This window comes from Tetrao urogallus, assembly GCF_951394365.1.
Source record: "Tetrao urogallus genome assembly, chromosome: 13".
Classification (NCBI taxonomy): domain Eukaryota; kingdom Metazoa; phylum Chordata; class Aves; order Galliformes; family Phasianidae; genus Tetrao; species Tetrao urogallus.
In genome coordinates, this window is record NC_136826.1 from 675556 (window position 1) to 747644 (window position 72089).

Sequence of the window (72089 nt, forward strand, 5' to 3'; positions counted from 1 at the left end):
TGATCACCTCTAAGATTCCTGGACAATTGAGGCTCCCCATCCGAGCTCGCTGCGTAATCAACGCAATCAACTTACTCCAAGTGGCATCAGTAGCATGATGGATGGAGGGAATCTTTCTCTTGAACATTCAGTTCAGCAGTGGCAGTCGAGGTGCTAGAAGGAGCTACGTTTCAGTACAGATTACTTTGGAAGCAGCCCAAACCCCCTCAAATATAACTAAGATCTCCTTTTCAGTTGGAGTGTAGCACTCTTCATACCCTTTGTACACCCAACTCCAGAATCACAGGGCTTGGCCTTGGGTCTCTCCCAAGGCTCTTTGCCACAAACTCCAAGTGGGACCTTTCTCTCCAGCAGCAGTGTGTAGAGGGTGTTCTTTACATCCTGATCTGTCCATACTGGCCCCAGGGCCACAGCACGGGCTATCTCCTGCTTAATCTGCTCAAATGCCTGCTGCTGCTCAGGACTCCACACAAAATTATTCTTCTTCCGTGTCACCTGATAGAACTGGCTTACAATGAGGCTGTAGTGTGGAACATGCATTCTCCAAAAGCCCATTATGTCCAGAAAATATTTTGTCTCTTTCTTATTAGTGGGTGGAGACATGGCAGTGATTTTGTTGACCACATTTGGTGGGATCTGACGACATCCATCTTGCCACTTTATCCCTAGGAACTGAATTTCTTCTGCAGGTCCTTTCACTTTGCTTCACTTAATAGTGAAACCAGCATGCAGAAGGATCTGGATTATTTGCTCTCCTTTCTTAAAAACTTCCCCTGCTGTGTTGTCCCACGCAATAGTGTCATCAGTGTACTGTAAGTGCTCTGGAGCACCACCCTGTTCCAGTGCACCTTGGATCAACCCATGGCAAATGGTTGGGCTATGTTTCCACCCCTGGGGCAAAAGATTCCAGGTATACTGAATGCCCCTCCAGGTGAAAGCAAACTGTGGCCTACATTCTGTGGCCGACGGAATGGAGAAAAAGGCATTAGCAATGTCAGTGGTGGCATACCATTTGGCTGCTTTTGACTCCAGTTCAAACTGGAGATCTAACATGTCTGGCATAGCAGCGCTCAGTGACTTACGTCAGGCCATGGGAGTCTACTGTCAGCCTCCATTCTCCACTGGCTTTACACACTGGCCATATGGGCCTGTTAAAAGGTCAGTGAGTTGCTGATCACTCCCTGACTCTCTAGTTGATGAATCTACTTATGAATGGGGAGCAAGGCATCCCTGTTGCTGCGGTACTGCCATCTGTGCCGTCTATTATATCTTCTTGATTGCTCTCCATTCTGTCCAGTTTTTCAGATACTTTTGTGATGGCCGAAACATAAGCTCGTAGAGGAGTTAAATGCAACTCAAAGTCTTGAAGTTTATTAATCAGTTCATTTGTAAGGGGTCTTCTTTCCCCTCTGCCATACATTGCTGCAAATGTGCTGGTATACCTTTCTGGTGCAGTCTTTGTGAGTATATGCCACATATTTGGTGTACACCTGACTCTCTCAGGATCGTGCTCTTGGTCTGGCTTGTCAGCAATGAAAATGGGGCTATGTAACATTTCCACCACAGCATATTCTCTCAAATAACAGATGCCTTTTCCCATATTAGTCCATTTCTTTTTCTCAAGCATCAGATCATCTTTGAAGGGGCATTTTTCTTTCACGGCTAGCAGCATCCGCTTCCAAAGGGTGAAGGACCCACTCTGTCAGTGGCTGAGTCCCTAGCAATGCCACTCAGTTGGTAAGCTTCTTTACTATCTGTTGGCCCCATTGTCCCACCATTGAAGTAACTAAGCGAGAACAGGTTCATTTGGGTGGCATGAAAAGTCTTTTCTCGGATCTCAAATTTCATTCATTTTCAGAGATCAATCAGTAATGGTAACAATGTCTTGCTCACCTCCTGCTCTTTCAGGACTTCTTGTCACCCTCCTGGGCATTGGTGACCCCGGTCTTATTGAGGGCCCCTCCCCTGGACTCAGGGGCACTTCCCCTAAATCTCAGAGCCACTCCTGTGGACCTCTTTCCTCCTCTTCTTCTGCAGTGTCTGCTTCCTCTAGTTTCCCTTCCTCCTCTTTCTTCTGTTCGAAGTGAGTCGAGATTCGTTTCATTTTCTGTCCTCTTGCAGGAGCAACTGACATTGATTTTGGTGCCTCCTGTAGTCAATTAGGTTGGTCAGTTTTGATGCTCTCACTCTCCAGCTCAGCTCAGAGTCTGTCTCGTTCAATTATTACGGTAGTTAGTTCGGATTCAAGAATGACTTGATGAGACTGAATTCTGCTTAGTTCAATTTGGAGACTGAATTTTGCATGCTGGAAAGCATCTCACTCAGTTCGGAGTACATCCCGTTTGGACTTGAGGATGTCCCTCGTGGACCAGGGGGCGTCTCGCTTGGACTGGAGGGTGTCTTGTTGAAACTGAAAGTTGTTGAGTTTGGATTGAAGGGAGTCTCTCTCAGTTCAGAGGGTATCTCTCTCAGATTTGAAGGTGTCCCACTTGGACTGGAAGGCGTCTTGCTCACCCCAGGGTGTGTCTCGTTCGGACTGGAGGCCTTTTCTCTCAGATTGGAGATTCTCTTTCTCAGATTGGAGACTCTCTCGCTCAGCCAGGAGATTCTGTTTCTCAAGAAGAAGAATCCTTTTCTGAACATGGAGATTCTCCCTATCAGCTCTGAGACATTCTCTTTCAGCACAGAGACTCTCTCAATTTCAGAAACTCTCTCCCTCTCTGGGATAGTATTTAATAAGGCTTATTAAATACTTATTTACTACTTACAGTATTAAAAAAAAGTATTTAATAAGCAGTAGCCAGGCCTCAAATCATTTGTGCATCCTCAGATCTGCCTGAGCCACAACGTTCCTGTCTCAAATATCTGTTTCGACTCTCAGGGTTTTTCAGGTGCTCAGGAGTAAAGTTCCATGACAAAGAAGATGTCCATATCTTCTGAAGTCCCTCTCGAACATCTCCACACTCCTTGCCACTCAGGATTCTCTGGTTTTGGGGAATACTTCTTCAAAATATGATGAAAACAAACACTGAGTGAAATGATGAGTATTATATTCAGGGAGATTAACATGATCAGATGAGCATCCAAAAAATGCATGAAGGATTCAAGGATGAGACTGGGAGCCTGTTTAAAAACCACATGTTCTGTAGAATTAGCAGCTTCCTCTGGAGTTGTATGCCACATTGTATGCAGATACCAGATAGTTATTTCCATCAGTGTTTTCAATCAATTATGTATACCTATTACTCCATAGAGCAAAGTGGCAAACTTAATTAAGACCCAGCATGTTTTGAGCATTAAATAAGAAAAAACGATGGCATGCAGTCCCTTGAAAAGCAGTTTCTCAAGAGAAAGCACTTTTTTTTTTCTCTTTACAGAAGCAAGATAGCAGTGTTCAAAGTTTACAAATATCCCAAAATACTGGCAGTCCTCCTGGACTTCCAAGGTCAAGTTTTTCAGCACAGAAACCTGAAGTGCTGATAAAGTTCCCTAACGAAGGTCTCCAGGAGCAGAGAGAGATTAGTTCTAAAAGCTAAAAAGCAGCTCTTGCCAGCATTCTCGACCAAGAATGTCAATGGCTTACGGGCTGGTTTGGCCAGTTCCATGACTAGCATGGTGGAGGGATCCGAAGATCCGAGCCTCCGGAAAAGGGAAACGGGATCCCAAATAATTAAAAACAGCGGCAATGATTTGAGGAGAAACAAACTAATTTTCTAAATATGGTATCAGAATGCAAGATAACACACTATAATGTAATATAATTAGAATTGAAGCTAATAAATCAAATATAATGAGAGAAAGAGCGCCTGAGAACTGAAGGTCTCACCATATGCTGAGGTGAGATGTGCAGTTGGATGAGCAGCAGTGAGGAGAGCCAAAGGAAAAAGGGCATCAGCTGGCCTTGCCAGGGGTTGTATCTCCTGCCTGAACGCAAAGCCCCCTGGGGTATGTAGTTCTTCTCTTCCAGACAGGTGCCCAGAACTGGAGCATTAACTCTCTAACTCCCAGTGCACTACATGATGTTATGATGTGGAATAACGATAACCAAAAATCATAAAACCATGACACTTCTAAGCCTGGTAGTCACAGTGTAGATATCTTGCTTCTGAAGCCTTATTTGCATTTTTCATGTCTAGGTAGAGACTGGGGGAGTAAATCCCTCCCCCCCACACACACACTGTAAGGGCAGAGCAGGTCTGAGACTGCCTCGTGAGTCTGAATGCATACATGACATGCATCCCAGGGTTCTGAAGGAGCTGACTGAGGTGGTTGCTGAGCTGCTCTCCACGATATCCGATCGATAACCGATCGATAACCGATCCACGATATTTGAAAAGTTGAGGCTGTCAGGAGAGGTCCCAGGTTACTGGAAAAAGGGCCATGTCATTCCTGTTTTTAAAAAAGGCAGCAAGGAGGACCCAAGGAACTACAGGCTGGTGAGTCTCACCTCTGTGCCTGGGAAGATCATGGAACAGATCCTCCTGAACGACATGATTGTTCACATGGGGAGTGAGTGTGAGATCTGAGACAGCCAGCACAGCTTCACCAAGGGAGGGTCATGACTAACTAATCTGGTGGTCTTCTATGATGGAGTGATGGTGGACAAAGTGAAGGCGACCAATGTCATTTATCTGGTGTTGAGCAAGGCCTTTGACACAGTCCCCCAGTACATCCTTATCTCCAAATTGGAGGGATGTGGATTTGATGGGTGGGCCACCCGATGGATAAGGAATTGGTGGAAAGGCCGCAGAGGGTGGTGATCAATGGCTCTGTGTCCTGGTGGAGGCCGGTAATGAGCAGCACCCCCCAGGGGTCTGCCTTGGGATCAGTGCTCTGTAACATCTTTATCAGTGACATCAATGATACTGTGGGAGACTGTCAAATACATAACGAGTGCACCACACACTCAGAGAAATCACAGCTATGGTCATATATCGCAACTGTGATTTTTGAAGGTAACAACAGAATCATTTTGTCTTGTCTTATTCCCTGCAGTTAGTGGAAAAGCACACTGGAAGATCCTGCTGGTGCTTGTGCAGCTCTGATGACAGGCTGTACAGGCAGTGTTTGTTCCACTGCACACCTACCTGCAAAAGCTTTGCCACAGCCACATTTCTTCACAGAGACCATCACCAAGCTGTAGTGAACTGCATGCAGGCTGCTCCAATTTCTTGCCAGAACCCTTACAAGGGTTGGAATTCACACAGTAAGTGACCACGCACACTAAGTTCTCAAGTACAGTTATAATAACAGACAAACTATTTTTTTCCATACACAGAGCTGGTTGAAGGATGCCCCACTCTCACGTGAAGGCACCAGCACACCGGCTCTCCAGATCTGCAGTTGCTGGTGTCCCATTATGCTTCTCATGCGCTGTTTAGGCCACAGCCGTCAGAGCATCAGTCAGAGCAAAGCTCATTAAGAACCACCACAGCGAGGACATCGCTCTGCCCTCTTGGCCGTAATCACCGCCGCGGCACGCGGACTGCCGGCACTGCCTACACACCGCCCCGCCGCCCACCCCGCCCCGCGCCCCCGCGCCCCCTCGGCCTCTGAGCCCCGCCCCCGCTCGCGGGGCAGCTTCGAAGAAACGCCCACCCCGCTCTGCCCTCCTCTGATTGGTCAAAACGCCAGGGACAGACTGCAACGCGATTGGCCAGCGGCGCCGTCACTCAGCGGCACGACGGCAGGCTCGCGTCGGCTCGGCTCGGTAGCGGTTTGACGCCGCCGTTGCGGATGTATACGAGTGCGCGCGGGTACGCGCTCGCGGGAGGGGGGCGGGGCGGCGCGCGGCCAGGCCGTTAGGCGGTCGGCGAGCGGCGCATGCCGGCTGGGGCCGGCTCCCCGCCCCGCCGCGGCCCGTCACGTGACGGCATTCAGTGGTTACGGCCGAAGCGGGCGCCTTCTCGCCGCCGCCGCACCTCGCGCGCCGCCCGGCGGCGGCCGTTTCGCTTTCATTTCCCGGAGGCCGAGGCCGAGCGGCTGCGGCGGCGGCGCGGAGCGAAGCGGCCTGCAGTGCCGCCCCCATCCCCCCGCCCCGCCCCGCGCGGCCCCACCCCCGCGGGCTCGCGGTGAACTGAGATTCCCCTTCCCCTCCCCCGCCCGGCACACGCACACCGCACACACACACACCTTGGCCTCCTCTTCCTCCGGCTCCGGGAGAGAGAGAGAAAGAGAAAAGCAGAGGGCGAGGCGCTGGGCCTGGGCCTCCCGCACCGCGCCGCCGCGCACAACATGGAGGAGCTGGTGGTGGAGGTGCGCGGCTCCAACGGGGCCTTTTACAAGGTACCGCGCGCTCGGGCCGGGCCTCGGGGGAGGGAGCGGGGCCCGGGACGGGAGGAGGAGGAGGAGGCGACGGCGGCGGCGGCGGCTCCTCCCCGCGTAGAGGGAGAGCGGGGCCCCGGGGCGGGAGGGAGGAGTGGAGGCCGCGGCCGGGCCGTCGCCGTGCCCGGGAGATGCGGGCCCGGAGCCGGGAGCTGTGCGGGCGGCGGAGGGAGGGAAGGCCCCGCCGAGGAGGAGGCCTCGGGCCTTCGCCCATTGTGGGAAGGGGAGGCCCCGGGGCTGCTGGGGCGGGAGAGGAGGGCCGGGGCCTCAGTCTGACGGCGCCGGAGCGAGGATCGGGGCCGGGGATGGGGCGTTAATTGTTAAATCCTTGGCTTTTGTCGCTGCTTAAGGAAAGTCTTTCTCGCTGTCCAGGTTCCCGGCGGAGCTGCACGGCGTTTAAGGCGGGGGAGGAGAGGGGTGTTTGTTCCATGCACGTTCACGATGAGAGCTGTTGTCAATTATTTTTCTTAATGCCGCGGCTGGGGACGTTGCATATTAACATTAAAGAGAGCGTTGCTTGACCAAAACTGTTTGCTGAGCTGCTAAGTGCATCTTATCATCAATTGTACCCTTTCCTGAAACTACTGAACAGCGTTCCGTGTTCGTTTCCAAGTCTGTGTGCTGAATAAAGCCATCACTGATTCTTCAATGCACGTATTGAGTTCTTAATATTTCTGTTAATACCGTGTAGTATTGGCATGGCTTTGCTTGTGTTGGGATGCATTAATCAGTGCATTATTAGGGTGCAAGGCATGGTTCTGCCCTGTTCCCTGAAAACCCAAGTTTGAGCACGGTGAATTTGGGCCTACTGTCATTGTCACGTACACCTGTTACAAACATACCAGGAGCACTCCTCAGTCGTTTTCTGCAAGTTTACCGTTATTTAAATGTTGTAGTATTTTAAAATTTGGACGTTGTTATTGTGCAACATCAAATATTTATGTTAGTAAGGAAAGAAGAGGTAGAATTTCACGCTCTGATGTTAATGTGGTAGGGCAGGCTGGTGTCCGAATGATGCAGGTCCAACACCCTTGACTTGAGGTTTTTCCATGGAGACAATTTGAAAACTTATTTCTAAAATGCATCTTCATTCTGGAGAAGTTTAAAATAAAGAAAAAAGGAAAGTATGGAAGAAGTCTGAAAGCTTGGTGCACGTATGTATGGTGTGGGTTTGTGATGTTGAAGTCGAAGTCCTGGATGTGCATATCACTTCCTGTAATTAAGTTATTTAGTGCTTTGAAAAATCAGCTTTAAGGTTTTTAAAGGTACAGTATTTGCATAGGAAAAAACACGGGCATAAATGTATTACTTAAGAGAGAAGTTCTGATGGGGCTTTCATCAAATTATATAACAATATTTACAAAATAAATGATACTGAAAATGATATTGTACATTCTTTAGTAACCAATGTTGTTAAACCAGGGAGAATATAAAAGTTCTGTCAGTTTTTTTTTTTTTTTAAGTCACATGTAGTTCTAATGTCATTATGTTCTTTTTCCCTTTCCTCCAAAATGTATGCACACTTCTGATTGTAGTTAAGGTAATAATTACAGATAGACATATACTCACAGCAATTTATTCTTTACTGTAGTTCAGTGTATCTAAGTTCTGACATGGGCGTTGCCTCCAAATTGGGTATTATGTTTGCCTTTTAACTTTTAGAAATTCAAAAAGAGGAATTGTATTTTCCCTACCCTCCTTAGTCTCTAAGGATTGGTTGGGAGGGATTGGTTGAATTATCTAAGGGAACTTAAATAGGACATATAGGTTTATTACACTTCACATGTATTGACTGTCTAGGTGGAGCATTACACTTAAGATAAATGGTGCAACAGATTAATTTTTTTTTTATTTTTTTTTAAAAGCAATCTCACACAGTTATAATCAGTGTAGATCAGCAATTTTCCTCCAGCCTAAATTGCTGGAGTTTTAGTTACAGATCTTTCATGTATCGTAATGACAAGTGTCACGCTTCTATTAAGTAATTTATCTGAATGTTCTCTTTCTTTTGAGTTTTATGCTTGTCTTGCAGATCTGGGATTTGATTATAAAATGGATTGATTAATCCAAGATAACAAGAAGTGTGGTGATGTTAAATGTGGACGTAATTGCAAGACTCGTTTTTTTGTTTTGTTTAAAAAGTTTCCTTAGAAATGTTTTACAGCAATAACACAAAACATATCTAAAGCAAAATTTCTTAATTCCATTTCATGGTTTACTGATGCTTAGTGGTAGTTTCTTCGGCTTCAAATCATTTTTGTGGTCTTCATTATTACATGCAAATGTTTTGGCAAACAAAACCTGCTGCTATGAGGATGTAGAGGGGAAGCACATGAGGCTGCTAGAGTCGTGAACGTGTGGAGTGGTACAAGTGAGTACCTCATTTCCCCTTGAGGCTTTCATAGAGTCTCTAAAGACCATATGAATTCAAGTCCATAAGCATGTTCTGATTTTGAGCGTTCCCAGGAACATCTTGATCTTGAAAGTAGGAAACATGCCTAATTGTCACCTTGAAACTACTGAGAGTCATTAATTAGGCTTTTTTCTACTTATGTTGCCTGTGGGACTTGATCCAGAATGCGTGCTGAGGTGCATCTAGAGGGATGGCGTTCCACGCGTAACACAGGAGATGATTTTGGTACTTCAGTAGGTGGAGTATGCATTCAGAGCATGGAAAATTTTAACTCGGCTTTCGTACTAGTCAGGTACATTGTTCCACAAGAGTTCTTGAATGCATCATTTTGATAGCTGGATATTCATTTTTTCATGGAGTAATGATTTAATTATGTTAAGAATGCTTCACAATTCCATGAACTTTTTCTCCTTTCCCATACAAATTGTTCCATGGGAAGTACAGTACAGTGCAGTGAATAAGCATGATTTAGGAATAATCACTAATTTAGTGCCTAAAAATGCTTTGTCATGACCATATTGCTTGGCCCACAATCTCTGTAAAAGATTAAATACCTTTTTTTTTTTTTTTTTTTTTTTTTTTTTTTTTTTTTTTTTTTTACTTTGAAGGCTATTCCAGCAGCCAGGGCTGTGTATCTTAAGGGGAGGGAACTGCCCTTCAGCAGCTCTCAGCTAAGTAGCTAGATTGTGGAGCTGCGTGCTGTTAGGTGCATCTCTTAACATCTGTTGGTTCACGTAGGTACAGTAATCGAAGTTTCCATGTTCTTATTCTCAGACAGTCTGTTGTCCGATCTTTCCAGCCTTAGCTCTAGATATCATTTCCTTCGAAAAGGAAATGTGGTGGATATCTTTCCAGCATGGGATTTATGTTTTTTGTTTGTTTTTTTTTTTCCTTTCCCCAGTTTGGGAATAATTACTGCTTGTAATCTCTGCTGGAGATAGGAAGCATCCTGTTGAAGGCAGTATACGCTTAGGAAGCATCATCATTCTCTTTCTTCATTCACAGTCCTTCTGAGGATGATAGCCTGTGCTATTTTTTCTGATTCAGTTTTTGTTTCTGTTACTTTTCTTCTTTTCCTGGCCTTCTTTTTTGTATGGTGTGCCTTTTCTCAGATTTGGTTTGCTGTTCCTTACGACTCTTTCCTTGCAGCAGGAATAAAATGTTACAGAACTGTTGGGCAGATGTAGATACTGGTTTGTATAAATGTAACAGCCTTATTATTTTTGCCTGTTCTCTCTTCTTAAATTTAGTAGAACCATTTTAATAATGGAGGATATCTGATGTAAGGGTTAGGGAGGACAACAACTGCAAAAACACTTAATGGCAGCTGGAGCCTGTGTTGTTCCTTTGACGTGTCCGTTATGCCGTTTAGCACATAAATAAGTATATAGGTGTCTCCAGTAAGTCTTTCTTTCTGTTTAGTCATTCATAAAACTTAGACCATATCTTTATCATTCGGCTCTTCCTAGAATGTCAGTGTTCATATGTGACAAAGACACTGTCGCTGTTTGATTGTAATCTTTTTTGTTTATGTCTGAAGCATGGAGAAAAATGCTAATCGTTAATGTGACTAAAAGTCAAATCCAGTGTAGGAAACGTGCCACAGTTTGATTCTTCATCTCAGGGAAGAACAAGCAGTCCTAGCCTCTGTAATACTCCTATTTACAGAATTAAAAGCACAACTTCCAGTGATTTGAATTTCTTCTTATGTACTCTAATTTGATGTCACTGCAGTTGTGATATCATAGCATGCTGTAGTCAAATGAGACAGCGTCTCATTTCCTTATTTTAGTTCCATCTAGTTTCGCTGTTTTTAGTGCTTCTTGCATGTGTTCATATTTCTCGTAGCCAGTGTTCTGTCCCTTTTTGAGTGTGCGTTTCAAATCCACACATATGAACCTTTAGGTTTGAATTTCCATGCCCAATTTGAACTTGTTATTTCCAGAAGGACTGAGGATTGCTTACTGTGCTTTTGGTAGCAATTTGTGTGAAATCAGTGCCTATCCTCTGCCTTCAGTGACATCTGGGACTGCCCTGTCCTGTTATTGTGAATTTGACTTGTGATGCTAATGATCTGTTTCTTCTTTTCAGCATTATGTGTAGTTTTCTGTGGTATGTGTAATAAAAAACACAGTTGTGTTGAACGTTGCTTTCAGCTTTCCAAGTGCTTTAATGATTAAGTTGAATTTTTTTATAGCTACTTACGAAACTTGATGTTTCAGAACATTATGGTTTGTACTTAGAAATGCACAGATGCTTAGGTGTACAAACTTAGTGTTTAATTTTTCCTTAATACAGGTCTGTTTAACTTCTTATACTTGTGGAGAATAGATATAATGCTGTAATATAGGCTATAAAAACTGATCTGATCAAGGCATTGGATTTTTTTGTCACAAGATTGGAACAAGGGAAGCCAGCTTTCTCTGATTAGGTAGAATTAGGGGACTGTATGTTTAGGCTATTAATATATTTTGCCTGATTGTTTTCTAAGCATAAAGCTTATTACAGAAGTAGACTGAGGTGTTGTATATGCTGTATTTTTGAATTGGGGTATTTTGCTAGGAATTTTATGTTTGCAAGATCAGCAAGGCTAGAAATTAAAGGGCAAATAAGTAACATCAGTGTTTTTGGCCCAGCTGGTGGAAAAAGCAGATATTCTGTCTGTTCCTGTGGCTGATTCTTCTGGAGTCAGTGAAACATCTGTACCAATGCTACTTATTGACAGTCAAAGATATTTGATTCAGGCATGTTCAGATTTCTGGGTTGAGGCCAAGGCAATGTTGAAGATCTCCTTAAGAGGAGCCTGCATAGTAGCTGGAAAGTGAGAGAACACTATTATAACTAACTTATAACTCTTTGCACATTATTGAGATCATCTTCAGCCTAATGAAGCACACCTTTTATTGTGGGACAGACAGTAACTGACAAAATCTCTACAACTGCTGTACTAGCTCTTGAGTCTTTAAACGAGGATGTGATGTTAAATTGAAAACAATTATTACCCTTAGTTAAAAATTCTTTTAATTAACTATTTGCTTTACATTTTTTTAGATTTTATAAGTGCTAGATCAGTCTTCGGCTTGATAACTTGCATTTGTGTCACTATCTAGTTTGTTTATTGATGGCAGATTGCAGAATGAGTACCACTAGTTGCTTATGTTGCTGTGGTGAGGAGCTTCTACTCAGCATGGCTTGGATGTTAGGAGCTGTCAGGCCTGAATGAGAATGTTTTTTAACTACAGCACTCATGTATTTCTGTCATAACCCATACTCTTCAACAGAATGGTAATTGGAGCATCTTCTGGTGTTTCATTGACTAGAGAGGGGATGACTTCTCCAAAAGGATTATTAGTTTTCTTTAGCAGAAACAATTTTTGCTGTTTTGTGAATGTGATAATCAAGTATTAAGAAGTTACTTCTCAGAATGCTGTATTATGTTACTCTTAACTGTTTTTTTCAAGGCTATTCTTGTTCTTGGTAGCATTTCTGTTAGATTTCCTTTATAAAATAGCTTGTACTTTTTGTGTACTCGAATGTTACTAATAATAAGTCCCATCTTTTCCATTCTGTGGTGTGAAGGAGTCGTAGCAAACGCTCGCTGGTGATTGCAGGGTTATTTCAAGTATTAAAGGCATCAATTTCTGTTCCATCTGTAAGAATAGGTGATTCAGAGCTGCGCATGGCAAACGTTTCGGACAAAATATGGAAAGAATCTTTGATATGTATAGTGTTGCAAATCAAATCAGGTCTAGCATAGTACCTGTGAAATACATGTTTTTCTGGAGTTCTCTTGCAGAAGAGACAGCAATATGAAACAGTACATAAGTGTTCAACTGGGAATTCTTTTGCCTTTTTATGTAAATAGTTTCTTGTTCTACTGTCAACTTGATGCAGAGATACGGTTCTAGATCTACTCTGTTTTATATTATTAAAACATAAACTATGTTTGCCACTCCCTTGGAAAGAATATCTTGGAATTTCAAAATAAGTATCTAAATACTATTAGAGCCTGAGAGCATCCTTTGGGTGCTAGCCATAATAAACTTCTCAGAAACTTTATTCTTATGGTATTGTGAGAGATGAGCAAGATGTAAATAGTCTTTTGCTCTTGTTGTAGCTTTGCTTTGACTTCTGTTAGAGATGGCATTGATTTCAGATTATTAACTAGCATTCTACTTTATTGTGGAGAATGTCTCTACTGAGAGTTGTGAATACGTACTACTTACTTTAATCATAATCAGTTATTGGAGCTCCATATTGGTCATCAGGTACTGCTTTTGTTTGGGTCTGAGATGTCCCTGCAATTTAGCATGTGCTTGAGAATACTTAATGAAAGAAGTGGTGGTGGAGTTCTTTTAAAACTCTTAAGTGCTATACCTAACAGAGTCTTAACACTCTTAAGATGTGCTATTCTTTTCTTGGAAACTTGAAAAGCGGAGAGAAAGATATGTGCTACAGTTCATTAATTACAATTTACAAGAAAGCTGCTGCTAAGTTACTTTCAGTTTACTGAGAATTTGTTCAACTACTGCAATGCACTGCCTTTGACAGAATTAACTTCTGTAATTTCTCTTGTTCTTGGACTTTCATCCACCCCTACCTTGCAAGTGCGTGAAAAGCATGGACAAGTGCTAGTGTAATACTCAGCACATTGCTAATGCCTATTTCAGTAATTTTAAAGGTATTTTTGAAAGGAAAGAAACGACGCAATATTTGCAATTCTCATTGCTATGCACCCTCTGTTTGAGGCTATGAAAAATATCTTCCCTAGTGAATCCCAAAGCTTTTTAAGTAGAATATCATCTTGGAATTCGGTGGATGGGGAAGCTTGAGCATAAAGCTGAGAAATATCAAGGATCATTGACTTCAGTAGCATAAATGGAAAAAAGCACCCTCTAGGCTTAGATTTAACTCTGTACTCTGCTTCGTGGTTGTGTGGAGACTCAGCACAACTGCTATTCATTGCCCAGAAGAAAACAAGGAAGGCTGCAGGGCATTTTGCTTAAGTTTGTGTGCTAGGGCTGCTGACTGTGTGAATGAGAATTGTATCAGAATGGAAATGTGTGATTTCTGGTGGATCAGTATTCAGGCTTACCTTGTGGTGAAAAAGGTGGGATTTTTTTAAAGAGTAGTCGTGTTTAATTTCTAAACTATAGTTTTCTTGTCAGAAAGTACAAAGTGATAGCTATAACTCAAGTTTAATATATTGGATTTCACATCTCATAATTCAGAATGATTTTGTCATTTGTTAGTGACCTCTTCCATTATTTCTGAAAAGCAGAAAGGCTGTGTGTGTTGCTCGGGCATTCTGTCTATCTGCATGTTGACAGTCATGAATTCTGGGTTATCAGCTTTCAGTATGTGTCTTATATTTGTCTACTGCAAATTGCAGGAGGTTGACTCAAGAACATATTTACATGCTGAATAATACTAATTTCTGTGGAAGGAAAGCATTGTTTGAGGCTTGTTCTTTAAAAGCATCTGTAGGCATACTGTAATTGTACCTTTATTTTCACAGGCATTTGTAAAGGATGTACATGAAGATTCGATAACAGTTGCATTTGAAAACAAGTAAGTATATTCCTGCTATATCTACAAATATGGAGTTAAGAGTTTCTATCTTGAATCTGATGAAGCTAAATAGAACTTATGATGGTGGAGAGTGGCATCCTTAAGATAGTGTATGCTTCTGCTGGCATGTTAAGAATTAAGAGATTAACTACTATCAACGTTTTGTCTGTGCTTTCAATTGTTTAAATATTTTAAGGAATGAAACTAGGAAAAGGTGAATGTTCTAGAAAATATTTTACTGGACTTCGATAATAGCAACCATGTTTAAGTAAGCGGTGATACTATGACAGCTTCTATCTGATGAGAATATTTTAATATACATTTTCCTGATTGCATTATTACAGAACTTGTTTTATAGATGGTGATGAATGCCAGTTTCCCAAGCTTAAATTTTTTACCATCACTTGGTGGCACAGCAAGTTAGCCTTCTGTTACATTGCTTAGCTCAGGTTTTGTTTCCTGCAGGAATTAAAAACCAAGATGGTGTGTGTATGTGTGTGTGTATATGTGTATGTGTGTATACATATATAATTTTATCTGGTGTGTCTTTGTTATGCAGTCGTGTATTTTTAGGAATTGTTTTGCGGTTACTGTTGAAAAAAATCTTGTCACGTTAATTATATTGAATCTTAAAGAATCTTAAAATTCAAACTGAATTCAGACATAATCTGGATTACTTGTAAGGTATAGACGAAAGGAAAAGACTGATTTTTTTGAAGTAAAAGTTCAAAAGTGTTAAGAAATTTTTTAACCTGCATTTTGATGTTGGGGGTAAAACCTGTAGCTATGAATTGTAAAAACAACTGGAAGGTTTCAAAACAGTACAGATAAGAGCAAGATTTTGATGTATGTGCACAAAAGCTCTGCAAAACTGTGAAAATGTGAAGTGAATGAATTTTCAACGCAGTTCTGACTTCTGTATTTCTTAAAAAGAAAGTGAAAGTGTTTAGGTCATTCCCTGCATTTTTGTTTGCAGCTGGCAACCAGAGAGACAAATACCATTCCACGATGTGAGGTTTCCACCACCTGCAGGCTACAATAAAGACATAAATGAAAGTGATGAAGTCGAGGTATGTATACACCGTTAGCCAAGTTTGTTCTTGAGAAGTGAGAGAATTTGGGGTGAAAATGTCAGCCGAGCCAGGGAAGGCTTGTCTCTATTGTATGTTGTAACTCTTTTGATTCCAAATACTGAATAGAAAATGATGTCAAACATGCCATCAAAAGGTATTTTGACAGTATGACAATATCATTATGTGCATGCTGATTTACGGATGAGATCAGATTTTCTTTGATTATGGGTTCTTTCTTTGTCAGAACTCAGTGATTTGGAAATATGTGCTATGTTAGTTTGGACAATAGTTCTTTAACTACATTTAGACTTTATAATAACTTTTATCTACATAGGCAAATAATAATGTCATTTGTTACCAAAGCTTAAAACTGAATGAAAAAATGAAAATTCTGTATGTGTATATAGTTGCTCCAAAGGTAATGCCTTCTGTTTACTTCCGTGGAAGCTACAGCAGTTATAAAGAGCACAATGTCAGAATCACAGAATAGTAGGGGGTGGAAGGGACCTCTAGAGATCATAAAGTCCAACCCCCCCTGCCAGAGCAGGCTCCCAGACCGGGTTTCACAGGTGGGCATCCAGGGGGGTCTTGAAATTCTTGAATGTCCCCAGAGGAGGAGGCTCCACAACCTCTTTGTTCCAGAGCTCCATCACCCTTACTGTGAAGAAGTTCTGCATGTTTGTGCAGAACTTCATGTACTTCAGACTGTGGCCATTTCCCTTTGTCCATGCACCACTTAGAAGAGTCTGGCCTCATCCCTTTGCCTCCTGCACCTTAGATATTTATTTATTGATCAGATCCTCTCTGAGTATTCTTTTCTGAAGGCTGGACAGACCCAAGTTGCTCAGCCTTACCTCATAAGAGAGATTCTCCAGGCCCTTTATCATCTTTTTGGCCCTCTGCTGGACACTATTTGACAGAGCAAATTCACAGCTGTGAAACACAGTTTTTCAACATAGCCACCATTAGCATTTTTGCCAGCAATGAGCAAAGGCTGAGCTCATAAAAATCTGCACGAGCAGATGTCACCTGATAAACATCAATGGGTGGTGTTTTTTCTGCGTGGAGGAGTTCATTTCCATACCTTTGCTTCATACGCACTTCTCTGTCGGGCACCATTCTGTCAGACTGCCTCTCAGCTGTGGTCTGTCACACGATAACAATCTGTAACAGAATATGGACAGGAAGGCTCACCCTCTGCTGTCATACCACCAGCTTGCACCTCTGATGTCAAAGTAGCAGGCATTACTTTTGGAGCAGTCTTTATATGTGTTCCTGCAAAATACAAGTCAATATAAAGATATATCCGTAAATACCTCTGTAAAGCTAGCAGCAGCCTGCATTTTAGTATTACATGTTCCTGAAACTTCAACTTTCTATAAAGCAATAATATTTAATTTTTTAATTCTTATAAAAAATAAGAGAGCTTTGAGTACTTAATAGCATGCAAGCAAAACTTCTGATTTGAAAAATAAGAAAATGTCAAAAAATTAATGTAGTTACAGCCAATATCATATATGTACTGAAGTAGTAAAGATGTGTCCTCCTGTCATCCCCCCACTACTTAGATCTGCATACAGGTAAGAAGCGTTGTATAACATACAAAAGGCTGAATTTTCTCTTTTTTGACTGCACGCAAGACTGAAGCAACAATTGCTGGTAGATCTCTATGATCTTTTATAAGTAGTCTTATATTCTACTTATATTTGCAATAGCTATTTCAGCTGTCTGTGTGCATGCTATTTAGTTCTTAGATTGGAGACTGTAAATACTGATATGTTGTGCTGGTCTTCACGTCTTTTGCAGAGCTGATGCTAATACTAATCTGTATCAGCTTTTGGGCTACAGCTGTATAACGTGTGTATTTTGTTCAGGTTTATTCCAGGGCAAATGAAAAAGAACCCTGCTGCTGGTGGTTGGCTAAAGTGAGAATGATAAAGGGTGAGGTAGGAATATGCATATAAATATATACTTATTTTTTCTTGTGTTGCTTTCGTTTATTTTGATGCAAAGTGACTTTAGTATTTCTCTCTTTGATTTCAAAAAACTACTTGGCTAGGACAGTTGCAATTACCATTAACTTTGATCTAGAAAAGTTCAGATTTCATTTCTGAGTTAGCAAAAGTGCCTCTAACTTGGTAGTGTAGTTCTTACTCTTGTAATGAAACGTGTCTTGGATGATTTTATTATTTTTATATCAGTTTTATGTAATAGAATATGCAGCCTGTGATGCTACGTACAATGAAATTGTCACAATCGAGCGTTTGAGATCTGTGAACCCTAACAAACCTGCAACGAAAGATACTTTCCATAAAATCAAACTGGAAGTACCAGAGGATTTAAGGCAAATGTAAGTGCAAGTATTTCTTTACAAATTGTTTCAGAACACAGGTAACTTCTTGAGCTTGAGGAAAGAAGGAATAAAAATGCTTCTTATTGCTCTAAAGTAATTTTTAAAATATTCATTTAAAAATATAGCAGGTACAAATGTGAACATGATCATAGCTCAAAAATATAAAAGATTATCTTTAAAATGTAATTTAGTTCTGCTGGATTTAAGGGTTGTGTGCAGAACAGATGTAAGATTTTTATTTATTGCCATTTGCTTTCTTACAGCTGTTCTGTTATGTTTAAATTACTGTAAATCCATTCCCTGTCATCTTCATTGATAATCTGTAAATGTTCGGTACTTCGTTGATGGAGTATTTGACAATGTCAAAGCTGGTATTTAATGGCAATAAAAAACATACTGTAGGGCGTAAGATTTTCTGCTGATGGCTCTGCAAGTAATTGTGCAATGATTAAAACTTCCCATAGTGCAGTACATAAACAACCAGTTTTCTCCCAGAACACTGACATTATTTTTTTCTGAATGTAATTCTAAAATGCAGAATAATAGTGATTCCCCTCTTTTAGCTTCAGAATGAATTATTTTTAGAGACCTGTGTTATTGCCCCAATATGAAAGAAGTTAAACATTCAGATTAGACTTGGAACTGTGAAAGCTTGCGTTACAGCAAACAAATTCACTAAGTAATGAGTAGATAGTAGAAGTCTGGAGAAGCCAAGTATTGTGTGAGATGAGCAGGAAGTTGTTACAGTTGCTGCAGTAGTTACAGTGAAATCACTTGTCATACTGGTGCATAGTGCGTTTGAAATTTTAGACTTGCTGCGTGTAATGATTTTAGCTTTTTTGTTAACGTGAAGCTTAAAAACTGCGTTCTACTCATGAAGAGAAACAAAAGTAAGCAAGTAAAGTAGATTATGTCCAAATGAAATGATACCTTCATTGCAAGGGGAAACTGGATATAGGTAGATAAATGAGTTTAAGATTCTTTGTATTAGGAAAGGAATCTTTTAAGCTGTAAATGCAGCAGTTTATTATTTTAACTTCTTAGCATTTTATTTTTAGGTGTGCCAAAGAGTCTGCACATAAGGACTTCAAAAAGGCAGTTGGAGCTTTTTCTGTAATATATGATTCCGAAAACCATCAGCTTATTATTTTAGTAAGTAAGAACATCTAACCATGCCAAATGCAATAGTTTCTTTGAAAATTTCATATATAAAACATTCTTTTATTTATTAATAATTTAGTCAATCAACGATGTAACAACGAAGCGGGCAAATATGCTGATTGATATGCACTTTCGAAGTCTTCGCACTAAGTTATCCCTGATTTTGAGAAATGAAGAAGCTAGCAAACAACTGGAGGTATGGATTTTTATTCTCTGAAGTAATTTTGGATTTAAAAATAATTCTCAAACAGTTGATAGCTGATAGGACTTGAATGGGAGATGAAAATAATTATTTACTGATACAGTAGGTAATAAGTTTATAGTTAGGAGGCTTGTTCTTACAAATACTCATTTTTATACAATCTCTACAATCTCACACCCAGTCCTTCCCATCACAGAGGATTTTGTGTTACTAAATAAGAATCAATACATGTATATGTGTATATGCACGCACTTCATAGTATGAACCATAAAATAATCAGTCATTATTGCACAGATAGTGCCACATTTGATAGGTCTGGTTTAATGTTTTTGAAAATCGATGGAGTGTGGCTTGATACTAAGATAGACTAGAGCAGGATCTTGCAAAAGAAATGTAGTGGCAGTGGAATCGGGACAGATAACATGGAAGGAGTATAGGGATGCTGCTGTGCGGTGTAGGAGTGGGGTCAGGGAGGCCAACTGGGACTGGGCTTGGCAAGGGGTGCAAAGAAGAATAAGAAAGGCTTCTATGGGTACTTTGGCTGGAAAAAGAAAGCCCGGAAGGGCGTACTCTTCCTAGTGAGCAGCTCAGACAGGCTAGTAACAACAAACGGGGAGTGCTGAGGTATTGAACTTCTTTGCCTCAATTTTCAGTAGTGACTGCTCTAGCACAGCCCTTGAGTGGATAGCCCAAAGGGTGTAAACAAAGCCAAGTGCAAGGTCTCGCACATGTCATGGCAGCCCCACTGCTAGCACAAGCTGGGGGATATAAGGATAAAGCACAGTCTCACCGAAAAGGACCTGGAGTGCTGGGGGATGGCAGCTGGACGTGGACCAGCACTGTGCCCTCACAGTGCAGAAAACCAATAGGATCCTGGGTGCATCCAAAGCAGCACAGCCAGCAGGGCGAGGGAGGGGATTTGCACCTATGCTCTGTGCTCTGAGACCTCACCCATCCTGATGGGGCATGCTCAGTACACCAGAGATGCGGACTGTTGGAGCATGTCCAGAGTGAATCCACAAAAACGACCCGAGGGATGGAATACCTCTCTGCCATGACATTCTAAAGGATCTGGGGCTGTTCAGCCTGGAGAAGAGAAGGCTCCAGGGAAACCTGAGAGCAGCCTGTCAGTATCTAAAGAGAAGCAATAAGAAGGGAGGGGCAGACTCTTGAGCAGGGTCTTATGTGATAGAACAAGAGGAAATTGTTTCGAACTGAAAGAGGGAAGATTTAGATTGACTATAAGGAAGAAATTTTTTAAAATAAGAGTGGTGGGGCACTGGAAGAGGTTACCCAGAGAGGTGATGGAAGCCCCATCAGGCTCTGAGCACCTGATGTATCTATCTGAGTCTTTTTTAAAAGCAGGGGAGTTGGACTAGATAGCCTTTAAAGGTCTCTTCCAACTCAAAAGATTCTCTGATTCTATGAAAATGAGAGGTGAATCTATAGGAGGGGGTGAGACTGTTGTCAGTATGTACAAAGGGATTGGTTTGTCTCTAGATAAAATTATCTTAGAGCAGATAAAACTTCTGATATTTCTGTAACTGGAGAGTGGGTGTTGACTGGCAAGAAGTTTGACTCATACTTGTCCATGGGGGGGGGGGGGGGGGGGGTAAAGGAAGGAGTAGACTAGAAAATTAGAGAATCTTCAGAATTTACCTATCTTTGTATTTTTTTTCTCATGTCTACAAATCAGAAAAACATAGCAGCATTTTCAAAAACTTCTTGTTGATTAATGTAAAAAGAAGGGTGATAAAACTTTGAACGATAGGTTTTACATGGATGTATACCAACTCTGTCATTTTTGAGCCAGATTTCATTATTCCCCACCCTGTTCCCCAGAAAGGATTAGATCTACTGGGGTTTTAGCTTTAAGTGGGAAGTAGTGTGGTAGTTGGAACTTCTTATATCCAGTAGGTGTGCTCACCACTGCTTACAGGAAGTGTTCCTGTTACTCTTGGTAGTCTCTTGATTTCTGTATCTGAGAGCTGTAATCCAAGATAGTTTGGGTCTGAATATTCTCAAGACCCAGAAGGAACCAGTTTCTTCTCACTGATTTTCCTTCTTGAGCACTCCCACTGTCATTTTTCAGTAATCCTTTTTTGTTGTCTTCAAGAGCTGACAATCATATGAGTTAAGTTGCTCACGAAATGTGAAGTATTATTTCAGAGGTGAGAAGAACAACAGCCTTTTCAGAGCTCACCCTGATGTGTGCACCAGAAGCCGCTGTCATTAATTCCTGTCCCTAACTAATCTGGGATTCTTGCTTTCATTCAAAGTGTGAACCTTTTTTCTGCCATGAAAAGTTGAAGAATTTTGTTCAACTCTGCTTGGAAAGCCTTTGTTCTACCTGAGACATACTTTAGTGAAGTTATTGTGAGATAAATGTATATATGATTATAATTAGTGTGATAGAAGTTGGCTGATCCTTTTTGTGTTTCCATTAAGAACTATAAAGACAATTTTGGCCAAACTCAAAAACTACAGATAGCAAAAATTGTATTCATTATTTCTGTTGAAAAGCTAATTGGTGTACAAATATATTGCACGTATCCATGTGCAGAACAAATATTTAGTGAAAGCAGGCTTTACTGCAATATTAATAGTTCATTATTTTGATCAAATAAACTCCTTTCTGTGCCATAGACCTTTGAATGTCTGCTACTGTTTTTTCTTCTGTAGCTCAGAGTAGGAAAGGTAAAACTGCTATGATGACTAGACCTAGGCTCTCTTTCTTTTCCCTTTCTCTTTGTTGTGTCTTATACCTTCTTTCATTTCTGCATATTAGCTTCTTGCGTGGCTTTCCTTCTTAAACGTGACTTTTAGAGAATGAAGTAAAATAACCGAACAAATGAGTTTTTGTTTGCTTCCCTTACCTATTGGGTGTGGCTTAATTATTTTGAGATTTTAAAAAACAAACGTGGAAATCTACTTTTAATATTCTGGGTTGTATTTTATTATCTATGAATGCAGTTTGGACATGACCTCTAAGAATTGACATCTGTTTCTCACTAATCTATTCAAAGAGAATAGTTAGATTTTTGCAGTGTTTTGATACAATACATCTTGTAATATATAGTTTCTGGAGAAACTAATGATACTTTAGTAGATGCAATATAAATGCTTATTAACTATCATAGCTGAAGACACCAGTGATGTAATTTCATCTTTTCTACACACATAGGTAGTTGTGTTAACCACTGATTGATTTTTGTCATCCTATTTTCTGTTTTTTCTGTCATCTGTTGGTCTTTAACACATCAGCTAGTAAAACAGCTATTGGATTAACTGTTGGAATGTAGATGTGCAAACATTCAAGATAATACTTGCTGCCTTGGTCTCCTTTAAGACAGTTAAAGAAATTTTAGATAGAGATTCCTGAGTATTTCATGATGTTTGGATATTTTCCCAATATTTGTTGTGGCCAATTTTCCCTGACAGTGATGTTTTAATAGTTTTAACCTGACCAGGTCAGGTAACAGAAGCAGTTCAGTTAGGACATTTCCTTGATAGATACATATATTTTTTTTTTAACCTCTGTAGAGTTTCATGTTGCAAGAGGTTGAACAGCTGTTATCACCCAAACAATTTTCAAGTGTGGCTTTGTGTCTTCACCACTTCAGTGCACTGCAGGAAAATTATATGTATAGAATTATTTCTTGATTCTGGAATGATAATAGAACTTTATTTTTCTTTCAGAACGCTGTTTCCATTTTACTTAATACTTTCTGTCTGTGATGATAAATCTTCTGTAGATGCATTAAGTTATTGTTACCTTGCTATGGTAAACAGAGACTTTTTACATGTTTTATATTTGTTCTTCTCTGTAGATCTAAGTACTGTAACTTTATTTAAATGTGTGACAACTTAATTGTCATAAACAATGTTTGTTTTGTTTTGTATATTTATACTGATTTGTTTCCATATGCTAGTTAACTTAGTGATTGCCTGGGTTTCATATAACACAGGCATCCTATAAGAAAACTTAATCTCTTTCTTTGAAAAGATGAAGATGATGTAGCAGAAATTTATCAATCATTGTTTTAGTGTTCATAAACAAAATATTTTTATGGGGTTGGTATTTTTTTTTTAATGAAATGTCCACCTATCTTTAACAGCTTCCCCATTTGTTTAACAGGTTGTGAAGTTCATGCAGTTCAGTATTTACCGAGCTTTTTTTTTTTTTTTTTTTTTTTTTTCCACCTTTAAGATCTGGTCATGCTAGTAACCTGAGGCACGCGGTGTTGACAGGTTGTTCTTATCAAGACAGTGGTGTCGAAATCTGTCTTTCCTGCCTATCTGATGTTTTCCATGCCATCCAACTCCACAGCGTGCTGCAAGATAGTTCTCAAAAGTTGTCCTCAGTTCCCATTTCTTCCTGCCTGCTGTGTGATGAATGCTATAATAGTACAATTACAGAAACACTGAAACTGCTTCATGTGTACTTCTATAAGTTGAAGTTTGCTGATGTGGTTTCCTTGGAAGCTCGGGACTGCTTCAAAAAATTGTTTACTGTAGTCATTAGTGTTACTTTTAACCTCTTTGTTTTTTGGGTTTTTTGTGTGTGTTTTATCTGTCTTTCTAGCAATGTTTTGTTTTGTTTTGTTTTTTCAAAACTATTTTTAATTACTTTTTCCTTGGTGTCTTCTTTCACATAGGAAGCCTTCGTTAAGATGTAAGTCATTCTGTACTGCTTAGTTGTACCATAGCAGTTTAACGAAAAAGTGATAGGAGTTGTGAAGCAATTACCAGGTGTTTAATTTGAGGTCACCTGAGCCTCAAACACATGATTGAGAGTTCATTTAATAGCTTAGTTACTGCTATCCCCATGCTGAAATAGGACTTTGTCTTGATAGTATGAATCTGAAGTTCTCAGATTAATGGTTAGAATTGTTTCCTGGGTGAGTATTTTAATGCCTTCTCTGAATCTAAGCAATATATTGGAGTTTCACCTTAATTTTGTTGCCATCTGTAGACACCAGTTTCTGTTTTTTTTTTTTTCTTTTATACACAGAGGATATCTATCTACAGGGTGTTACCTCTGTAGCTTTGGGGCTGAATTTTAATTGAGCAACTCTTGTTTCCCGCTAACTTGAAATGGTGCAGTTTTCTACACAGATCATAGGGTTTTCCTTAATCATTATTGTATGGTAGCTGTTAAGTCACCCCTGAAACACCGATTGAGCACCTGGGGAAAGGACCCAGTCAGCTGTGGGAGCACAGGTGTAGGCAGTTCACCTGTAAGACAGGAAGGGATGGAGCCTGGTTCCACCTCTCTTATATGTCATTTAAGGGCTGACTGCCCCTGGGGAAGGATCTCTTCCTGGAGATCCCTTCTTGGTGAAGCTTTGCCCTGTGAACCTAAAATCTTCTGATACAGGTGAGCAATCTTCTTCCCTTCTTTTATAGCACCTCTCTATTGTGCCAGCCCTTTTGTCATCATGTTTTTGTTGTAATAGTTTTCCAGTTGCATTGATCTAATTGCTACAACTACAGATATCTGGATTCCTTTCAGAGTTCTAGACAACTTGCATCACGATTTCATGAACAGTTTGTTGTTCGTGAAGACTTAATGGGTTTGGCTATTGGCACTCATGGTGCCAATATTCAGCAAGCCAGAAAAGTCCCTGGAGTGACTGCCATTGATCTTGATGAAGATACCTGCACATTCCATATTTACGGAGAGGTAAGATCCCTTCTTTAACCTTTCAGATAATAATAATTTAAAAAAAACAATAAATGTTTTGGGAAAACCCATCTCATTTCTCTTATATACCCTATGTGTTTTAGGATCAAGATGCAGTGAAGAAGGCCAGAAGTTATCTTGAGTTTGCTGAAGATGTCATACAAGTCCCAAGAAATTTAGTAGGTATGTTAGTACTAGAGACTAGTGTTAAAGAAAAACGCGTTCTGAGGTTTTTAATTTTAGAACTGAGGCAGAGTAAGAAAAAGTTGGAAAAGTTATTTGTGAGCAGTTGTTAGGTGATAAAAAGCCTTGGAGTTTGAGGTGCTTTTCTTGATGTTTTTTTTTTTTTGTTGCCCATCCTCCCCTCCCCCCCATTCTGTGTAGAATTTTTCAGTCCTTTGTAAGGAATTACCTGCTGGTTTGTAGTTCAAAGATGCCCTTAATACAAAGCAGAATAGTTTCTTGATTGAGCCTAAGAATTGAATGACTTCCTTCAAAGATGCTGTGATTTATTTTTTTTTTTTTTCAGCTCTACAACAGAGAGGTACTTCTTGCACTGTCTTGTATTTTTCTGGCGTGCTTTTGTTTGTTAGAAGCAGCACTGTAGGATAAACTGAAGCCTGGTTAAGGCACTCAGCTCTGGAGTTGTAGAACAGTAGTTTTAGGGTAGGTTCTTCATCCCATTCCCCCTTGTTACCTCTAGGGGGCAAGTGAAATGGTAGGCTGCTATTGTTACTTTAACTTGAAATTTGTTTTACTTTGTGTATTTTCTGTTTACAACTTCTGGTTTTGGCAGCATTTTACTTTTAGTCTGCTTCTTGGCCTAGATTCCTTAAAATAAATAATTGGACCAACCATATCTCATATCCAAAATAGTGCTTGTTCACTTACTGATTTCTAGTAATTTGCCAGAAAACAAATGAGTTTGGATTGATTATGAAGTCAAAACCCTTTTACTACATTACTGGAATCTTTATATTTTCCATAGATAAAACAAAAGCTTGACATCTGCTTTTTCTAGCTAATAATCCTTTAAAAAATTTCAAACAGAACTAAAAAAAAAAGTTTTTGTTGTCTTTTTAAAGGTTTCATAGAAGTCAATAACCTGAAATGTAGGTTACAAAATGGACTGTATGTATGCATACATAATTTTTAATGAATTTCATGTATGCTGCTGAATTCTACTTAATATTTGTTTTTAAGAAATACATTTTTTATAACTTAATGTTCATTTTTGTGTTTTGGTTTGACTTTTTTTTTTTTTTTTTTTAATTTGCCACCAAGGTTTTTTTTTTTGCTGTTTTGTTTGTTAGGGAACTGTTATACCAAAGAGGTATAATGGAGTAAGTTACTCAAAAGAAGCTTTTGACTTGTGGTCAAGAAGATCTTAGCAGCTGTTTTTGTCATATTTTCTACAAATATTTAGGGTTTAAAATTTCATGGTTTTAAAACAAAAAAAGAAACAGAAGTGAAAATTTAGTTCTTATTTGAATAATAAGAACGATGTCCTGTGTGATTAAAAGAAAAGTTTAATTTGCTCTCCAGGGATTAATTGTTTCAGCTGTTATGCACTCAATATTTACCGCCTTCATTTCAGTGATGTCCTGTAAAAAAAGGTTAAGTTGTAGGCTTTTCAGCAGTCATAAGATTCTTTGTTCCTGTTAAATGTGTCACGGAGTATCAAGCTGTTTTGATAAGTTCTTTCACTGTTAACTAAATGATTTTGTTTTACAGAATAATAATATTCTCAATCCTTAGGGAAAAGCCCTGAGAATTGAATGTTTTGTGTGTCCTTTTTGTAGGGAAAGTAATTGGAAAAAACGGAAAACTGATTCAGGAGATAGTGGACAAATCTGGTGTTGTAAGAGTGAGAATTGAGGCTGAGAATGATAAAAATATTCCACAAGAAGAGGTATGTTTTCATTTAATGTGATTGCTTTGTTATCTGATGGTTGTGTTCTGCCCAGTGATAACATAGATTCTTCCTTCTATCTTCATAATGGTAAGGTGAAGTTCTGACTGTAATGTGGGTATTTCTTTCTCCTCAGGTCAAAGCATGGCAGAGAAGAGTTGGTCTTTGTAAACTTATTTTTATGTCATATTAGAAAAGAATGTATACTAGTCTTCCAGGATGCAGAGACAAATGTTGCAGGCTTGCTTTTTGTGCAGAACTGTAGTCTGGTTTTGAATCTGAATACAGCATTGGGTTCTTGTCTCTTAAGACTGAAGTGGATCAGGATCTTACCATGGATTTTTGTCTGCGGTTTCGTAACTTGCTTAATTTTATATCAGGATTGTCAGATTTAACTTTTTTTTTTTTTTTTTTAGTGAAATTTTTTAAGTGAAATGTTTGTTGTGGTGCTATATTATTTGTCTCTAAATTTTTTATGCCCATAAGTTGCTCCGAATTCACTTCAGAAACTAGGTGGAAGACTCTGGTTTTGCTTTGAAGCTAGAAATAAGGTCTGATGAAGAAGCACTTTGAATTCTTTGTAGGGCTGAAATTGCTTGACATTATTACTAGCTCGAATTGTTATGAGTTGTCGTTTGTACACACAGGCCCCTTGGCTAAAAGTGACAGTGTGCGTCTGCTTTTTTCTTAAGTTGTTTTTGAGTCAATTGTCTTTTACTTAAGCTTATACTATGAAGTGGTTAATGCCCATTCTGTTGTTTTTTTATATTTAAAAAAAAACTTAATTATTAAATACTCATATTATCTGGCGTACTTTAAGTTTTATATTTCAGTTGAACATGCCAGTGGCTAAAGGATTTCTAATCCTTGTTAAATCTAGTGTTAGTATTGAGGCTTCCTAGAATAAAAGAATTGTATGCATTTTTTTCCTTGCAGTATATTTAGTGCAGATGTATAAAATCTAATGGGTCATTTGCCCATTTAAAAAAAATAGAAATATTATAGTTCTGTCACTGTCATTTCAGGGAGCTTCAGCAAGCTATGAATGTACTTACTGTTTTGCTTTTTAAGAGCATCTTCGGTCACTCTCAGCTGAAGCTGTATGGGGGCAAAAGCAAATCTGTTTCAAATGCAGTTGTTTAACAACTGTATGTATGGTGGAAGTTAAGTACATGCTTAAAGGTTGTGATGAGGTAACCTAGTGATTATTTATTTATTCAATTATAGGTAAGTTCAGTTAGGGTGATCAAGTTCTGTCTGCACTGACATAGGTTTCAGTGTCTTGAGTCTTTAGAAGACTTAGTTTGACTTTTTCAGTTCTCAGTAAAGCTTTTACTGCTCTGAGGCTGCCACTGGTAGTCTCGAGTAGTTTAAATCTAGCTCGTATTTGTGTGGGCAGTAGTGCTAAAGTTTAGCTGTTTTTAGTGCTCGGTGCCCCGTTAGGCACTATTTCTTGGACTAGTTAATCACCTAAGTTGATCTTCAGGTACTTTATCTGAAAAGGTTGTAATTCCAGGCATTACAACTTCAACTCTAGCTCTACTTTCTTTCAGTTACCTAATGAATGACTTAAAATGCTTCAAAGGTAACAGCGCATATGTTAGTAATTCTTGCTTGATGTGTTGGTTTGCCTTTTACCAATTGAGAAATCCTTAAGAAAGATAAGTTGGGGCTGTTTGACAGTGTTAATTTTTTAAAAGCTGAAAGTTTTCTTTAATGACCTGCAGTTTAAAAGTAGCTGTGTGAGAGCAAACATGATCAACAAAGGTGATGCTAGTTATGAAAGAAGGGAAGAAATATGGTATGTTTTATTATTTCATTTGATATGGAAAAAAATGTGGACGTTGTCAAAGTTTTTTTAAGCAATGTTAGCTTTTAGCATCAGGAGAATTTGGTCTAGGTGATCTAGTCAGCATAAAATTTAAATATACTGTTGTCTTATTTTGAATTTATGTTTATCCATATTGTAAAAATTTTTTTCTGGTTTATAAAAACATTAGGTTCTCTTTGATACTTCATGGTTAATCAGTAACCATTGGATTAATGTTACTATGCTGCTGTGTTTTAGGGAATGGTACCATTTGTATTTGTTGGAACCAAGGATAGCATCACTAACGCAACTGTTCTTCTGGATTATCATCTTAATTATTTAAAGGTGAGGATAAAACTGCTTTTCTGCTACTGTAATTTTTCTAATACTTAAGGTAAGAGGAGGATGATAAACAAAATCTGTTCGGGCCCCAAAGGCTTTTGAAAAATTGATATTCTATCCAGTCAATCTAAAAAGGTTTATTGTAAAAGCCACAGTGGTTTTTTGGTCTTGGTTCTTGGTTTGGTTTTTGGCTTGTTTATTTTTTGAAAGAATTGACTGTCAAAAGGGTGGAATAAAAATACATGTTTTTTTAGAATGCACAAGCAATGGAGTAAGAAACAGAAGAAAAATCAATCTCAAATACAAGGAAGAAAGAAATCCCATTTCTCTAAGTATTGAAGGGGCTTGACAGTGTCCTAATTGGAGTAGGTGAGCCTCAAAGATGCCTTCCAACCTCAGTTGTTCTCTGGTGGAGGTGAAACTTTTTTGGGTTTTATAAATAGATTTCTCAATTTAGAAGGAAAAAAGGAGAGAGAGAGAGAGAAAAAAAAAAAAAAAAAGGAAAAAAAAAAAAAAGAACAAAAAGAAAAAAAACAAATGAGAGAGAATAAAGGTTGCTACCAGCTGTTGATATTAACTAGGCAACTTCTCAATGTATAACAGAAGTGCATTCTAAGCGTGTTGCTGTCAATAGCTCCTGTTTGTGTATCTTTTCTAGTTGTTACATGTGTTCAGAAGTTCCATGTGCCAACTTGTCTTTCTGTGTCTGAGTTACAGCACTTTGTGTTCTATGCTTTGATGCTTCTTTATGTCCCTGATACTGTTATAGTTAGCTAGAATTTAACAACAATATAACGTCCAGGCATTTATATGAAACCATGCTATTACATCATAATTGTTTAATTTTCGTGTTTCTGTATGCAAGAATAGGAAGCTTGTGGTGAAATCTTACCTGAAGTTTACACCATGCTGTTGTTGGGACAGTATGAATGGATATTACTGTATTAAAAAATAAAAGATGTGAATTTCACTGTGTATTTAACATTTTCATAACTATACAACAGATTATTCTCGAAGAATGAAATAGATTATCATCAGAAACACTTCTGGTTTTGTCCTGATAAATACAGTTGGATCATCACATATGGTTACATCTGACTTTGTTATGCTTGTGTTTCCATAGGAGGTGGACCAGCTACGTTTGGAAAGATTGCAGATTGATGAGCAGCTTCGACAGATCGGAGCTACTTCTAGGCCGCCACCAAATCGTACAGATAAAGAAAAAGGATACATGACTGATGAAGGTCCAGGGCTCGGAAGAGGTAGTCGACCTTACAGAAACAGAGGGCATAGCAGACGTGGTCCAGGCTACGCTTCGGGTAGGTAACTAGAAACATGCTTACAGTTTTCATAGTAGCCAATTAGATATTGCTTTCTTGAATCCTGTTTTATTAGTAGTTAATTCTTTGGAAATGTGAGTGTTCTATGAGAAATTCAATTCATATTAAGTAATGAAATTTGAAGACTATTTAATGGCTTTTTTGCTGTAGAAAATACGCTGAAATGAAATTTACTACTAATATTTTCACATAGCTTCTGTCTCTAAGAGCACGTGTATGTATAAACTGTTCAGGGCAGAGATTGTTATTTTATCTGTATTTTAACCAGTTTTTAGTGGTGCCTTGGTTTTCCATTTCCCTCTAAGAGGATATCTTTGTATAAATAAAAATAAAATCAGAAAAGATATTGTATGCAGTTCAATTTACAGGAGTGCTTACCTCATATTAAGTTCAATTTGTGTTTTTTTTTACTAGAAGAGCATAGTCAAGAAAATAAGGTTGTTCTTTTAAACTTTAAGTTATTAATGGATAGTTTTGGGATCTTAACTTCAGAGCTGTTTGTAACCTCAGTATCCGGAATAAAGGCCTGCTGATGTTTGTCCTGACTGAAAGGCCTGTATGAGCTTGGTAAGACAATTCAGGAATACATTCAGTGTAGCAGAAGACCAGTGTTTTTCTGTAGAAGCCCCTTTATGATTTTTTCAAAAAGATAAAGGCTGACATGGCTAAGAAGTGTTATATGAAAGTAAGATTGGGATAAAGAATGAAACTATCAGAAAAGTGATCTATTAGCTACAAAAATTACAGAGTTGACAGTATTTTCAGTCTGATACATTTCTAGCCTTTTTTTCCCCATTTTAATAAAGGAGTATTGGGTGTGGGCTGAGACAGGACAAGTTAAATTCAGGAATTCAGTCTCTTTTAAATCTGACTAGACTTACTACATTTGCACAACAGACCTAATAATTGATAAGACTATTAAAACCAAGTAACCATGAAAGTGTGGTGCACAACTTAAAGTGATGTGTACTTCTGATTTATTGAACGTACCTGTATTGACTTTCTGGAGAAGTACATCTGTGTTAGAGATTGGGAAACAAGAATTCCAAAATTGTTGAAAACTAAAATTTTCAAGTGCATGTATGTATTTTTTGTTCTGTTATAATAGTGAGCTACAGTGGCACACTTTGGATTTTTTTTGTATCCTTTTGATAGGAACTAATTCTGAAGCATCGAATGCTTCTGAAACAGAATCTGATCACAGAGATGAACTTAGTGATTGGTCATTAGCCCAAGCAGAAGAGGAACGAGACAACTACCTTCGCAGAGGAGATGGACGAAGACGTGGAGGTGGTGCAAGAGGGCAAGGAGGGAGGGGTCGTGGAGGATTCAAAGGTAAATCTAGACTTAATTCTGGAGAAGGTCAGTGTTGGTATTCTTAAGCAAAGTTCTCTCAGCCTCTTGTTTCACGTAATGTACTTCAACACCCTAGCCTTCCCAGAAGCCCTCTTTTGAATTCTCTGCACTTTGTCAGTCTCTTTAAACTAAACACTTAGTATGTGTACTGAATGTTGAGCAGAAGGGAAATCCCTTCTTTTGACTTGCTGACTACACGTAGTAACACAAGTCATTATTCAGCTGGCTGTCACTGCTGTGATAGCATGCTTATGTCTATTCGAGTTGTTGTCCAGCAGACTACCGTAGCTCCTCCTCTGGAGCTGCTGTATAGGCAGTCTGTCTACAACAGACACTGTTGGATGGAGTTACTCAGAAGCTGTGGGACTTTAAGTTCCTCTTTAATGTTAATGAGTTTCCAGTCAGCCAATTCCTTCAGCTCATGGAGGTCCTTATAATTGGCAGCCCTAAACTCCAAGTACATAAGCCACTGCCCAGAGTTTGATGTCGTAAGGAGACTTGCTGAGAAGGCATTCTGAGGTCCTTTCATGCATTCTATAACAAGTTTCTTCCCTATGTGAGTTAGTTGTGATTGTTTCATGTAATTTGCTCTCCTAACATGCGTCTTGACTTACGCTTGTGGGTTATGTCACTACTTACAGAGGTCAAGGAATCAAATTCTGTTTTGGCAGTGTATGTAAAATGTCTTAGAATCTTACACATTCCTATCATTTATATTCCCATCTTCTTGTATTTGGTTTCCATGCAATAGGGTTATATAAATTTGGAATTTACATGTCGAATGGAAAAGGCGAAACAAAAGTAAAATGGGTGAACTCATTGGAGTTAAATTTTCTTTACTGATGTGATTTTTTTCATTGAATACACTTAAAATAATTATTCTACAACTTTGCATATTTTTTGAAATTCTTTTTCAAGTTATGGATATTGCTTGGTTCAACAAGATTTTTTTCCAGAAAAAAAGGAATGCAGTATTAGAGAGTCATTACAGAGACTGTGATATGTTAAATTGTACTTAAGTTGATTGTGTCTTTCTGTCCTGTGGCTGATCATGTGGTAAGACATCTTCAGTTGCCTTCAGGTAGTGGTCTTTCTTAAACTCTACTGTTTTAAGTGCTATGGTTTTTGTCTACTGTGATTCACCACCTGAGAAGATCTTCTGTGGTGATTCTTCAGTCATACTTAAAGAATTGTTGCTGTTCTATCGAGGGTATTTTTTAATGTTCTTTAGGATGGAAACTTTGGAGTAATTACCTGTTACTGTATTTTTTTAAATAAAGTTCTACATCCTTATTGAGAAACATAGTTAATTCTTTTTGCAGGAAGTGATGAGCAGTCAAGAACAGATAACCGTCAGCGTAATTCAAGAGATGCGAAAGGGAGAACAGCAGATGGATCTCTACTGGTAATTTTTATCTTCTTAGAACTATGCAGTGGTTAAAATTTCGTGATCGTTATATGCTAACAGTCGATTCTTCAGAACAGCAGCCGACATGGGAGCCTTGTGGTTCCTCATTTTCTAATCGTGTTTACGAGAATAGCCGTGTTCTGTATTTTTTAGCATTCATGCTGCCTGATACATCAAGATGCAGCTACCTAATGCGGAGGCTGCTTTGGAGGTCTTTGTTTTGCTATCAGTCTCTGAAAGTACTAAGTGGCATTGTTTGATTTTTATTTTTTTTAGCTCAAACTGACCACGAATTGACTGATAGTTTAGAGCTTATTTCCTGAGCTTAGTTTTCCCTTGGATTAAAACTCTGCTCCTGAGCCCTGAGGTTTTACTAGGCAGCTTTATTGTATTCTTTATGATCATTAGCCTATAATTCTTTTTTTCTTTTGAGATGTTGTCTACTCTTGTTTTTATCTTTTCAACACAAGCACTGTAACTGAGGAAAAAGAATGCTTAAGCAGAAAGGTATGTGTATTGCAGCCATAATCTCCAGAGAAATTAAGTATGCAAATGAAGAAACAGTTCAAGTCACATATTGGAAGTACTTAGATTTTTATAAGGATACTGGTACAGTTTTTCAAGTGCATTTCACCGGGCAAAGTTAGATATATACTTGAAGTTTCCCTAAACGGAAACTGTTCTCGCTTTGTGTGCAACGTGCAGACCTTCAACCATCTCTTACTGCATAGGATGAGTTACACTGGGAGGAGAAAATGAGTAGTTGCCACCTTTTGCATGGTGTTACAGGGAGTTCTGATGAGATTCAGATGAATCTTTTTGGCTAATCAGCAATTGACTTTATTGTTAATAAGCTGTTACCTACTTTAAGTAGGTAAAGGAGAACGAAGTAAATGAAGGCAAATGTTGATACTAGGGAAAAAGAAAGAAAGAAAATCATCAGTCATAATTTTTTTTCTGTTGCTCTGAGATTTAGAGGTAATTTGTTTTAAGTTAGTACTGAAATATGACAAATCAAATCATAAAACCTTCTTGTAGTATTTTAAGTAATAAGCTAGAAGTAGTACTAAGGGATTACCTCCTACAAGTTAGAAACATTTAATGCTTATTTGAGTGTTTATAAAATGTGGCTATTTATAACAGTCATGTCAGTCTTTTTGGTGGATTCAGTGACTTTTTTTTCAGGTTCAAAAGGTGCGTGGGTAGGTGACTTTTTATTGTTGATACCATTTCATGATTTTTCTAGAACTCTTTTTTTCAAAATGCTTCTATACAACTCGAACCTTGAATTTTTAAAAATGAAATGATGTTTCAGAGTTACATGTACTGAAAGTTCTTCAACTTCTTCTTGCACATACACTTTTTTTCTTCCACTCTCAGGAGGGTGTGAGTGCAGGGAACGCCTTTCAAAGGCTAGGTAGTCTAGAGTGTGAGGTGGCTTTTTTTGTGTGTGTGTTTCAAGGAACATGGCTTTTTCAAACAGAAACATAATCATTTGGTGCCTGTTTTCAGCTAGTTGTCTTTAACAAAGTCTTAAGGATCTGGCACTACTTTTCTGACTTTAATAAAAAGCTCTCCTTCCTGGCTGCAAAGGTTGCAAGTACGTAAGGGGTAGGCAAAAGGAGGAGAATGCTTTATATAACTCTGACTTGTTCCAGATCAGAATTGACTGCAATAATGAAAGGAGTGTTCACACTAAAACATTACAGAATACCTCCAGTGAAGGCAGCCGGCTGCGCACAGGTAAAGAACGTAATCAGAAGAAAGAGAAAGCGGACAACGCAGATGGCCAACAGCCGCTGGTGAACGGAGTACCCTAAACTGCATAAGTCTGAAGTCATATTTCCTATACTGTTCAGTAATTCCTATTCCACGTTAGAGAAACTTGTTAGGCCAAAGACAAATAGTAGGCAAGATGGCGCAGGGCATGAAATGAACATATGTTCTCTGTTAGCCTTTTTTTAACATCAACAGTATGCAGTTGTTTTCAGAATAAAAAGTTATTAAAATATTTGCATAAAAAATACCTGAATTTCCGAAAATCGCTTTCAAGTACATATTGCACTTCAAACAATTAAAGAACCTTTTTTGTTTGTTTTAAAAATACTGAGCTGTGCATTGGTAAACTTTCTGTTCAGTTGTACCATTTTAACGCACTGGGTCAAAATCACTGCTCAATTTCAATTCTCAGAATAAATAGTGTTTGCAGTAATCAAATTGGCTTCTGTTTTCAATCTAACTTACAAGTTCTTCATGAAATGCTATGTCGTTTTATGTCCTGTGTCACGTTCTGGTCCACCTTTTTCAGTATTTTAGTGGACCCTGAAATATGTGTGATGTAACAGTTGTCATTTTCATTAGCAAAAAAAGTTGTATGATCTGTGCCTTTTTTATATCTTGGCAGGTAGGAATACTATATTTGGATGCAGAATTCAGGGAAGATGAGTTGGTAACACTAAATGTAAAATATATGTAGCAATCTTTGTCAGATGTTAGTACTTTATAGACAAGTGCATGCTTTCCATAATTTTTTCCTTACATAAACATTGGGTTAGGCAGTTATAAGAATAGGAAATTTATTTTGCACTGAAGATTTGGCGAATAGTGTTACTGAAAAAGGGGTTGTAACTTTTTCTTTGTAGGCAGTATAGATTTTTAAAAAAAAAAAACTAAAAAAAAACTTTACGTTGTGGAGAACTTAAAGGAAAAAAAAATGAGAAAAAGAAGCAACAACAAAAAAATACAACTCATTGTTACTGAGGGAACAAAAGTAATTTGTTCACATCTAGTAATGTGTGCCTGCTGTTTGGCCAGATGACCAGTTTAAAGCGCTAATGTTTTTCATCCTCCCAAAAAGTTCTGCATTGTTATTTTAATTTGGGGACTGTCTCAGGAGAGGTAGAAAGAAAATCACCGTCCTGAAAAGTCCTGGTGTAGTAACTGGAGATGCTGTGGTTGGAACAAATCCATCATACTTTGAGGTACAAGGTCTGAATTACCAGCCCATTGGAATGAGATGCAGAATTTGATCCAAAGTATAGTGGTACACTAGGGAAGGGTGGGAAGTAGTGGGAGGAGCTGTGCTTTCTTTTATTTTTCATCACACGTTAAGCTTAATGGGCACAGCTATATAAGTACCTCCGTTTTAATCCTTTTTTTTTATTCAAATTACTCCAGAATGAGAGCCACTCATTATGTACAGAATTGTACAAACTTGACCTTGCCTCTGATGTATTTTGTGAGTTTTGTTTCTCTGCTTCCTACATTCACTGTTTTCCTTGCATACAGGTGAGAATACTAAAAATGGCAACAAACTGCACATGATTTAACAAATATAAAAATGTCTTAAAAAGTATTGCCAAACATTAATGTTGATTTCTAGTTATTTATTTTGGGAATGTATAGTATTTGAAAACAGAAATTGGTACCTTGCACACATCATCTGTAAGCTGTTTGGTTTAAAATACTGTAGATAATTAACCGAGGTAGACTGACCTTGTAATGTAACTGCTCTTGGGCAATATTCTCTGTACATATTAGCTACAACAGATTGGATTTTATGTTGACATTTGTTTGGTTATAGTGCAATATATTTTGTATGCAAGCAGTTTCAATAAAGTTTGATCTTCCTCTGCTAACTGATGTTGATGCAATCCTTATAAATGATTGCTTTAAAAAATCTCAAGGCAGGTAGAGAATATATTTCTGTTTAGACCTTAGCTGTAGCCTTTGGTACTTCCACATTCTAGAAGAATTCTGAAGTATTACCAGTTTTCAAAAATATGGCGCATAATGCTCAAGAAAACTTTCTCATTATGAAATGGTACATCATCTGTTGATTTGTCACACTATGTGCACTATATCTCTTAAATTAGTGGTGAGTTTACTAAGGTGTTAACTAGGTTAAATGTGAGGTTAAAATACATTTCTGACTAATTAGTCACATTCCATTTTCAAGTGCATTTTGGAATTATGACCTTTCAGTATTTGTGTACTTAACATGTATCCCTTTCAATTCAAATTCTAGTGTTTTTAAATGTTATTAAATTTCAACAAATTAAACTGTGAATCTAAATGTTTAGTTTTATTTTGAAAAATCATGTGATGGTTTAAAAAAAAAAAAAACAACTTGAAAGTGCGACAAATGTCTGATCCTTGAGTGCAGGTCTGTCGTATTGGTAACTTATAAAGTATGATCGAAGGAATTAAAATTATTTTGAAAATAAAGTTCTTTAAACAGAGTGGGGGTATTTGTGAATGATGGCAGTTTAAATTCAATAGGGTTAACCTCAAAGCCTTATAAATGAACAAATGTTAATGAAAGTAGAAAGTCAGTGTTTACTTTCTGTATTGAATGCGTTTTTGCTAATATTGTTGGGTAGTCAAGATTCTCAGAATTTGCTTAAAATACTGTCAGGAATCAATTTTCTCAGGAAAAGACCCTTTCTATCTTGATGGTAGATCTACTCGATGAGTAATTGTGAGTTCAAGAAGCAAATCAATGAACTTGAGTATGGAAACTTTTTAGATGACCTATTTGTGGGTTGGCTTTTTCTACCGTTTTGTGTCACTAAAATGTTCTTTGCTTGTCCATTTCAGCAGGCCAAAAACAAGTAAAGTGCTGCAAGTAAGTTGAGTGAGTAGACTCTGTTCTTTGTAGGAACGCTTACTGTGAAAGGTAACTTATTTTTCTGAGCTGCAGCATATCTTCTTCAAAACTCATACATCGAATATTAAAGGGGAATAGATTGAGTAGTTGGCAGTGTACTCACAGTGTATTCCACAGTTGCTTCAGAAGCCCTGATGTGTGGTTGTGGTAAGTGGTGTTCTGTATTAAACAACAAAAGGAAAGGTGAGTCTCAGGGTTTCTTAACTATGTGTATTGTTGAAGACTTTCTTGAAACAGTAGCAGCTGTAATAGTAGAACTGAGTGTTTTGATGCTGATAATGTTATTTAATGTAGTTTTTTCAGTTGCATGATGAGTTTACCATCAACTTGAACATAACAGTTACATTTTCATCTTAAAAAAATGCTAGTCAGAAGCTTCTCCAGCTGTGTTCGCATCCATTAAATCACAGTGGCTAGAAGAAATGTAATATCTGAATGTATAGGGCATCTTTATGTATGTTATGAAAATTGATGCTAGTTCTTCAGAGTTAAGTGTTCTGAACTGAGTCCGGTTTAGTCTACAGGGTTGTGCTGTCATGAGTTTCACTGAAATCAAGTCAGTTTCATGTGATGTTTTCATACTTACTTACAGTAGAAGGGCTTGTCTTCACTGCAGTAGCTCTCCACTCTCTGGAAGTATGAGTTTTTCACAGCAGCCTGTGGATCTTATGCCCTGTAATGAATCTTTCTATTCCTAACAGTCGTTCTCAGCTGTACCTTACGTTTTGCCACTTCTGCTTGCATGATACATGGATCACTGATCTTGAGCAATTCCTGATGGAGATAAATAACGCTAAATTGAGTATGGACTGGTTGCTACTGTGTTGGGGTTTTTTTTATTATTTGAAGCCTGTTTTAAAGAAATGCTTAAAGTAATTTCTAAGTGCCCTATGAAACTGGATCATAAACAAAAAAAAAAAAAAAATAAAAGCAACAATTATAGATGAATTTTTTAAGTTTCTAGTGGGGGTTCAATAAGACAAGATTCTTTCTCATGTTTTTGTTCTGAATAAAAGAAACCGATTTCCAATAAATGCAGGTAATTTAAACAAAACTAGCATCTCATAGATGTAGTCTCTAAATGATGAGGAACTATTGTAGAAGTGCTAATAGTGAAAATTTGTTTGAGGTCATATTGGGGGGTATTAAATGACTTTTTTTTTTTTTTTTTGCTGATGGATTTAGTCTATACTCAAGGCTCAAGTTAGATTTAATAAAATCAATTGTCTGTTTTGAGGAGTGTATTTTAATGGTATGAGGTATCCTTTACCTGGTCTGCATATGTGTCTATTAGATGGTATCCCTGTATTGTATGTTAGTGGCACAAATGTAATCTTAACTTAGTGAGTTAAAAGACTGAGTCTTCTAGCAGTCTGCTCCTTGGGAGGCTAACTTTTTCAAACCACATATGCAGCTTCTTTTTCTGGTCTGTCAAACATTAGCTTCAGTTCCACATCTACACTGTTTGTTCTGAGCTACATCATAAGGAACATGTAGTCCATTGTGACGAGGAGGTTTGATTCTGTGTGGAGTTGCAGAGGATAGCCGTGATCTTACTGATCCAATTGTAGAAGAAAGCATAAGGAAAGTATGTTGGGGAGAAACTATAATGGGTGTCCTGAGAATTAGATTCCTATTTTCTTTAAAAAAAAAAAAAAAAAAAAAAAAAAAAAAAAAAAAAAAAACAAAAAAAAAAACCCTGCCAGATGTAAAGTTTCACCTTGGGACAACAAATGTGTGTTAGTGTACAGGTTAGGTATGTTCAGAGTGCGAGGAAGTGTTCCTCATTTAGCAGCAGCAGCTCAGACAGCAGACCCTTCAAAGGACAATACCTGCGTAAAACACGACTGTTCTGTTCTCTGTACAGCACTTAAGAAAATAGGGTTCTGTTCCCTTACCAATGCTAACCAAATCCCTGGTTTAAGCTGTCTTAATACATGTTATAGTGATTGAAAAAGATCGTTTAGTGTTTCAGAACAGGAGCAGCAAGCAGTGAAACATAGCATCTGGCACAGCAATCTTCTGGGGGTGGTTGGAGGTGTAAAACCCAACTTGAGTTAAATTGATACAAATGACTTCAGGATTTTAAAAGTATTTTTATCCATTATATCTCTTTTTTTTGTCACCTTTTTTAAAATGTTTTTATTTAAAGCATTTCATATTCTCTGATGTTGGGAAAACTGAAGAACTCTGTAAGCTAAACTAGAATTCTGTTGTAAGCTTCCAACAATTTTGAATTCTTCAGTGCTCGTTCTGTTCACTAAATACAAATTAGAATACTTGGCTACAAGTGATCTTTCAAGGTGTTATTATCTAGCTCTGAGATACTTTGAAGAGATGTATTTCCCTGTCCTCCCCACAGTCCCGATTTAACAAGCTGCCTCCCTGTAAGCTCAAAAATGAGTAATTTATTCAGAATCACTTCTTATCACCAAATATTTTGTTGAATTTAGCCTCCTTATTTGGGAGGAGGGTAGCAGACATTCTGCTCTGTGCAGCAATCTGTCGTGTTTGTTGTAGTGCATAAGTACAAAGCTAAAAGATCAGAAGTTTCTGTGTGTAACCACATGCCTTATTGCGTTTGGTTTATTACAGTAATGCTGCAAGAAGGAATTGGCACTCATCTGGCATGGAACTATGTCATATTGATACTGCTTCATAGCATCAGTTCATGTGAGTTTTCACGGTGAAAAGTGATTTCATAGAAGCAAGTAACATGCCTATAAAGCTACAGTCTTGTTGTCTTGGCATCGATTGGAAAACACTGAAGAGCGTGACAAAGTTAGGCACTCAGATGGGATTGGTCAGAGTCCTGTCACTTGAATACAGCAAATGTTTTTTCAAGAACTCTAGTTCCCACTGATGTTTGTGCCTGTGAGAAATGTGCTGCTTGTTGCATCCTTGGTAATACACCTGTCTTGCTTTAATTTGTTTGTTGATTTTTTTTCCCACTTACACTACATTTTACAAGATACAGTTGTTGTTCCTAAAACCTGCTGAGATCTGATATTTGCTTACTGCAGCAGGTGGCTCAAAATAGTTAATGATTATTTTTGTTAAGCTGTTAACTTGCATTCAAATGAAGTTAAATGTCATCTGAAATGCGCTTAAAGTATCAGCCCACACATTAAGCTTGCTGTTAATCCTTCATGCTTTGAGAATCCACATCTGAGGCATCTTCTTGTTGAAGAGCTATCAATTTGCTGCAAACTCATTGTAAAATGCTTTTGCAGTACCTAGATCAGTAAGTGATTCTGTTCACAAATAAGCAAAAACATCTTTAATAGGTATGCATGTATGAAATCTAATATAGATACAAATGTGATTGGCAGTGTCTATTACATGGTTTGTCCCTTTAAGCCAAGTTTGATATGGTTTAATAAGGTGAGGGAGTAGTAAGAAAGACAATTGTGGTCATCTTTTCAGGTGTTACTTATCCAACTGATTGCCAGATACATCATTGCATGAACTTCCTAGGAAATTATTACAAAACTTATTTCAAACTTTGTTTGAGACCTGAATTCCTTTAAAATTTCTAACTTGATCATCAAGGCTGGTGGAGAAACAGTGATGTATCTGCTAATGTGAAGTTTGTTGGTCAGTTTCCTGTTAAACATTCATCTCAGTCCCTTTTTTTGATGTGAATTCAATTATGCCTATGATGCTTCTTTTTCCTAAGACTGTCACATGGCACTGAAAAAGTAAATTGTGCCCCAAGACAAATAGAGCATTTATGTACTTGGAACTAATGGTGTTCCTTGCTTGAGAATAACTCCAAAAAACCAGCAAACAAAAAACCCTTAGGTTATTTGAATACATTAGGTTTTGGTTAGACACTGTAGAACTGTGAAATGCCTTTCAATAAATTGTCACTGAAAGCTCTTACAGTTCTGATTATGTAAGTTTTTCGTGGGGGGTGGAGTGGGGGGGAAGGCAAGCAAATAGTAATTCTGAGTTCTTCCACACTGTAAAATAGTTGATTTCTAGTGGAGTGCCCCTGTGACTTTTACTTCTGCTTTGATGAAAAAAAGGTAGAGTGAGACAACAAGGCTTACTGATTATACTTTCCTCAAAGCAGTATAGTTGTAAGGTGATTGAGAAGTCTTGAAATCTTTCGATGATGAGCTGGGAACCAGAGGTAACAGGAGAAGGCAGCAGGGAACTAGGTGAAAATACTTAAAAGTAATTAAGGAGTTATCCTCTAAGAAGGTGGCAGGACCAGCTTCCCAGTTGAAGTGCTCTACAGCAACACATATAGCTTGGGAAACAAAGAGAAAGCCACCATACTACCAAAAAAACATGGCATAGTTGCTGCCCCGAATCCTGGTAGGGTGATTCCCATGACTGTGGTGTGGTTATCAATATCTACAAGCTGTTGAGAAGAGACAGGGAAGGAAGGGGGAGGGAGGCATTGCCCCCTACATCAAGGAGGGAATGGAGTGTGAAGAGTTGTCCTTGAAGAACGGCCATGAGCAAGTCAAAAGCCTATGGGTGTGAATTAGAGACTTAGGCAACAAAGGGAGCTTTGTGGTTGGGGTCTGCTTCAGGCCACCTCGTGCACCAGAGCCTGTGGAAGCCTTACACCTCCAGCTACAGGAGTTGTTGCAATTACAGGCTCTTGTCCTGCTGGGGGGGCTTCAACTACAGTTGATGATGTGGATGGAAAACACTTGTAGGAGAAAAGCTAGATTATTTTTATTGATTATAATACGGATACAGTATAGTGATTTAATGAAGCATAATTGTAACCAAGGCAGCAACTTAGCAAGATTTAAGATGGTTGTATGCACTTGGTTACTTACTGCAGAGAGAGTAGGGTTAAAAATGCACATACAGGAAGCCCTCTCACTGAGTCGGAGGCTCAGAGTTGATCCCCTTCTTTTCTGAACTCCTTGAACCGCAGAGATGAAGAGCCACAGTGCAGCTGAATCCCCACCCAGTCCCGACTTGGTCAGCAGTTTGTGTTGGGCTTGTATGCGTACAAGCAGTCTAAGATACAATCTTTGTGAGGCTAACAAAGCTTACAGTCAATCAAAGATGTAATCTTCGTGAGGCTAACGCAGTCTTAAACAATTGGTCACTTACCAAAGATCTGTATCCTTAAGGTGTCTTGATGTCAGGGTGTAAGGGATCTCTGCATAAGGTGACCTCAAGAGGTGTCCCTGCTCCAGCAGCCCACAGCCATGCAGGGGAGCTCGAAGGGGCTCTTGTACTTCTCTCTGTTTATGGGGTAAGATGTTTGACTCATAGGTTGCTTTTTAGGCATGTGCTCTATTGGTCCTCAGCTGTTGTACCAGGGGTCTGCTATCAGTTCTTTCAGTCTCTAGTTTGAGACAGAATGATGGTTGTTGGTCTGTTTCAGCAAGAGTATTACGAGTACTGCTGTTCATTTTCTTCCTGTACAGGGTCTTGTGAGCAAAGTCAGGTTGAAGAATGGAACTGAGGGACAAAGATGGGCAGGGAAGTGGTGAGCAGGCGGAGCCCACTGTCACAGTGATGGAGTTCATGCTCCTGAGGGATATGAGACAGACAAAATCAGGACACTACACTTTAGGAATGCCAGTTGCTTGCTCTTCGGGGGGTGAGTCAAGAGCTCCCTGGGCATCTGTCACCAAAGACAAGGGAGCAGAACATAAGTGGTGGATCTCTAAGGAAGTTTTCCTTACAAGAGCTCTCCTTCTGTGTAAGAATTCTGGAAAGGCAAGAGACCAGCACAGCTTAACTGGGACTGGTTGGTCAGACTGAAGAGAAAGATTTTTCTCAGGTAGTGGAAGAAGGGACAGGTACCCTGGAAAGAGTGTAGGGTTCTATGGGTCCTGGTGAGATGCATCCCACAGTCCTGAGAGAATTGGCTGACATAGTCGCAAAGCCATTCGCTATGATATTTCAGAAGTCATGACAGTCCTGAGGAGGCCTTGGTTACTGGAAAAAAGGCAATGTCATATCCTTTTTTAAGAAGAGTAGAAAGGATGATCTGAGAACTACCAACCTGTCAGCATCACCCCAGTGCTGGGGAAGTTCACGGAGCAGATCCTCCTGGAAGCTATACTGAGGCACGTGGGGATGTCTTCATGGAGGGCAGGTCCTGCCTGACCAACCTTTTGGCTTCTGCAATGGTGTAACTGTGTCAGCGGGTAAGGGAACAGCCACTGGTGTCATCTATCTGGACTTCAGTAAGGCCTTTGACACAGTCCCCCACATCCTTCTCTCCAAATCAGAAACATAGGGATCAAACAGGTGGATTGTTTGATGGGTGAGGAACTATTTATGAGATCCTACCTAGAGGGTGGTGGTCAGTGGTTCAATATCCAGATGAAGACTAGTGAAGTGGTATCCCTAAAGAGTCAGTGTTGGGACCAGTGCTCTTTAATGTCTTCGTCAGTGACATTGATGGTGAGATCAAGCTCACCCTCAGCAAGTTAGCGGATGACTCCAAGCTGTGTGGTGCTGTCAGCATGCCTGAGGGATGGGATGTTGTCCTGAGGGACTTAGGCTGAGCGGTCCAGAAGAACTCATGAGGTTCAACAAAGCCAAGTGCAAAGTCTGTCACCTGGGTTGTCGTTACCAGGACAAGCTGGGGAATGTAAGGATAGAGGACAGCCTTGCTGAAAAGGACTTTGGGGTACTGGTGCATGGCAGCTGGACATGAACCAGCACTGTGCTCTCGCAGTCCAGAAAGCCAACTGGATACTGGATGATTCCAAAGCAGCACAGCCAGCAGGGCGAGGAGGGGATCTGCCCTTCTGCTCCGTGCTGTAAGACCTCACCTGGAGCGCTGCGTCCAGATGGGGAGTGCTCAGCACAGGAGAGACACGGAGCTGTTGGAGCACATCCAGAGGAGGGCACAAAAACGATGTGAGGGATGGAACACCTCCCTGCGAGGACAGGCTGAGTGCTGGGCTGTGCAGCACGGAGAAGGGAAGGCTGTGGGGAGAGCTGAGAGCGGCCTGTTGGTATCTAAAGGGCAGTTTACAGAAAAGGAGGGACAGACTTCTGAGCATGGTCTGCGGTGAAAGAAGAAGGGGAAATTGTTTCTAACTAAAAGGGGAAATTTAGATTGGGTATAAGCAGAAGTTCTGCTTGCATGTATAAGAAAATACAACTGTAGTATAGAATTTTCATGTAACCTGCACGCTTTATGTGAACAGTAGTGCTTTTTTTCTTTTCAATTTCCACGTGAGTTGACTCCTTTATTTAAATTTCATAGTTGTAATTCTTTACTCATTGTGGTTCATGAAGCAGTTTGACGTGATATAATTGAATGCAATGGAAAGACATCTGCGCTTAACCTCAGTAGCCATCAGCAGTCACAATTCATAATGAGTATAAATGCCTTTATAATGAAAAATAATCAGTATGAAAATGTCATTCAATTTAATTAATTACAGATATTTTGATGGTAATGAGCTAATCATTATGAGCTTTCAGGTTTTACATCACCAACTCTTCATGCTTTGGAAAAAAATGAAGTGACAGCCAGCAAACTTATCACGAAACTGAAAGATGCATCTGAAGCTCTTTTAAACTTCTTCAGGCCAGTGAGTAAGTGCCATTTCATCACTGCAGCACTATTTCTTTCCTCTTCTTCCACCTTACTTTTAGTACAGTTTTTCACTCCTTAACTGTTGGCACTCAGTCTATTTAAAACCCCTCAGTCTGATACTGTAAAATTCACTAGTTCTTATCAAAAATATACTGTTAAATGTGCTGTTTGAACCATCACAAATTTGCTTCAATTGCATTGCTTCTGTCTTATAAAACTATCTGTCATCAACAAGCTGACCTAGAAGTGCTGGACAATTTGATGTAGAACTCACCTTCCCATATTTTCTTGCATCCGTTTTGAGTTAGTTTTGTAGTCTGCTTGTGTAAGCATATTTTACTCAGTAGTAGTCACTCCCATTTCTACTAGCTAAGGAAGGATTCAGGGCCATTAGATAAGACTCTTGAACTGCTGAAATTAATTGATGAGGTGTGCATTAGTTTCAGAAAACTATTGAGAAAGAAATCAAAATAGAATGTATTTGCTAATAGCAGTAAGAAAGATAAAATCCATGAAATGTGGAAAAAATGCACAGCATGTACAAAATTGGCAAGCCTGGTTCCAGAATGGTTTCATTGACAAATATCACTCATCACTGAATACATAACTGCTTAGTAATAACAATGAAGGTCTTGGTGATTTTCTGCCTAGCTCTAAATAAACACTGAGGTCTTGTGAAGTGCCTGACCTCACATTTAATATAACTGAATTTGACTACCAGTAATGAATGCGATAAAGGTGAAGCTGGCAGTGCAGCCTATCTTGGGAGTAGTAGAACCAAATGATGTTTTGCAGCTTCTGTGGAAGTTTCACATGAAGGATACTAAGTTTTATAGGAATTAAATCACAGACTGTATGTCAGATCTCTACAGTTTATAAGCCATTTATACGTAACAACACTTCCCAGGGAAGATCTTATGATTATCCATAAATCTATTTTTAAATAGCAAATTTTAAATTTTACATGTTGTGTTCATTAACTGACTGGGTATCTTAGGTCTTTGCTCATATCAGCTGCTTGTAGAATCATGCAATTAGTGCTGAATGGAGAGATGGTTTGTTGCAATACACTGTATAATCAACCCTTCAAAAATCTAAGACATTTTAATGTTTCTATTTGTTTGAATGGTTTTTTCTTAATTAGAAACAGTGCAGTCAGGAAACTTAGTGTCTTTCAGCTTTAGAAACATGAATAACAAATGTTTTTTAATTCAGTTTTTTAAATGTTTCTTACAGAGAAAAAAAGCCAATTATTTAAGATCTCGTATGACATGATTGTAGGTTTTCTCTTGACTTTAAAATAAAGACTGATTAGTTTTGGTGGAAGAATTCTACATGAAAGTCAATGACACTGCTTCTAAACAGACTTCTTCAAAACATGCTAGAAGCGTGAAAATAATAGCCTCTCTTTATCTAGGTATTGCTTCTAGAACAGAAATCTTACATTTCACTACTTTTTTTTAAAGCTTGCCGATACAAAGAAAAGCACTCCTTAGTCCCTTGTCATGTAGGAGGGAATACTAATGCAACAGAGTGCTTGGAAAACAGATGTTGTCCTTCCAAAGGCAGACATGAACTGGAATGTTATATCCCATTTAAAGACAGTAAGTATTCTGTAAATTTTTGCTTCATAGTCAAGTACTTTTCCTGGTAAGACAATGTGATTTTTCATTTCTTTTCTCTCCTTTAGTTTCTTGGGTCACCATTCTCTTTGAAGCAAGCTTAAGTGGGCATTTATTTCTGCATAGAAATACAGAAAACAATTCATCGTCTGGGTAGCTTGTAAACCTCAGCACAAAGAACATGTGATGAAATACAAATAGAAGTAGCTATGTCAGCTAGTACAAAGAATAGAGGGAAGGCTTTCTTTGTGGAAATGGAAGGGTGATGAGTTTAATACAAAGAAGTGAATCTGTGAAAGTGCTATAAAGAAAAGTTGAAGAAATTGGGTGTATTTGTTGAGAAGGAGGTTAAATGGTTATTAAATAGCCATAGAAATCGGTTTGAAGGGTGGTTATTATGACAAGGAAGCCAAACTGTTTGGTAGGACCAGATGATATGACAGGAAATTGCAACTCGTTGAGGCTTGAGAAATTCAGCTTGGATATTAGGAAATAAAACTTCATTAGAACAGTAGTGAACCTCTTGAACAAGTGTCACAGAGTTATCTCTAGATCTGTCTGCGTCTGGTGGGGGACAGCAGGCCCACTGGCCCGAAAAGAGGGGGGTGTCAACAATTTACAGGCTGGTTCTGTGAGTAATGGGGCAGGGGACCCACAGACCCAGGCCCTGGGAAGAGGGGGAGAGTAGGGAGATGGGAGATGACCCTAAAAACAGAACAGCAGCAACCATCAGAGGAGGAAAGTTAATTTACTGTGTATGATATCAGAATGCAAGATTGCATAATGTAATACAATATATAACTAGAATTGAGGCTGTTAAATGAAATAGATTGAGAGAGAGTGTCCAAAACTGAAGACCTCACTCTGAACTGAAGGCAAAACAGCTGGGAAGCACACCTACACAGTGCCAGGCAGTGAGAAAGAGAGAGTCTCGTGACTTGTCAGGAGCTTTATCTTTCTTTCTGAACTCAAAGTCCTCTGGGGTATGTAGTTCTTCTCTACAGATATTCAGAAAATCAGCGGTCCACAGAAGTGGGGCATTAACTCTTCAGCTACCCATGCTTTACGTGATGCTATGATGTGGAATACCGACAACAAAAACCATAGAACCAAGACAAGAAGTCATGAGAAAAGAGATGGCATCACCTTTATTGAGAGTTTTATGACATGGCCACACAAAGACACAGGTTACTTCACCTAATGGCGATAGTAATATTGCTTCAGGCTGAAGACTGGGCTTCAGAAATTCCTTCCAACGAAAACTTTTGATAATTGTCTTCTCAAATTCTACCTTTAACATAACAAATATAATGTTTTACCTTTTTTATTTTCTTTAAGCATAGACTTGGAGTGGATGATATTTTTTCCTCTTATGAGAGAATTCAGCAATCTTGTTTTATATCCCATGGTTGCACAGCACTGTATGGTAAACGCAGCTTCACTAAAAGCATTGAAACAAATCTTAATTTTTATCTTTTTGTTTCCCTTTTTTTATATAGCATTTAGAAAATGGTGTTGCTTTTTGTTGTGAATTTCCTTCAACAAACTGAAAGATGTACAAAGTTGAAGGCTCTTCTTAGACTCCGTCAGTGAGTTTGGAACAGATCCATCGAGGTCATGTAATCCCATCACTCCCTGCTCAAGTGGGGTCAGCTAGAGGAGCAGGTTTCCTAGGACTCTATCTAGTCAAGTTTTGAATACATGTCCAAGGATAGAGACAGCACAACCCCTCTGGGCAAACCATTCCAGTCTGTAGCATTAGAATGCAGTTACCTGTTAAGAACAATGTCAAATGTTGGAATGGTATTTGAAGACTTGTCATAGACTTGAATAGAAACAGAGCCAAGTGTTATCTTGATTTTTCCAACATAGTATTTCCTTTTATATTGTATTTTTATGCACTGACAATTTAACTGGAAGACTTCTCAGACAGAGGCAATCTTGCCAAATAAGTTAGTATGTTAGTACAAGTTTACTAAAAAGGAAACCAGAACATAGAGATTAATGGCTTAGGTATTCTTGATAGAATTTGTCATGCATTGATTTCAGAGATTATACTCAGTTTTCTGGAGCTGACTTAATATGTTTATGAAACCTGAGAAAATATCTGTAAGCTAACAAGAAGATTGATGTACTTGCTCAAAAGCAAACAGGGGTCAGAACCAAACTTGGAATATTTTCCTGTAGTTGAGCAACACCATGTTCCAGTGCTATGGCAGCCATAAATATGGTGCTACTTTTGATAGAAAAAAAAAAAAGGTACCGTTGAACGCAAGGTCACCAGACTCTTAGGTGCACACTGCAGAAATCAAGTGTCTTAAGAATATTGTTCCCTAGTCGTGCTTCCTTAATACACACGAAGACACACGACTACAGTGAGAAGAAAAGCTATATAGTGAAAACTCTAGTTGTTTTGCTCATGTTTAGGACATATACTTAATAAGTATATCTAATTTTAATATGTTCTTAAACCCTGACTGCTTGATTCCTTTTATGGTTTGGAAGTAAATTTCAAAGATGGACTATTTTATCAAATTATTTGTAGCTAGCTACTTGAATGTTCCAGGATATACAACATATGTCCAAAGAAAACATCAGCGCTTACTGCCTGGGAGCACATGCTGTTTGCCTTGTAGCAATTGTTGACAGAAGAAGCACTTAACAGACATTAAACTCGTGCCACTTGCGTTTCTGTTTTATGGGCATTAGGCTGCACACTTGAATGCTTCTCATCTGGGAGTTTTGTCTTTAACTTCAGTAGGAATAAAATAAAGCTTAAAGAAGACACTGCAAAAGTTTTGATCTGAAGTAGATAAATTGCATTAATTATCATGATTTTGCTCTATAGGACTGTATATACATCTGTGTAAGACTCGTTTGATAAAGGACTACAATTTTTCACATGTTGAGATTACTCGTGATTATTTCTGAAACTAACCAAACGTTTGGGAGTGTTTGAAATCCAGTGGTCAAATTTGACTTGATCTTTCTAATCTGCATGCTTTTTTAGGATTTGCCCCTTTCCTGTTGTGTTGATGATTGAAATACAGGCATGTCTGTCTTCAAGGCTAATCTCTGTCACCTGTACCTCAACATATGTTTTGGACTTGTTTGTAACTAATACAAACTTCCACTGGTCCTACAGGTCTGCAACTGACATTTCGACTGTTTCTGGTTGGGGCGGTAGGATTTTTAATTTTGGGTTGTGTACCATTATATTGCTGTGCCTGCTTCCAGAGGAGGTAAGAATTAGTACACAAACAACTACTTTTACAGTATACTGCTACTAAATGTCAAGGGTATGGACAGCTGACATACCTAAAGCCAGTGAGCAGAGAAAAGACTGGGGGAAAATAAGCTGAAAAAGTCATATGACATCATGAAAAATAAATCCTTCTATTTTGGAGCTGCATAGTCAATTTGACTTCAGAGCAAAAATAAAATAGCATGTTAATGCTCCAGCAGCCATTCTAAAGACTTAGTTATAAAGAATTGGTCTTAGTCCTACTTCCCTTAACTGTGAAGCTGCATGTCGATCATATGGGCTCACAGGCTGCAGGTTAGCAGAGAAATCTCTGCATAAAGGCCTGAATGGAACTTGAACAGTAGTGACTGAATTTGAGTTCAGCTCTGTGGGAACTGGATCCTGTCTTGGGCACATTTGCTGGCATATGGAAGACCAGACTTCTGTTCCCTCACTTCTCCCATTTTCTTTCCATTGCCACCATCACCTCCTTTCCACACCTGCTTCCTACCACAGGCCTGACCTGCCTTCATGTTTATATATATATATATATATATGTATATATATATATACATATATATATATATATATGTATGTATGTATCCATATATATTAAAACAATTTGGTTCTACTCTTAAGCAGGAAGGGAAAATCAAAAACTGCCAGTTGGGAGCGAAAAAGGTAGTGAAGGAGACTCTGAGAGCAAACAAATCTTTAGGGCATGATGCTACATACCATCCTGTTCTATCCAAAATAAGATTTTATGACACAGCGATCTCTGCACGGGAAACCAAGAACATCAGTTAAAAAAAATAATAATAATTTTAAAGAAATAAAAAAAGAAAAAAAAGAAAAAAAAGAAAAAAGGAAGATTTGAGAAAAGCTTGTCTCACTTCATAAGCTTAAAACAAACAAATGTGAATATATATTTTTTTGCCACTTCCTTTCTCTCTAAGCCGTGGGAAAATTGGAGAAAAAATTGTTCTCTTACCATTACCTTCAAATTATTTCTACAAGCATGACATTGCTTATGAGAACTAATCGACTGCTACACAGGAAATGGCATGTGCAAGTGGGAATTAATTATCTGAAAGATGATATGGAAGAAATGAATGAGCAAAGGCAAGTTGAAAGGATCAAGAAGTAGAAATGAGTTTCTGTAAGGCATAAACATATAGAATTATATTAGCAGTAAGATGGAAGAACATGATGGAAGAACAAAGTAGTAGGCCTTAGGAGAGCAGAAGAGAAGGAGAAGGAGATACTTCAGAGAGAAGGAAATAAATTATTTCAATGCTGCTAACTTATAACAATTTTTTTGTTGTTTTGGATCTTTTTTTTATGGTGGCTCTTTTTAGTGGGTTTTTCCCACTGAATGTATGGAACACATTACAGCCCACGTGTGCTTTGCAAGCAGTTTAGTGTTTGATATTGCAAAGAGTTTTGGCATGAGTGTGCATTCTTATGATAATTGGGAAAATGTAAGCTCTACAGTATTGAAATGGTTAAACTAAGATGGAGCATACTGACATAATTGGACTTTATTTTTTTAAGGTGCTGTTTCACATAGCATGATTAATACTAGAGCTTAGTTAATGTAACACAATTGTCTTTGTGTAGATTTTTCTGAAGTTTTTAGTTTTTCCTTTAGTAAGATATTAGTAGACTGAGATTATATACATGCATATGCACACACATAGACTTCATAAATGTGGCTGTTTAGCAGATGGCTATTTGCTATGGTGTGCCACATTTAGACAAAACCTGCTGTGAAAATCTCCACATTACATCTTACTCTGTGCTCAACAGCTGATGTTGAGCACACAGATAGCTACACTGAGTCACCAGTGACATGGAAAACAGGAGGCAAAGCATTAACATGAAATTATCATATATTTTCTGGAAAATGAATTAATATGTATTCATTGTGAGATAATTCACATTAATGTTTAAATGATCTTTTTTGTGTTTTTTTTCATAGCCAGTGAAACTGAAATTGCTGTTCTGCTGTGACTTGTTTGTTGTTTTTTTCTTTTTTTCATGTAGTGATTAACCAGATGCTAAATGGTTTTAATTTCCAACATCACACATTTCAGTTCTAAGAAGAAAGCAATCCTGTAATATATTAACTTTGATCAGATTTTACTAGTTCTAGAAACTGTTGCTAGACGATATGTCTTCAAAACACATTCCTTTAAAAAGTCTGAAACCTTCTATTTAGTTGGAAATCCCTGTTCTCATTAACAGTGCTGTGTGGTCAGTGTTGAGAGCTCCCACACACAGTACAAAAGGACATGCACAGAAGTAAAGTGTTCTCTAGACTGACCGAAAAGTAAGAGAGCTTTCTCTGATGAAATTTGGGATAATTGATTAATTCCATTATGCTTCTTGTAGAGCAAAATCTAAGCTTTCCCATAGGATCCTGTATTTATTTATTTTAAGAGGGAGTCCAAACATGAGTAGCTCTCTGTGGCAGTTTTGCAGGCATTTGTGCTGCTGTGTGGAGGTGGCTGTTTCCCTATAGATGCTCAGGTCAAGACATGACCAGGCTGAGAGAACCTGTATGTAGGAGCATGGAATTTCTGTAAAATTTATTAAGGAAGCTGCTAGTTTTCAGAGGTTGAGTTATAGCAGTCAAGTTATGTTGCTCAGGTTAGTCTCAATACTCCTCCACAGCACAAGTAAGTTCTGAAATCAGCAAAGCTGGGTTACCACGTCTGACTGGTGACCTCTGTGTTTTGCCTTCTTTGTAGGATATTTTTTAGGCAGGAAGCAATACCTGAATGAGTTGATGCTGCCTGCTCCCTTGCAGTTTCTTATGTGTCTTATTAGCACAATGTCTCTTTTCTTGAAGTGTTCTCTGATGATTTTGTAATCCCCATACCTGTCTTATCCTATCTTCTTTCTCTCCTCTTTGTTTTTTTTTTTTTTTGTCTTTTTTTCACTAACAGCCAAAGCCATGATGGGCAGAGTAAGACTCTAAAGAATAGAGTCACTTACTCTCATCACTTACTGATGCCATATTTGAACAATGTTGTGTAGGTTTTAAATAAAAATTAGTAAAATCTCAGTTTTCTTCTGCTGAATTTTTAGTGCAGCTGTGGGAAGGAGGCCTTCAATTTCAGTTGACCCATTACTGGGAATTCTCTGGTAATGGCTGCAATTTGACGAATCAGCTGGTCAACTGAAATTCATGAAGAAAAGGTAAGAGATGGGAAAACTTATCGAAGTGCTTTGTCAGTCTGTGTTCTGTTGATGAAATGTTGTAGCCCCTGAAGCCAGTAGTATCTTTGACTTCTCTGGAGCTAGGCTTTTGCAGCTAAAACCTTGGTGATCTGGTCTTAATTCCTTTTGTTGTTTCATTTTGTTGTAGTCAGTGTGTCAATCCTTTACGAAGAGCAAACAAAAAAATAGAACAAATTGTGCAGAACAAGAGAGCAAGTAGTGAAGAAATGCGTAACTTGTTACCAGATTGACTTAAAGGCTTTGAGGATCATAAAAATGAGAGAAAGGTAAACTAAATTCAGAATGTTCTTTTGTTCTTTCAGTTTAGCATTATCTTACTGTTGATTTTATATAGAGTACTAGACGTATGCAATATTAAATTCCTGTCGGCTTCCCAGTCCAGTAGATTTTGTCACAAAAGCACTTTTTGTCACAAGCCACCCTCAGTTTCTGCTGTGGGATAAATAATGAATCTGCCAGAATTTGATTCCTGTCCTGGGATGCTAAATGAGAGCCCTGGTGAGGCTCTGGTAGTGCTGCCCAGAGCTGTGGGTCTCCATCTCTTCAGATGCCCAAGGCTGGGCTGTTGTGCCCTGGGCAGCCAGCACACGGTGGGGCTGGGGGACTGTGATGTCCTTTCCAACCCAAATCATTCGGTGATTCAATGAATATTGCAGTCATAGGCTTAAATCCTCTGCCATTTTTGTGTCCCTTATCCCATGTGTAAATTGGGTTACGTGGGAGAACAAAGAAGAAAAATAAGGTTTTTGCTGCTTGTAGGAAACAAGGAGATGCTTTCAATCACTGAGAAATCTTTTCAGTTCTATGGAAAGGGGTGTTGTATACTGGTATTTTCACATAGCTTCAAATCCTACCATTCTTCCTGAACGCTGAAATGCGTGTAATCTGGGCATTAAATGCTATTTACATTGTCAAACTGCAGCATTCTAAAGGTGACAATGGCATAATAACCTCACTGATGTATTTATTTATATGTATTTATTTATGTATATATTAGACAACAAGGAAGTACTTCCGTGAGAGTATTGATATACCGAATTTGCGAAGATGTCCCTTAATCAAGTTGTACTGACGTGTAGGTGTTCTCCTTTTTTCTTCTCTTTTGGTGCAGAGGACCATCCATGTAATATTAATGAACTCAAGCAGGAGGAAGACACCAGGATAGTGCACTAACCATGAGTATGCTCTAGAAAATGAGATGATTTGTTTTAGCATCAAAGTAATACACTGTTGTCAGCCCTTATTAATTCTATTGATTTGGCATTATAAATTGTTCATTTCTGTTTCTCTGCACTCATTCCATATCTCCTTTATGGGGAAAAAAAAAAAAAGGTAATGCTGAAAGGGAAAATCTGCTCATTCCAGCTCCTGAATGCTAAAACCACTTCAGGTACTGATAAAGCATCTTCACAGTTCAGAAAGAGGTCAGCCTTAGAGTGCTATCTGGATTAAGAAGTGATAAAAGGGATGGTTGACATTAATTACATTGGTGCTGAGTGGCAAGCTTACTGTTTTTGGGGAGTGGACCACTGTAGCACAGCAGTGCTATTCCTACTGAGACGACAAGTAATTCTTTATCTGTCTGCAGAGGGTTTAGGAAATGTATTGTTGGGCAGTTCCTTGAAAGACATGGCAAAGAACTTCAGGAAACTTGTATAATCTCTTCTGCTGTTGTTTCTGTTCATGGTTTGTCACTGCACCATAGAACTTCCTTAGATCTTGAGGAGACCTGTCACCCAGGGCAGGTGATGCCAAAATGTAGTTTCTTTCAGTTTCCCTGAAGAGTAACACAAAATAAGAAATGAATGTGTAATAGTTTTGAACTATTGTAAAGTAAAAATAGGCACTTAAAAAAAAAAAGAAAAAGTCAGTAGAAATCAGTTTCCCAATAGTAAAGCAACCAGTGGCCCTTTTTCCTTGTGTCTGTGAAATAAGTGTAGTAGAATTTTCAAGAATAGTGGGAAATGAATCTTTACCCGTAACCTGAAAAATAAAGACAATAGCTTTTGTCAGAATAGTGATACTTTGAACTGTGTACTCATGGGATTACCCAGTTCATACATTTTTCTTAGTTTTCCTAGTTCTAAAAATGACATTTCTTAAAGCCCAAGTGTAATAGAGTTGAGGTACACATATAGGCAGTCTCATGAAATTGACAGAGCATTTAGTCATCACAAAAAATTAGCATATGCAGAAGTTTTAAAACTTGATATGGCAATCATTGCCCATAGCACTGTATTAGAGATGGTTGGGATATAGTTTTGTAAGAAAAAGAACTGCAATATTTTTGATGTTGAGCAGCAGAATGATGGAGACTGAATAGTGTTCAGTTTGCCTTCCAACTCTGATCTGTTTACTGCTTCTTGATGTTATTTTTTTATGAGTTCTGAAATATGTCTGCAAACATTTTGACAAACATAGAAACAATTTCCTGCTTCTTGGATTTAGAGGCACTGTTGCAACTGAAACTTGCATGCAACAAACACATACATCCTCTTGGGTGAAGGTAATTATAAGAGAGAGCTGTGCTCCCAAGTAAGTTTGACTTGGTACTTCATGATTTCAATTTGAAGGGTGATAAATTCTTTTGTTTACATGTCACTGACAGCACAAATGGTTTCAGTGTCACAGAACATTCTGACAAATGGACACATACTGATAAAACAACTGTATTTAACTGAAAGCATTCAGTGCATCTGCAGTAAATGTATCCTGCAGAATAAAATGAACATGAAATATATGCACTATAAGAGTAGGATATGAGATGGAAAAGACTCAGGAATGCTTATATTCCCTGTTGGAGTGTTACTTAAGAGCACCGCTTGTGGAATTGGGTCCTGCTCTGAAAGCTGGATGCTGACAAGTCCATGGGGCCAAATGGATTGCACCCTAGAGCACTGAGGGAGGTGGTGGATGTGGTTGCGGTTAGGAAGGCTGCCTGATGGAAAGGGACCTTGGTGTGCTGATGGGCAGTGGGCTGAAGATGAGCCAGCAGTGTGCCCAGGTGGCCAAGAAGGCCAATGGCAGCCTGGCTTGGATCAGGAATGCTGTGGTGAGCAGGACCAGGGAAGTCATCCTGCCCTGTGCTCGGCACTGGTGAGGCCTCACCTCCAGTGCTGTGCTCAGTTTTGGGCACCTCAGTACAGAAAGGACATGGAGGTGCTGGAGCAGGTCCAAAGAAGGGCTTGGAGAATATGGCCTACGAGGAGAGACTGAAGGAACTGGGGCTGTTCAGTCTGGGGAAAAGGAGGCTGAGGGGAGACCTGATTGCTCTTCTCCAATATCTGAAAGGTGCTTACAGCATAGCGGGGTTGATCTCTTCTCACTGGTGACAGGATGAGGGGAAATGGCCTTAAGTTGTGCCACAATAAGTTTAGGTTGGATACCAGGACAAACTTCTTTACAGAAAGGGTTGTGAAGCACTGCAGTGGGCTGCGCAGGGAAGCGGTTGAGTCACCATCCCCGGATGTGTTTAAAAACCTTCTGGATGTGGTGCTCATGGACATGATTTAGCAGAGGGCTGTTAGAGTTAGGGTAGTGTGGTTAGGTTGTGGTTGGACTCGGTGATGTTTAAGGTCTTTTCCAACCTGAGCGGTTCTATAATTCTGTATTATGTATATATTATTCTACAGAATCAGATTCTATGATTCTAACAGAATATGGAATCATAGAATTCTATCATTCTATATTCTCTTATTCTATATTATTCTATAGAATCATATTCTATGACTTTATGATTCTAGTAGAATGGGGAATCATAGAATTGCTCAGGTTGGAAAAGACATTAAAGATCATCAAGTCCAACCACAACCTTGTCAGGATTATCACCTGAAGGTCACTTCAGAAATACTCATTTACAGGCCAGCTGCACTGACATCATCACATACAAGTGGATGTTTTCATCACCTTTAGGATTTCAGAATTTAAAATTTATGAATAATCACTTTGATAATGATTTTATCGTTTCTGTTTTTTAGTCCTGGACTCTGGTGTACCACAGGATAATTTCAATATGGAGTTTGACCCAGATCCACCTGTAAGACATCTTTTCCCATCTACTGATCTATTTATTGTGTATCAAGCTGCACATTGCTGAACCAAGCTTGTCTTTCCTGTCTTTTTCTCCAAAGAACTGGATTAGGGCCAATTTGACCAGAAGGCACAAGTGTTCTTAAATGGGATGCCTTTGTCGTTGGTGAAAGAAACAACTCGGTGCTAGGCGCCGTTTCCAAATCTGCCAGAGTGTTCCCTCCAGCTCCCGAGACACTTTCCGTACTAAAATCCAGGACCACAAGATGGTGCTGCAGGAAAACATTTTTCCCTCAGTGGTTTTGGATTCTGGAGAACTTTATTAGATTTCTGCTTTTTACAGTGTGGTTCATCAAGTCACAAGAAGGCAGATAGCGTACGATAGAGCAATGGTCATTCTGTAAAAAAAAAAAAGACAACATAATACTGCATATAATGACAGGGCTTTAGAAGACTTACAAGAGATATAAACCATTGCCTGTGGCTTTAGAACTGCTTTCGCTCCTAGTGAACTGATACAGAATGAAACAAAAGAGCTCTCAGTGGAACTTCCATCCTTATCTTCCCAAAGATTAAATAAGTACAAAGCTTAACAACCTGACTCAGTGCACTGTAGCTGTGTCCAAGAGTGGATGCTGACACCATAGGGATAGGAGCTATGAGAAGTCCTCTGCTCTTTTAGTGCAGCACCCAGAGCCTGCACCAGGCCTGTTGACAAAACTGTGGCACGATCCTGGTACTTCTCACCATCTGATTTTCAAAAACGTTTCAAAGCCGTGAGGGTTGAACTTGCAATACTATGGCGTGAAAATTGTTAACTGCAAAGCTCAAGCATCAAAAGCCAGATACAACACTGTATTTAAGCAAAATCTTTGTGGTTAGGCAAATTGTGTCATGTTTCTGAGGCCTGAGGTTCAATTCTGCGACCAATTGCACATATCTGAGATTCTACAATGCCAGGGAGTGTACATGTAGCAGATGAATTATTTCATTGCTTGTATCTTTCCTGCTTCTCTCCGTGCAAAGAGTGTGATATTTAATGTTACGAGTCTTCTGATCCTTTGCAGACCTAGGCTTGGATTGCATACCAAAAATTAAGTGCAAAGGTCTCCCTGGAAAGTGTTTCATGTTCTCCTGGAGGTCCAGTGGAGTGAGTGGCTCCATAGAGCTCTGTTTAGCTACTGATCTTTCTGCTCCCATTTTTTGTTTTCACAAAACACTGGAAAATTTAAAAATGGTTTCAGCCAGATCAAAGTGAAAAACTGTCCACAGCTGTGATACTCTAAGTTTCATCACACTTCTTTCAAGTCCTTTCTCAAAAGGCATGGTTTCTACTGCAGTGCTTCCTTGCAGAAGCTGCTATCCTACATCTATCTTCTGTCCAAGCTGTTAAATTTCTGAGCCTGTGTGTTCTATGCTGTGTAACAGGTTCACTCTGCAAAAGCCATTTCTTTGCTGCATCAACCGCTGTCAGTGTTCTGGCAGCTTTGCAAGCATGATGGTGTCAGGTGCAATATAGACAATGTGGGGAAAGTGATGGCAGTTCTACAGAGAGCTGCCTTTCCAAAGAGAACATGGCTGTAAATGTTATAGCCATGCACCCTATCTCTTTGATTTTTCAAATATCTGATATTTGGCTCTATAAAGATAGAACAGATCATTATTCTATGTAGATTGCTCCAAAAGTAGTGTATTCTATTTGTTTCCTTAAGAACTATACAACAGACACAGAGCACACAAAACACTGTTTGATAGAGAACATCCTCAGTTACAAGACATTATATTGCACCAGCAAAGACCTGCATGCTGTGCTTACAGAAATCTTCACCAGTGGAAGTGCCCCGTTGTTGTTGCCATTGCTGAAAGGCACCACTTACCCCTCGCTGCGCTCACGCTCACTGTTTGCTTTCCATAAACATCCAGCAAGAAACAAGTGTCTATGGGTGCCATTTTTTCCTCATGCAGGAATTCAGTTCTGCTCTTTTGCTTCATGCATACTTTCACGACAGACACCTTTCTGTCAGACTGCTGCTATCTCTCACAGAAGCAACAAAATGTAACGGAATAATGGAAGGAAGGTTCAGCCTCTATTGCCATACCACCACCATCTGCCTCTGATGTTGTGGGCCAACATCATAAAATAAAGGCATTAGTTCTGGAGGAGCCCTCATCCCTAGCATGCACATTGTCAGTTGGGCTGAAGTGAAACTGTTAAAATAATTCTCCTTTAGAAAAGTTTTCTGGCCTGTCATTTAGCACTGCCCTCTTGCCGAAGTCCTCTTTGAGATACGTATAGACACTCCAAGCTTTTACTGTTTTCTTTTTTAAGGCACTTGATCTAAAAGTGTCATGGAGGAACTAAACCAAGCAAAAGAACAGACACCATCCTGTGCCTAGGCCTTATTGCACAGCTAGGAAGGGAAGCTTTTGCATACTTTTCCTGTTAGGAGAGCCTGTCTCCTAAGCAGAGCACCAGGCAGCATTACTGAAAGGCAGTGTCTTCAATCAAACATGGCCCTATGAACTGCAGTAACTGAGCATATTAAGGGATTGCAATTAATTATGTGATGCATCTTTTTGCATGTTTCTCAAGCAGTAACAAGAAAAATGTAATTCCCATTCCTAAGATTGAGTGCTCCATGCATTGTCAGCTGATATTTGGGGTTTTCAAGTTGTATTTCACAGATGCCAAACCAGTAGCTTTAGAGAATGACAGCTTAACTTCAGGAGAAGGATCTCTTATCAAAGATGGGTCTGTATGAACAACTGTCAAAAGCAAGGAAACCTGAGAGCCTGGAGAAATGCTGTTACTGGGCTCGTGCTGACCAGTTATCTTGATGACACAGTCGGTGACAGATTTAGCTCATGAACAGTGGATAAGCATGGAAAATGACTGTGTTGGCTCCCTCATTCACAACAGTCCTCAAAGGCTATAAAATCACTGTGGCTAGATTGTGAAACATCTGAGCCGGGGACACGTCAAATAAAGATCTGCAGTGCCTCTGTAAAGGAAGAGAAGAAAGATCATAGGGAAATAGTTGTTAAAAATTATGTGGAACATTTTATCATAGTGCACCAGAATCTCATTCCTGTTTTTCTTTTAAAATCTATTTTTGTTACTGTGGTCAAATATAAAAGTCCATCACATCAAGTGCTGCAAACATGAATCATCTTTTTTATCAATAGTTTCACTAAATAAAAACAAAAACAAAAAACAAAAAACAAAACACCAGTGTAGCTGCAATTAATCATAACTCTTCAATGCTACTAGCTAGAAAGAAAAAGGTTAACAGCACATTCTGTTATAGTGGTTAAAGATGCTTCTACAACAGCATTTGCTCAAATGGTTGTTTTACACATGTGGTGGCATCATCCAGTTTAATTCCTGCTGTGTTTCTTTGCCAACAACTGCTAGTGAACATTTGCCCACCTTCCCTGCTGCTGAGTAGTATCAGGATTAGATGCAGGGAGGCGAGCAGGCTTACAACTTCATCTGTTGGCACCACAGGAATGCAGGAGCAGAACAGCATGGCAGTTGAGAAAACTTTCAAAATCATCAGTTTTAAGGTCTTGCCTTGAAATGACTATTTCCTGGCGGGGGAAGGTTATCTTCCCCAAGCTGTGCCCTCCTGCCCCTTCAAAAAAAAGATGGGAGTGGGTGGGAGGGACTGGAGGGACAATAAGAATATCTTTCCCAAATAAAACCATGATGGATGTTTATTCTTTGTCTGCTCTAGCTGGAAGGTACATCTGCAAAACTGCTGGGAAGTAGGTTTTTACATAGGAGTACCTGTCAGGAAAACACTGGTCCTATCTGGCTCTGCTGGCATTAAAAATTTTAGGGGCTTTAATACATCTTAGACTTGAAGATGGTGGCTAGCTCACAGCAACAGGCATTTCCTCCCCTCACCAGAGGAAGCCACTTTTCCCTCAGTACTTAGCAAAAGTCTAAAAAAAGTCTAAAAAAGGAATGACATGATTACAGAGAATCGTGTTTTGAGGATAAAGTGGTAGAGACATAGAGCTGTATTTTCTGGACATTTATACTAGCTTTTGCCTGCACTTAAGAATAGCTGAAATTTACTTTCTGAACCCCATGCATTTCTTATATATGAGATATACCATTTTAAGTGATTTTGTAAAATCACTTGTCTGCACATACAGTACAGCTGAAAAAAAATTGCCAAAGAGCCACAACACAGGAAAAGGAAACTTTTGTCTGTGTTCTTCCCATTGAGTTACTGAGATGTAAACTGTGTGCTTTTTGCATCCAAATATGTTGCTACAATGGATGATGCCCTTGTTCGTAGCAGAGCTTTCTCAGAGGCATGCAAGGTGAGGTTGGATGGGGCTTTGAGCAACCTGGTCTAGCCAGAGATGTCCCTGCCTATAGCAGGGCCGTTGAAATTAGATGATCTTAATGATCTTTTCCAACCCAAACCATTCTATAATATGGTTCACTATCAGAAGTCAGTTGAGCAAAGAAGGGAAAGTAGCAAGCAGCCACTGCAGCCTTTTAGCTACAAGCATAGTCTTAATGGCTCCTTATAGTTTTTTAAACTAGCTGAGTACAGAGTTAAACAGAATAATAGTCTATCTCTCATCCTTTTGTTTTCTCATTGTTGGTCCTCTGTAAACACACGGTAAGTGTCTCCATTGTTAACTTTGATTTTCACTCCCCTGTGATCCATCAGCAATGCCTCTTCGTAGTTTATTTAATACTACACTTTCATGCTCAGACAGTGCTCAGCTATGACACCAAGCAATCAGCTTAGATTGTCCACTGACAGCTAAGAACTAATCAAGGTTTGTTCACATGAAGATGGATTTGGACAAACTAGGCTGACACCTCCAAAGCAGCCATCATGGTCTGTAGTGGCAGTGGTGCACATTAACAGGCTCGAGACCACATATTCATGCATTAGACCTGGTAGTTTTAAATGAGCTGTTAATATCTACCAAATAATACCTACTGTTAAGTATGGCAAAGATACGTCCAAAGGAATTGTTGTGATCTACAGCAACAACTGTATTCCTCTTTTACTTCAACAAACTTTTTTTTCTTTAATCAATTGCTTTTCTACTTGATTACACTGTTAATAAAGAAGCACACAGACAATATTGAATGACACACTCAGAATTTGTGACGCCTGCACAGAGCACCAAGGTAAGTTGAATGCGTCATCTGCAGCTCATCTTTACAGGTAATAGTAGTTACAGAATGAACCTCACATATATACTACTATTTGGAACAGCGACAAGAGGTATAAAAAGCAGCTGAGGTTTTCTTGTTTTTGCATGTATCTTTACCATCCAGAGGAATGTTTGGTTTTACAGTACTGCAATCTCCAAGTGGGCTGATGTTCAAATCTTAGTACTAGCTTGGTGAGTAGAATAGCTAGCTACACTAACAACTGCTACAGCTGTCTTCCTGATTCAACACTACTTGTCTTTTAGAGTTCAGCTAGTGCCACCTGGAACACCCATAAAAAGACCAGAATTGAGTTAAGATTTTATGAAACATTATGGAAGTTCTGGATAACACTTTAATTTCTAAGATGCTCACTGCATACAGATCCAGGTGAAGTAGATGAACTGATGATTAGGCCACTGAGCCTGAGTGAAAGGAAGTTAGAGAACAAGACACGAGAACAGAAACAGCCTGGGATGTTCAGAGTTAATGAGGACAGCAAGTACCATAAGATGATGGTCAGGGTAAGTTGAACAAAATAAATTATCTAGGGAGTTGGCAGCAGTGTGTTCTTCTGTATCTACTAAAATTTGGTATCTCCTTTTTTAGAGCCTGTAGGAGTGGATGAAGAGTGTAGAAAGCATGGCTTTTTTCTTCCCAATTATTAGACTGTGAGATACAGGAGAGTAAACTGAGTGAGTCTATATTGACTGGCTTAGCCAAACACTCCCCAGTTTCCTTAGCATTGTGTGGTTTGTGGTACAGTTTATTACTCGCTTTATCCCTTCATGGCTTTGCATAAAGGGAAGAGCAGCTTGGTTAGTGTTATTTAGTTTGTGTGATTGGCCTCCTTGGTAGAGCAAGTAATAGGAAAAAAACTAGCCCTTGATGGAAAGCAGTAGGCAGCCTTTCTTGGTGCAAGCTGCGACCAGAAAAGAGGTGTACCAGGAAATATCACTGGATTAGTGTGCTGACTCTTGTGCGGAATGGTTTCCTGGGAAAAAAAGACTTCTTGGTTCACCTGCACGGAAAGGTGGAGTGTTATATCTGTGATGCAGAGGACTCTGGTGGATAAAAAGGGCAACATTGGTTGCATGTCTGGAGAACTAGGAGCAAATCTGAAGATGCTTGGGCCTTGGTTCCCTTGTATGAGGTTGTGAGCTCCATAGCTTAACACAAAGTGGTTTGTGAGAGTGATGATAAGGGATTAGGAAACTCATTTGTTCTTATCTGTGACTTGGGATTTCTTACCATCTCTACAAATGATCTTCCAAGATACCTGATTCTTTCTGAATTGTGATGTGTAGCTTGGAGCCTAAAATTGGTTGAGGGAAAATCTGAGATATGTTGGGGGAAAAAAAAAGCTTTTGCATTTCTATCATTATCTGAGCAAAAGCAGTATAGTCATGTCCATTCTCTCATGACCTATATGTAAAGGTTTCATGTGTGTTTGTGCTGTTAGCCTTTGCAGTTTGCCCCTTTGTTTAGATAGAAGGGGTGAGGGCTCCGAGACTCCAGGGGTACATATTTAAACCATGTGAATGACTTCACCAGTGTCATCCTGAATTACTGAACTACAACAATGTATGTAATTCATCTAGCTGAGAGAGAGCTTTGTAAATACTGTTTTCATGTATAATTCCATGAGGGAGGTGGGGAATATATAGATCATCAGAACTGTTGCAATTGAGGTTTGGCTCTATATCCAAAATATGTAAGAATTTACACTGATGGCATAAGCCTCTTGCAAAGTACTCATTCACAAGTTCAATTTTTTTTTTAAATGTCATTTATAGAAGAAATAAGTTATGAAGGAATTAAATTTTGTGCAAGAAACCCTGGAAAACAAGATCACAAATAACAAAACATACTGTTTAGAGCCCAGATGGCTGCATAAAGTAAATAGCTGTTTCCTCAGTGGAAACATAGGCAATTTGGCTGTGTGAAGCTCCAATTCCAGCAGAGATCCTTGAAACAGATGTTGATATTGCTTGTGCATGGAAACTAGTAAAAACCAAGATGTTCAGGTAACATGAATGTAATGACTGACAACCTCAGATTTCTTTGTCTGTAGGCAACATGCTCTTAAAACAAAAATGTGATCATTACAGAGCCTTGCAAATAAGTGGCATTCTGTACATATGCTATGATAAGCCACATGTTAACATGTGCCTGGCTAAGATACTTGAGAATTTTCAGTAATTTTCTTTTGTCTGAAACTGATAGGCCAGTGCAATATTTCAAGCCCAAAAATAAAAATGCAAGTTGAATCTAAATGTAGGTAGGAATGTGTAGATACAGGTATAGGTAGCCAAAAAAATATAATGTCTTTCCCTATATAAAGAAGAAAGAAGAAATTAATTGCTTATGTTCCTCATGTCATGGTAACTTTAAAAAATTGTCCTGTATTAATGTGTTTTTCTCTAACATGTTTATGTTATCATTTCTTATATGTCTGATCAGGCTTGTCCATAGATTGTTACATTCTTGACTCAAGCTGATTCTGAGAAATGTGAGTTCAAGAAGTATGTTTTCTGGAGGCAGTGCTAAAAGTTTTTCAGTGGAACGTATTTTCTCTACATAGTAGGTAGTAAAAGTAGTTTTGCAAAACAAACTAACAAACAAAAAAACTGACCTTCCTGTTCTTCAAAAGCTCTCATGACTTGCTTTCAGTAAGCGTGGTACATCAATTTTCTGACTGACAGCAGTAAAGCTGTAATATTTTGTTGGCTGACCCAACTGAATCCTCTTCCATGAAGACCCAGAATACAGAACGTGTACAACAGATTAGTTTGTTCTTGAGTGGCTAATAGGAGTACTCTCAACTGCTCCAGCAGATGCAAGATCAGGTTGCAAGGTTCACACTTTGAAGCAGTAATGAGTTGCAGAGCTTACAACATCTGCTCATTCAGTAACAACAATCTTAACATGGTTACACAGATGTGCTGGGACTAAGGGAGACTACCACTGACTCTATACATTTTGGCGTGAGTTGACCATAAGGTGGTGAAGAAACCTGATAACAGCCTGTTTTCTCCTTTTTCCTCTTTGAAAACACATCCAGGAGGATAGCATCTGGGCAATGGTGTTTACACAAGTCAGTGGTCCAAGTGCATAACTAGATTATGAGAGATCTGCATTTAATTTCTTGCTCAGTCTGAGGTGATTCAGTTCCCTGTAGGATATTCTGAACCATGGGTGTTCTGAGGAAATCCGACATCTGCACACATCGGTTCTCAGTTTGATGAGGAAACACAGGAATTCATTGCAGTAGGGTCAGCATTTGTGCAAATATTGTTATAATATAGCCTACTCCAAAGTTTAGTTGGTGAGAATTTGGTGTTCTTGGAAACAAAGAAAACAGCAGTAGGAAGCCAGGGTATGTGCATCAGTAGCTCAGTAAGCTCATTGTCATGAATTTCCAAGGTTGTCTGTTGTTTTTTCCAAAGTTAGATCTGATATCAAGAGGCCCCTGGGGCAAAGCAAATGCAGAGCATTTCATAGTTCTTTGGGTAAGACAGGAGATTCCTCATCTCCCCTCCAAATTTTGAGTCATCTAATACTGGAAAAATTTCAGTGGAAGACAAATTTGTATTTTCTGAGTGATTCAAAGCAGCAGATTTGCTAGCTGGCTGTGTCAAGTTACCCAAGTAATTTCCCACCTTGGACTAATTTAATTCCCCAAAGGGAAAGAAAGAGGAAACATTCTGCTAAGAGCTGTTCAAGTACCAAGGTCCTTTTAATCATTGATCTTAACAGAGAGCCTTACAGTCATTGCAAGGGATTTGATAAAGTGGATGGTAGAGAGCTACTGTTATATCTACTGGAGAGTGTTGGAACAGCTCAGTTTGAAACTATATCCTCAACTGCTTGTGCTGAGCAGGCTGTCCTCTGATCAGATAATAGCCCTATACTTTCGATAAGGCAGGTTCTCAGATCTCTCCACATCTCAATGTTCTGATGCCTGGTCATCTTGTTGCTCAGTTCAGGGACAACAGCTGAGCTCTGAAAGCATGCTGCTCACTGCAAGAGTTGAAACCCTTTGTCTTCCAAGGCTTAGTTAGAATGAGGGAGTGGGAAGACGGTGTCATAATTCAGAATCTTAAATCATTCTCTTGCCCATTCTCTCTACTACATTTTCTCTATCTGTGATAACAGACATGTGCTTGTCTTTTAGCTGAAGATATCACTTTCCTGCTCCTAGTATAAAATATATATTTTCTAAGAAAGCACCAAAAGTGTTTCCCAAAAGAAATAGTTTAATGCTAAATTACAGTGCCTCTGCTGTCTTATGATACTGCTCCTCTAACACACCTGTGTCAGCTGAGTCAACAAGCTAAACAACACACATCCCAGTATAAATTTCAGCAATCTTGACACTTCTGGATCATAGTGTTACACTTCTTAACTCAGCTGTCAGCAGGCAGTAAATGTGGTGGTAATGTCAGCCCACACAGATTAGGGCTTAGTATCACAAGGATATTTTTTGTATGCTCACTCCAAGAAATCCCCTTTTTAGATTCATTCTGCATTTATAATCGTAATGGACTGGGTTTTGCTACTCTTACCAATTAATGTCTAGTGCTAGTACCACAAGAAATAAACACTGCTTTGCTGATTTATTCTCTGGAGAATCTCTTTGATACAGAAAAAAAAGAAAAAAGAAAAAAGAAAAAAAGAAAAAAACAGAAGCAAAAAAATCTGAATTCTTTCAAATTCTTTCAGTTTCAGAGGAGACTCCTGCAATTTGGACACCTGTTAGTCTGAGCAATGCCGCAATAAAATCAGACTCAAATTGCTTTATTCAGTAAAGATAAGTAGATAAAATCACAGAAAATAAAGTCAGAGTAGAGTAAATTCTCACTCCACTCACAGCTGCTAGCTTAATGGAATTGCCTTTCTCATGGAAAGCACAGCTGCTCCAGCCCTGCCTGCAGCATGCGAGTGTGCTGGGCTGGAAGTGATTGTGGAGCTGCAGGAAGGTTTGTTCTGAGCAGCCAAGGTGGCAGTCAGAATAGACCTTCTTTAAAATGTGGGTATAGAAGGAAAGCATTTTGACCAAACCATGCCTGGCTTCTGTTTGGCGGGAAGCTTAGCTGAGAGCTCAGTTTGCAAATTGCTCGGCATATATTTGCTGATGAGGTGGCAGTGGGTCTTTTTTTTTCTACCCCTAGTAACATCAATGCATTTCCTTGTTACAGATAAGTGTGTGTCCTCACGAGCTGGCAGGTCTTTTCAAACCAGACTGTTGGTGCCTTGCATTTGCAGATTATGGGGTCCACATCTGTTATCCTCAAAATAAAGAAGTTTTTCCTCAGGTTGATATGGAACTTCCAGTGTTTCAGTTTGTGCCCATTGTTCTTTGTTCCATCGCTGCTGAGAAGAGCCTGGCCCCATCCACTTGACTCACTAAATATTTATATGCATAGATAAGATTCCCCCTCAGTCTTCTCTTCTCCGGGCTGAACTTTGCAGGTTTGATTAATTCCATATAGGAATGCATAATTGGACGTGGATTCAATTCTGATTTGTGAGTGTGATCAGTAGTTACACATACAGGGCTACTCTTTTTTTTCTTCCCTTCCACTACTCGGCTCATATTATAGAACTCCTTTAGCTTGTGCCACAACACACACAATAGGACGCTATGCCTTAGTTTGCAATTTCTAAGTGAGAATTATGAGCTCCTTTTTCTTGCAGGGAAACTGAAAATAAGTCAAATAATGTATTGCAAATGGTCTGATACTGCACTGACAAACACAAAGAAATAATGCAGTTTTAGAAGTTGGCCTAAATAATATGCAAAAAATAAGGCTCTAGACTGGTAATGAACAGTGACAGAAGGAAAAATTATTGAATCGTTGCTCATTTAGTGAACGTGATTCCTGCTGTGCACTGGATGAAATTGATCCCGTGGGGAAAATAGAAAGACTGCAATAATTCTTACAAAAGGAGGAATGAGTTATGGTCACAGAAGCAAGCTTAAATTTAGCATTTTCTCCCTTTTGAGTGATGCGTGACCACTGAAAGATATTTCAGAAAAATTGTGCAAGGATATTTTATTAAGGTGATTGTATATCTTTTGAATAGAGAGTGGAATATGTAACAATTCTGTCCTGGAGCATTGACCTAATACCTACTGGAGGTGTCAGTAGAGAGAAAGTACTGAAATGCCTGAAGTCGCTTCAACTTAGAGAAGCTAACCAGGCAGCATGCTGTCATCTTCTGCGTGGGGGAATGTGAGCCTTCTCATGAGGAAAGGGAGCTCCTAACCTGGTAGAAGAGGGAGCCTGTGGTGGAAGTCACTGTAGCCTTGTGGTACCCACTGTACCCATTGTAGGTGGGTAGCTGGCAGTGTCCCTGTTCTGGAAAAAGGCATAAGGACACAGCCCAGCTTTGATGAATAAACTGGTCTGTGAAGAATGGGATTGATAATAAATTGCTAAATGCCAATAGGTTTCCATAGGTTCAGTATGAATTAGCCTTCTCATAGATGTCAAGCTTTTTTTTTTTTTTTTCCAAAATGTGTTTGTTCTTTTTGTTTGTTTTTAATAGATGAATTTAGTTTTCTATGTTCAAGAAACAATTGCTGGAAGTTATGGACACAGATAATATACCTATATTCCCTTATATATTCTTAGAAAAGACAAATATTTTGACAGAAAATCTCTAAAATACTCACTTTGAAAGTTGTAATTTAGGTAAATTCTGAACAATTGAAAGCAGGATTTTTCTAATGAGAAACATCAAGGAATATTAATAATAGATGTTATTTCCAGCCATGTTTGTGATAATACATGATAGCATTTTTAAGGTAGAGAGCTGTAAGCTCAAAGTGAGGCAAATGTGTGTAGTCATCTTTTACATTTTAATGGAACTAGTTAGTGAGTCTAGCATGCTTTTGAAAATACTTTAATTTATTCTTTGCATAAAAAGTGAAAGTTATCAGTACAAAATACAATTTTTGAGTTATACTTCTGGAGTGTATAAAACAGATCAGCGCTGTTACAAACTAGGAAATTCAAAATTATTGTTTACATTGCGTGCTATTTCAGCAGCATTCATTGTGGATTTATATCATGATTAGTTTGCTGTGTTTTCCCTACAGTGAGCTTGACTTGAAATGGGAAACTCCCCTGGATTTAACTGTTGCACCTGATTGCGTTTATTTCTTTTAAACTTCCAGACTCTAGCTGTAAGGCATCTGTGCGTGTCTATTTTTGTGAGAAAGGAAAAAAAAAATTGCTTCTGTATCTGATTTATCAGATGACTTCAGTTTTGTTCTATTTTATACAACGTGACCTTTGAATTATAAAATATTGCATTGGCCAGCTCTGAATTTTGTGCATATACCTTAAATTGCATTTTTATCTTGTAGATCTCATTGGGAAAAAATGGGATCTACTATAGCAGATTTTCTTTTTTTTTTTCTTTTTTTTTTTTAAGTCAGGTTTGTAATTAGTATCTATCTCCTACTTAATTAGTATTTCAACAAAATTGTGAGTAAATAGTGTGAGTATGTGCATGGAGTTGGATGGAGTGTGTGTGGAGCAGTTTCCGTACCTGAAGCTGCATTAGTGGAATAACATTGCTCCAGATGGGAAATGTAGTTTCACCTTTGTATAAATGCATGGTTCTGATAATTGTCTGTCTTGCCTTGATGGATGAAATTCTCTTCATGCCAGAGGGTTTTATGAGGTTTTTTTTTTCATTAACACAGCTAAGCTAAGAATCCTGCCATCTTTCAAGAATTTCATTGAGGTAGCAAAGAATTCAGACATCTTGTGTTAGTATGGAGTCATCCCGTAGCTCCTCCTACCCTTCTGCAGGTTGTCATCTCCCAGCCAGTGCAGGACTGTACACTGGCCGTGGCTTCCCATAATTCTGCATCTTGTCCTTTCTTGTATCCCTTGAAACTGGGGGAAAAGAAAAAGAAAAAAATAAGGGAGGATAATTGAACAGTATAGTTACCCTTCAAAGAGCATTGGGATCAACCTCTAAGCAGCTGAAACTGCCACACACTGAACAATGGCTTATTGCTTATAAGCAGTCCTTTTTGCTTTGTTTAGGCTGTGAAGGTGCAGCCTTCTCCACTGATGCTTTATCCCTGTTGTGGAACTAGTAGATCGTTGCTATCAGGGAGGAAGACTGAAAAATACAAGATAAGATCCAGAGCATTTCGCTGGCTAAGCAGAACAGATGGGAAGCGTACTGCTCTGCCCTCCTCAGCAGGTTTGTATAGGAGATTTAATGTGGATATGAATAAATAATAGAGAGAAGGGAAAGACATATTTGCTTAAAATTAGGGTTTACAGAATGATGTGCCCTACTGAGAAGTCAGTCCAAAAATACTTCGAGACTCATTTTTCAACTCCTTTGACAGTACCTGGTGTCCCAGTTTGAAGGACAGACTGTGGATTTCACTTCCATTTTCCCTCCATTTCCTAGCAATGTTACATCTCCCAGTTTTTCTAATAAAGAGTTCTTCCCGTTGTGAGGTAAAAAAATTAGCAGTGTAGAAAGGTTGACCAGAAACAATCCACCAAAGCAGAGTCCAGACCTGTGTGAGTGACAGCACTATCTTACAAGTTCTATAAATACTTGGTGTCACCCCATGCACATCTTCCTTGGATTTTGCATTTATTTCTCCCTACATTATACACCAACATGGGCAGCAAAATATGGAAAAGAGGAGACAGAGCTGAGATTAGGGGCTGGAAACATTTTCACAGCAGTATCTTGTCAGCTTTCCAGCACACTCTGACTTATCGAGATCCAAACACTCACAGCTGGTGCATATTTTAATGCCAAATGACTGGCATGGCTGAAATTGGAATTCAGTCTCTCAATGCGCTGTACTAGCACATTTAGTCAGCGCATTGCTTTTGTGTGACTCTTTTAAAGTTAAGTTACATTTCAATGAAGGCATTTTTATGGAGGCACTGTGAACTTGCATGGGAGAGTGTATGGTTTGGTGTGCCAAGTGTCTGATTAAAATTAGAAGTAAAAAAAAACATGAAAAGCCCTGCTAATTTACTGCCCTAAAATTGTCAATTACTGCAGTGCCAAACAGTCTGGAAAGAGCTCCTGTTCTTCCAAAAGCAGAGCAGTGCCAACTCCAAGGCAGAAGAAAGAAGAGGAAATATTTGTCAACTCTATCCAATATCTGGTCACATAGTAATTGGGAGGTAAATTCTCCAACTTCAGTTATTTCACTGATGGTTGGAATAATGCCTGCTTCTTTTGTTTGGGATTTTTTTTGTGTTTATTTTTAATTTTTAACTTTTCCATCATTTTATTCCTTTTCGTTGGTACTGTGATGGCTTGCTGTATTACTTAATGCCTAGCTGCATATTCCAACTTGCCATGTTTCCTGAACTGCTCAGTATATAATGGCTAGAAAAAATGAAGGCCATTTCCCTTTTAAGAAGTGCTATTCAATTATGCAGTGAAATCTTGCCTTGATTTTGATTCTCTGAATGTCTCAAAGAGTACCAGTGCAGTGAAAGTGTTCCACCCAACAAGGTGATCCATGGCTCAGGCTTTGAGTCTGTCAGCATTAAGGCCACCTTTGGGATCATCCTTCAAATGATA

The 72089-nt window shown here is 38.9% G+C and overlaps 2 protein-coding genes across 3 annotated transcripts; both read left to right on the forward strand.

Moving 5' to 3' along the window:
• Positions 1-6234: 6234 nt before the first annotated feature.
• FMR1 (fragile X messenger ribonucleoprotein 1) lies at positions 6235-34771 on the forward strand (the record flags this gene model as incomplete). Of its 2 annotated transcripts, none has more annotated exons than XM_079542082.1 (15): positions 6235-6285; positions 14256-14308; positions 15285-15378; positions 17256-17327; positions 17583-17731; positions 18793-18886; positions 18975-19091; positions 24613-24783; positions 24888-24966; positions 26586-26695; positions 28764-28850; positions 29971-30166; positions 31343-31522; positions 32866-32948; positions 34610-34771. In XM_079542082.1, 15 exons carry the CDS (start codon positions 6235-6237, stop codon positions 34769-34771), a joined length of 1698 nt encoding a protein of 565 aa, XP_079398208.1. The 2 variants fall into 2 exon arrangements, with proteins under 2 accessions (XP_079398208.1, XP_079398209.1); XM_079542083.1 differs by having other exon boundaries at positions 34661-34771.
• A 3626-nt stretch (positions 34772-38397) lies between these two features.
• Positions 38398-53505, forward strand: FMR1NB (FMR1 neighbor; the record flags this gene model as incomplete). Its single annotated transcript, XM_079541804.1, has 6 exons — positions 38398-38422; positions 40216-40293; positions 45049-45162; positions 46630-46767; positions 49931-50027; positions 53403-53505. 6 exons carry the CDS (start codon positions 38398-38400, stop codon positions 53503-53505), a joined length of 555 nt encoding a protein of 184 aa, XP_079397930.1.
• Positions 53506-72089: the final 18584 nt, after the last annotated feature.